Here is a 61,922-nt window from a genome sequence, read left to right as displayed (position 1 = left end):
AGTTGATGGCCAAAGGAGACACACAGGTATCCCCAAACAACTCAGGCTCTTGCTGAGGCTATAAGTTGCTCTCCATAAACTGATGGCAAAGCTTGATTGGTGAGAACACCCACACAAGTCACTGAAGATGAAGAAGTTGAGCTGGTGCCTATACAGAGCCTTCACCTGTATGCTCTACTATCTTTAATATACAGGAAGATGCTCTGCATGTTACCAAAAACAAAACAAACAAACAACAAAACACTAAACACCAACCCAGACACAAACTGATGGACCAGCCTGACTCCATTAGAGGCCATTTTAACTGGGCAGTGGTGGCACACACCTTTAATCCCAGCACTTGGGAGGCAAAGACAGGTGGATCTCTGAGTTCAAGGCCAGCCTGGTCTACAGAGCAAGTTTCAGGACAGCCAAGGATTCACAGAGAAACCTTGTCTCACAGACTGCCCCCCCCAAAAAAAAATTAGAAGTCACCTTGTTACAAGGTCAAAATAAGTTCATTCTTGATTGCTGTAAAACTTGGGTTTTACCATGTCTTGACCCATTTTCTGGAATCTAACTTGTTCCACTATAACTATATCCTGACCTCCACCCTGATGATAAGATCCTCTGGAAATCCCACAATGCTTGAAAACCCCCTTGTCTTGCAATTCTTGAGTTATATAACCCCACCTTCTCCTGCATTTGATGCTGTTCCTTCAAACCCTGCTTTATGGAGACAGTCCTGTCTGACAGAAAATAAAGCTTGCTTAATTCGACTAGAGAATTTGGGTAATGCTCTTTACTCTCACTTGGTGGGATTAACAAAACCGTTTGGTCTACAATGGTGTCCTGCCTGCAGGACATGCTGGGGCAATGGTGGCAGAAAGCTTGTGGGAGTGACCAGCCAATATCTGATTTGACTTAAGGTCCGCTTCATGAGATCGAACCCTGCTTGGGTGACCAAGAATCTGAGACTAGGTAGCCCAGGGACCTAAGGCTAAACCAAATACTACTGTTTTGCTAAAAGAGCATAGTAATAAAATGCCTGCTAAAGACATTCTGCTATACTCATAGATCAGTTCTCTGGTCAGCCATCATCAGAGAAGCTTCTTCCTGCAGCAGATGGGAACAAATACAGAGACCCATAGCCAGACATTATGCAGAGTGAGGGATCTTGGAATATTCAGTTCTAACTGAAATATCAGGGAACCCTGTGGACGAGGTGGCAGAAAGAGTATAAGAGCCAGAGGAGATGGAGGGCACTAAGAAAACACAGCCCAGTAAATTAACACGATGGAAACTCATCTGAACTCAGAGACTGAGGCAGCCTGCACAGGGCTTTCATAGGGCTGCATTAAATTCTTTGCATCTATGTTATGGCTACTAGTGCTTTTGCGGTTATTCCTGGCTCTCTGGCTCTTGTGAATTCTCTTGGGCTCTTTCTGCTTATCTAATTCTGATATGATAGGTTTTGTGTTATATACTGTATTATTATACCTTAGAAATCTGTTTGTCTTCTAATGAGAGACAGAAAGGGAGTGGATCCATATGGAAGCGGAGGTTGGAACTGGGAGTAGAGAGAGGGGAAACTGTAGTCAGGACATATTATGTGAGCAAAAAAAAAAAATCTATTTTCAGTAAAAGGAATAACAATTTTAAAATAAATGATTAAAACCCCTTCTTCAGCTGTTCATGAACATTTAGTTTCTTCCACTTCTTGGCTACTGAGGATAATTCTGTAAAGAAGGTGGACGTATAGATATTTTGGAGACTGACGTGTTTTATTTTAACAGGTGGTGGTGACCACTCTCAACTCAAGACTTTGCTGATACATGCAGCCAGAAAATTCTCTGTTGCACATGGCTATCCAATCTGGAGAATACTTAGCAAATACTTCCTGGTGACAACCGTAGCTCTATGGAAACACTCTGGAGTTATATACCTGACTGTTATATGAGGGAAGGCTCTGTGAGATTTGCAATGTGTTTGTTTTTACCTTTCAAAAATAGCAGAAGTCACAAAACTGTCTTTCAGAACGCAGAAGCTTTGGCCCGAGGATGAGTCTGCGTACTCCAGCATCAAGCTTGCCTTCGCAGTGCACACTGGGACTTGTAGTCCCAAACTTCTCTCGCTCCCCGCCCTACGGCGTTACCACTTCCTCACTAGGTTTGGTGGTGCGGCGTCCGGAAGTTGAGGCGTGTTAAAAGCACTACGTTCTTTTCCCCCGCCTCTTCGTTCCCCAGATTGACAGTACTAACAGCCAACAGAAAACCGGACTTGTGCGTCCTGTTACATGATTGGTTTGGAGTTTTGTAACCGGCCAGACAAACAAGAGGAATTGGCTGAGCCACGGTTTTGAAAATCATAGATTCGCCCGCGCTCACCGCCCCGTTGGTCCTCGGCTGCAGCGAGCCGTCTGGACCGGCTCTCTAGCGCGTCCCGCTCGGCGGGAAGCTCATCTGCGGAAGCCGCAGACTGGAATCAGAGTAGTCGGTGCAGACACGGCGCCGTCGGGTGAGTGAGCGTGGGCTGCCGGCGTGGCGGGGTTGCTGTGTTCGGCATCTGGTTCCGGCCGCTTCTCTGCCCAGGCCCGGCCGGGGTCGTCACCTTCCCTCGTTGCCTGCGGACGTGGGGATCACTTTCAGTGATACTGGGCTTGGAAATGACCTCCACGACCCTGCGCCTGAGCTCTGGGATCTAAGAATAGTCGGTCCCCTCCCCCACGCTGGGCCTAACACCTTGTGCAGAGCCTTGGCTGCTCTGTGGTCCTGGAGCTGAGTCTCCAAACGGTAACGGCTGTTTAGTTTCTCGCATACCAGCTTGAGCAGCATTTTAAAACTGTCTCAAGTCCGGAGGCCGATCCTGCCACTTATTTTGTCATTCCCGCAAGCTTAGTCTCTTGTCAGGGGCATAGTTCCAGCCAGGGTCGGATTGTGTTGTTCTGAGCTTGTAGCTATTGTCCTGGAGGCCTGTGGCTAGTGATTAAGAGCATTTTAAATCCAGGCACCGCCCACCGATTTCCTGGGTAACTTTGACCTAGACTTTTTGTTACCTTGTATGTACGTGGGTATTTCGGAGTAGGTGGCAAGAAGGAAGTGAAAGGGTCCTCGCCCTGGACTCAGAATGGAAGAGTGGTGGATCTTCGTGCTTGGAGGTGTGTGGGGAAAGGTGCTTAGCTCACTTTCTGCACCCTTAGAGGAGATGGCAGTGGAGGCGCTGATCTGGTGAATGGCATGGAGAGGAAGGGATCTGCCTTCTCCCTTGGTGGGATTTGGGTGCTCTGGTTCTTTCATGGGGGGAAGGTGAAGCTACCCAAGAGTCAGATTCTTGTTCCACCCCTCCTTTCCTCAGGGTCACCTCTTTTAATTTCCAGTGAGGGCTTGCTAGGAAGCACATTTCCCCGTGCAAGAAGTGTGGTTTTGGGCTTGGTGAAAGAAGCACTTAGATTGGCAAGTTTTGTCAAGTTTCCCTCTTGTGGCTTTCTGTAGCCCCTCTGTAAGACGTTGGTGTCTTTCTCTTTGCTGGCCTTGAACTGTGGTCTCCGACTTTGCCAGGGCTCGTTTCTGGTGCAGATGGATGGGGAGACTCAGAGGAAAGGCCATGACCATGATTAGCCGGCTGCTCAGTTAATGCTATTTTCCAGAGCCTCAGTGCTCCTATCCATTTGTTTTCACTCCAGTTAGTGCTGTTCTTGGTAGTCAGGTCTGGGGCTTTGGGTGTGTATTGGCCTGTCCTAACCTGTGCCTCGTGATTTAGTCACTGAGTGTCCCTGTGTGGTGGCGAGGCAACCTTTAGGATTAGTTGAGGGATGGATGAATTCATTCCACAAGTGCCAAACATCTAGAGGGCAACACATATTTCTTGTTGATGAGAAGGCTAAGGCCTTACCACAGGGAGAGGTGTTTAGTGGGTAGAGACCAGCAGTAAGCAGATCTAAACAATCACTCATTTGCTGTACACATAACTGGAATCGGTGTGTGAGATTTTGGCTTGATCCTCCCTAAGGATCTAAGAGCTAAGTGAGGAAGCCATACAGAACTGAGACAGAGTTCCTAGGGGGCAGAGGGGTGGTGTGCCTCACAAATCAGACTGAAGTTCCAGAAGGATCAGGGGGATCAGTAATCTAGCCCTTCCTTCTGTAACCTTTCTTTGAGAGGCTGAAGTGTACAAGCATGGCTCTTACTTTTGAAAGAGTGAGGATGGTGGCCTGCTGTCCTGTGGAATCTGAGCTATTATTGCTTGTGGCTATCACCCACTCTTTTGTTCTTCCATGTGTTTACCACTTGGGGTATTTATTGAGGCCCTGTTACAACAGTAACAGAATACTTCTACTTAGTGGAGAACTTTTGTTATGATTTTATAACCAGGTCCTAAGGCAGATATCCAAGCCCTTTTTTTTTTTTTTTTTTTTTTTAAAGCAAGGAAACTGCCACCACATTGTCTTGCCTGGTATTATAGACCGGTTTTCCTGAAAGCAACACATTGCTCATTCACTCACTTTACTCTCCCTCATCCGTTTATAGGGCATTTCAGCTCTAGGGAAGGGTTTTTGGAGTCTCTTTGGAGATCATATTTCTGGACCCCTCATTTTCTAATGCATTATGCATTCCAGAGGCATAACACATTTCCATCTGCTGACTTATTTTTTTAGTGCATCTTTTTTTCCAAGACAGGGTTTCTCTGTGTAGCCTTGGATGTCCTGGACTTACTTTGTAGACTGGCTGGCCTTGAACTCACAGAGATCTGCTTGCCTCTGCCTCCTAGAGTGCTGGGATTACACATCACATCTGGCTTTTTTTTTTTTTTTTTTAAGACAGGGTTTCATGTAGTCCAGGTTGGTGCTGGCCTCTAACTTGCTATGTATAGCTAAGCATGACCTTGAAACAATCCTGAATTTCTCAAATGTTGGGAGGATAGCATGCAGCATCATGTTTTTTTGTGTGTATGTATGCATACATCTTGTGTGACAAAACTTTACCTGGGGAGATGCAAAACGTCTACTCAACTCAGATAGGGAACCACAGCAGACGAAAGTACATATACCACCAAAGTCCAGTTTGGTGAGCCAGTTAGGTTTTTTTGGGGTTTACAGGAGTATGGGTGAGGGGTTCCTTACAGGAATAGAAATGACTGAATGACAGCTTAATCACCAAGGCCCACTACAGCACTGGTAACAGCTCACAGAAACTGGGACACTGCATAGCCTGAAGCCAGCTCAACAGGTTAGAGGGTACCCTTTCTAAGTGACCTAGTCCAGGAAGCTTGGCTGGTTTCTGCTTCTTGCAGCTCAGCTTGTCTGAAAAATCTTCATAGCTGGGCTACTTTAACAGTCTTCTTTGCAGCTTAGTTTCGCTTGGCTAAGAGGGACTCTCAACTTTTATTGCTGAGGGTATTTCTGGCAGGTAGGGGCCTAGTGAATTTGGTCAGTTTCAGGGACTTCCTGAAGCTGTTTTTGAGTTGTTGACTTTCCTGTTTAAGGTGCTTCCTTACAGATGGAATGAGTCAATCTGGGAAAAAAGTGTTATATAACAGTGCAATGTGGTATGGGTTGTGTAGAGGCCAGAGGGCAACTTGTAGGAGTCACTTCTCTCCTACTTTGTGGGTCTAGAGATAGAACTCACATCATCAGGTGTGGTAGCAAGTGCCTTAATCTGCTTAGTTGCCCTGCTAGCCCTCCACTGTCATTTTAAAGAGGCAATTGGACTTGGTGTCTTGATGATCTGGTGTCTGGTGTCAATGCAGGATGGCCATGTCTTAGTCCCCATCCATGAAAAGTGGGAGAAGAGCCTTCAAGAAAATAAACAGGTCTATATTTGGGTAAAGAGAGAGAGTATGTCAGGTTGGTGTTTCTCTGTGATCCAGGAAGGTAGTGCATGGTCATAGTAAGCCTCTGAAAGCTTGTATGTTCTAATATGAACATTTGTAAAGTTCATATCAGAACTGGTCAGGAAGTCTGGGCCTATAGGGACAGTCATACTCTGTGTATTGGTATGAGGGGCTATCAAGACAGTAGGGTTACTATAACATTTCTTTTTGAGAGATGAGGCCATTGGGTTGGCATTTGGAGTTCTGCATCTGCAAGTGGCTCTGTCCTGGGAGATGTATGGGTTTAGGCACAGGTATTTTGTGTGACTTTAGGTCCGGCAGACTTTCCCTCTAAAAGGTCCTGGTTCCTAGCTCAGAGTCCTTATGCTTTTTTGTCCCTACCTTTGCCAGGTAGTGCCACCATGGGGACGACAGCCCCAGGGCCTATTCACCTGCTGGATATATGTGACCAGAAACTCCTGGACTTTTTCTGCAATGTGGACAATAAGGACTTGATGTGGCTCACAGAGATTGTGGAGGAGGCTGAGCGCATGTTCATCAGGTAAAGGCAGGGGCCTGCTGGGGTTGTAGTGAGGGAGCTGGGGTGGGTGTCCTGATAGTTCAGACACATAGCCTGTCAGGGTTCCTTCCTAAGTGTCTCATGTGCTGGGGCCAACCTCGTGCAGTGGGCAGAGGAAGAGGTGATTGAGCCCTTTCTCCTGGCTCACCGTAGTTAGCTGTGTCTCTGAGTGAGTGGCTTGTGATGACTTATCTTGGCACTTGCTTCTTTGGCACATGTCCAGGAGGAAGCACGCTAGTGTCCAGCTGGTGACCTTACATAGCTTTGGGAAACTTTTCTGGGAACTTTTCTTTAGCTTGACTTGTCATTGCCAAGAATGGGGTGGAGTGTAGTCTCCTGAGAGATGGGGCAGGCCAGCGGTTCCCAAGTTCACCCTTCTTGTACGTAACAGAGAGTTCAACAACGAGCCAGAGCTGATGCCCAAAACTCCTTCTCAGAAGAACCGTCGGAGGAAGAGACGGGTGTCTAACATTCAGGATGAAAACAGAGATCCCACGAGGAAAAGGTAGGAAAGGCTTGGGAGGCTGCACTGGAGGTGCTTTCTGGAGAGTTTGTGTCCTGGGAGAGTTTGCTCCTGAAGGTGCTGATAGCAGCAGCAGCTGGAAGGCAACAGTGGTTGGCACCTCACACTGACGATGACAGTTAATCCAGTTCGGAGTACAGTTGTGACTGTCTGTGCATTGGTGGAAAAGGTGGAGACAGGGAGTTGGGGTCTGGAGTTTGGAGGAGGGGAGAAGCACCAGAGGTGTGGCCCAGGTGCTGGTTCCCAACTGCTCTGTTGTTGGGTTTGTTATAATTCCTTGTAGGAATGGTGCTGAGTGCCACACCCAGGTCAAGATGCTGGCTAGTCTAATCAGGCAGCCCTCGTACATATGTCATATATGGTTTTGAGCCTCAGTGGCTGAATGTCCTTGGAATGAATTTTTTTCTGTTTTCTCATTTTCCAAAGGGGAATTGCAAAATGCAATGTTTTTTTTTTTCTATGCCTGCCCTGCTCTGAATAATGACACGGAGACCTTTATATTTATTAAAAACTTTAGGTACTATGCTGGGCAGATACTCAGGTACTTCTTACTTCTCAGCCACATGGTCTGTTTTCTGCCATCTTAGCCTCACTCTGGCAACCTGCTTCTTCATCCGTGTTCTATTGGTGATCTCTCTCTCTCTCTGATCTTCACTTGGGATGTCCTTCCCCTCCTTGCCCTGGGCCCAGAAGTCTGGCCTTAATTCTCCTGCCCAGCTATTGGATGTTCAGCTCTTTATTTAACCTATCAGAAAGTGATGGAGAACAATGTTTATGACATACCAAGACAGGAGATGCTTCGTAATAATGACAAAACACAGGGCACAAAAATATCCTGCAACAGAGAATAAGTGGTGTCCACCTCCCAGGGCCTCAGTCTCAGGGCAGATTGAGAGCACAAGTGAAGTTTTCAGAAGGTGCTGAACACGGTGTAACCACGAGAAGTCTGTGTGAATTCAGTCTTCCCAGCTGTCCCATGAGTAATGGAACTCACTGTTACCCATGTACTGTGGGGAGACTGAGGCTCAGAGAGGAACAACTGGGCTCTCACATGGCTAGCGGTGAGAGTCTGCCCTGGAACCTCAAGGTTTTACCTCCAGACCCTTTGCCCATAATTCATTGAGGCTGGTGGCTACCAGGGAGATTGCTGTACTCTAATTTTCTTTGGGAGTGCCCCGGCCTTTGGGTTGTCTCAGCCTCTTTTCTACTGCCCCAACAGGTTATCCCGCAGAAAGTCTCGGAGCAGCCAGCTAGGCACCCGGCACCTCCGAAGCAAGGACAAGGTGCAGAAGCCGGTGTCTGTTGTTGAGGAGAATGGTTTCCCAGTCTTGCAGCGGGTAACTAGGGCGGCGGCAGCAGCAGCAGCAGCCGCAGCAGCCGCAGCCTCCGCATCCGTGCCATCAGCTGCTTCCTCTCCCACTGCTGAGTCTCCCACAGTGCTAGTCAAGAAGTCTGTGGTGGAGGTCAGCGCCAGTGAGAGATTGAGTGCAGACCTGCAGCTCATCCAGCTCACAGGTGGCCTTCCTCCATCTTCAGTCCCAGCTCCAGCTACACCTCCAGCTCCCCAAGGCATACTGACCTCAGAGGAAGAACCAACACCCAAGAAGTCAGAGGCTGGCAGGCTGGACTCTGTCTCAGTGAGCTCCCTCAAGGCTACTCCCCAGAGCCCCAAGAACCAAGGGGTTGGGGCAGGACGTTCTGTTTCTAAGCTCAAGATTGCTCGGGCCTCCCAGGGCCTGCAGGACTCTCCAGACTCCCCATGGCAGGAGCGAGTGCTTTCTCCTATCCAGCCGAATAACATCTTGCCCACCACAGCCAAGAGCCTTCTTGGGAATATTCGGTCAACGCGGCGAAGCCTGATGTCCCAGGATCCCCAAGTGCCACTAGCCACTTGTTTGGTGGCTGAACAAGAAAGCACCAGTCGCAGGTCAAGCAGAAGGCTTGCCAAGAAGGCTGACAAAAAGCCGGAGGCTTCTGCTCGTATCATCTGTGAGTATGGGGCGAGTGTGGGCGAGTGTGGGATGATGGTGGTTCCATCAGTGAAATGTTCCTCATGTGTATCTCTGGGATGGAGCCACTGGTTAGTCATGACTGGCTATTGAAAATGTGTCTGGTCTGATGGATAAGGTGACTTTCTTTTCCTCCTGGGCAAGACAAGTTCTCCACTACTGAGCAATATTCCCTAGTGCTTTGAGATAGTCTCATGCTATGTAGCTCAAGCCGTCTTTGGGCTCTGTCCTCCTGCCTCTGGCCCCTAGTTTTAGGATTACAATTGTGCGCTGTCAAGGAGCTATATTTTAAGTTTTTTGTTTTTTTTTTAATTTTTTTTTAATTTGTCTTTCTTTTTAATAGTATGTATGTGCACATGTACACACTTGCCATGGTGTTTGTATGGGTAAGTTGGGGGACAACTTGTAGGAGTCTGTTTTCTCCTTCTACTGTGCGGGTCCTGAAGATTGAACTCAGGTTAATAGGTGCCTTTACCTGAGTCATCTCACTGGCCCTGAGTTTTAAGTTTCGTGCACTTTCTTCAATTTAGATTTAAATGGCCACGTGTAGCTACTGGATGATAGAGATCTAGTTCAACACTGTTTTATTTGTTTGTTTGTTTTTTTTCTTTTTTCTAGACAGGGTTTCTGTGTGTTTGGCTGTCCTGGAACTCACTCTGTAGACCAGACAAACTCAGAGGTCCTCCTGCCTCTGCTTCCCAAGTGCTGGAATTTAAAGACATGCTCCACTACCGCTTGGCTCAAAATGGTTTTTTAAAAGTGGAAATAAACCTGGAAGGTTAGCTGCAGTGTTCCTGTGGTCCTTTTCCCAGAGTCAGTGTATCCCTCTGTCCGTCTTTGCTGTCTTGCAGTGATGGACTTAAACTTAGTATCCCTGTGTGCAACTCCTAATGGTAAAGCTGCTGTGGAGATGTACCATGGAGAGCTTGTGGGCTGGTACCTGCTGGCTGCTTTCATTAGGGTCAGAGCTAAGCCTAGGAGCCCACTGTCCTGGTTGGAATAGATCTTTGGAGCTACAGAGGAGAGTGGGCAGCCCCGAGGGTCAGAATTGGCTGCTTGAGGGGGTATGGACTCATAGTGAGATTTTTGGAGGATGGCTGTGCTCAACGCCTGGTGGAGAAAATGTAGCGCTAGCTATCCTGGCCAAGGAAAGGATTGCACAAAGACTTTGAGACACTAAGCAGTAAGTGATGGGCTACCTGGAGCGTCTTGCCACTAAAGCAAGTATAGTCCACATATGGCTCATAGAGTCCTTAGAGGCACCTCGCAAAGATGAAGAAGGAGGCTGCTAGATCAGGTTCCTGCAAGATTCAGGTCACAGGACAGGCCAAGTTTCATAGTAAATGAGAAGTAAAAATACCTGGCTCTTGTAAGACTTATGGAAGAAAATCTGTGTCCTTTTGGCTCTTCAGGGTCTATGCTTTTTAACAGAAGAGGAAACTGTAGACAAGCTGTATAGTTCGGAGACTGGGACTTGAGTTTACTTGCATTCCACCTTGGAAGGCAGGTGCTGAGAGGCTGTGAGGAGCCCAAGGATTGGTTTTGTTGGGTAGGTGAAGACACTACACCCGGGAAGGCTCTCTCTGGCCGTGCTCTGGGCTGTGCAGCCTGGAGAGACAGCCTGGGCCTTGTGCAGCATGAGGTCAGGCACACTGTTTGTCTTAGATTGTCAGGAGGCCTGGGATGGCATGAAGTTGGTCTTGGGGAGGAGTCCTCAGGGCTGGGTGAGCCTGGAGCTATAAGGGAGGGGTAGGAGGAAGTAGAGAGACTCATATACCTGTTCTTGCTTTGGTGTTAGATATCAGACATGTAATTCTTTTTTTTTATTCAGTTTTTTTCCCCTACAAAGACATTTTAAAATTTTTTGTAGTTAAAAATATAATTACACCGTTTTCTCTTAAAATTTTTTGTAGTTAAAATACAATTACACCATTTTCTACTTCCCCTTTCTGTCTCTAATCCCTTCCATGTACTTCCTCCACTTTGTTCGGTTTCAAATTCATGGCTTCTTTCTTTTTTTTTTTTTTTTTTTAAGGCAGGGTTTTTCTGTGTAGCTCTGGCTATCCTGGACTCGCTTTGTAGACCAGGCTGGCCTTGAACTCACAGCGATCTGTCTGCCTCTGCCTCCCAGAGCGCTGAGATTACAGGTGTGCGCCATGCTTGGCTTATGGCTTCTTTCTTTACACACACATGCATACTAATACATACACACATACACACATGCAAATATATAAACACAATCTGCTCAGTCTGTGTAATGTTGCTGAAATGTACAAGATGTAAAAGTCAACCATTTGGTATTGGATAGCCAGTTATGATAGGGCCCTCTTTTGTGGGGACAACTATTCTCCCACTTTCAGCATTCCTTATTTGTCTATAGTTTTTTTTGTCTAGCATCGTGGTCCAGTGAGCTTTCCTCCTTCCATATTGGCATGTCTTTTTATCATCCTTGTTCAGATCTTGTTTAGGCAGCTATGTTGTTAAGACTTCACGTGTCTTTGTAGCTTCCTTGATGTTTCTAGGAGATGCAGTCTCATGGAATTTCCTGTTCTCTGGCTCCTTCAGTGTTCCCTCTCCCAGTGTTCTGAGCCTTGGATGCAGGAGTTGAATTGTAGATATGTCAGTTGGGGCTGGATTCTACATGAGATCACTTGTTCTTTGCATTTTGATCTGTTATGGTTTTCTGTAATGGCTTCCATCTTTTGCAAAGAGAAGTTTATTTGATGGTGGTTGAGAGCTACACTTGTGTGTGAGTATAAGAAGAAATACTTAGATTTTAGTTATTGCTCAGTAAAGTGGCTATTGTAGGTTCTCCTCCAAGATCCTCCACGACCTCACTAGCCCTAGGTAGTTGGCTAGGTTTCTAGTGCCAGGCACGATTTCCCTCTTGTTGAGTGGGCCTTAAGTTCAGTTAGAGAACTGTTGGTTACCTTCAGGATTTGGGTGCTGCAGTGGTCATTGTTATATAGTTCATAGGTTTCATAGCTAAGTAGGATTGGTTGCTTACTTCTTGAAAACATGCCTGGCACTTTCTGGTACTGTGAAAGCTAGTCCTTAGAGAATAGGCTTTCAGGTTAGATCCAGCTTGGATCCTCCAAGTTCAGTGTTTGAAGTGCATGATGTCTTCAGCAGTAGAGGCTTAACCTTTAATCTCTGGAATGAACCAAGGGCAATAGCAATAGGAATCTTTTGCACAACAGTTACCAACAGCTCGAAAGGGGGCTTCCTATGCCTGGTATTGGGGTCTTTGTTAGATGTTCTATGGCTTTTGCAGGCAGTCTGTCAGCTCAGGGGAAAAATTTATTCAAACTATGCATATACGTGTATACAGATTTATATGTATTATATCTAACTTAGGTAAATAGATAACAATAGGATTTTAATGACTTCATATTACTTTCCCCACCTTCCCCTCCTCTATATTAATCTCACTCTTCCCTCCCTAAATTTTTTTTTTTTTTTTTTAATTCAGAGTTTCTTTGTATAGCCTTGACTGTCCTGGAATTCACTGTATCAGGCTGGCCTTGAACTCAGAGGTCCTCCTCCCGAGTGCTGGGATTAAAGGTGTGTGCCACCAAGCCCAGCTCCTTCTCTAAAGTAAAGCCTTCCACCTGTTTTTCCTATCTTCCTGTTCATGTTTACCCAGCTATTCTCTTTTGTACCTCCTCCTTCCTCCCTCCCTCCCAATCCCTTTTTACCTTCCTGGTTTTTGTAGTTACTCCTATACTCACATCTGGAGATTTAGAGATAGCCACAGATAAGAGACATTTGTTTTTCTAGGTCTGGGTTATCTCACTCAATATCTTTTCTAGTTCCATCTGTTTATCTGCAGATTTTATGATTTCAGTTTTTACAGTGGAATATTATTCTATAATATACACACACATACACACACACATATATATGTATGTATATATACATATATATACACATATCAGTCCACCAATTTTATAGACATTGTTGTAATTAGTGGCTTGTCACTTAGATAAATTGGTGATAGGATACAATCCAAAACTTCTAGCAGTGTGGTTCCAAAGGTACTACCATCCTTATGGGTGACTTTTCATCCATTGATTCAAGGCATATTAATACTTGGCTCCAGCTTGTCAGCATTCTAACCAGAAATTGGTATAAATGCTACTGTGTCTGGGTTGTAGCCAATTTTCTTAATGGATGTATTGACTTTCTTAATTTCCTAATATCTCTTCTGAATGTAGGGTGCCTTTATGGAATCCATTTCCTTGGCACCAACACTTAGCTGTTCCACATCCACTGTGTAAGCCAAAAGGCGGTGCTCACAGGCCTGCCCATTCATGGAGATTCACACTGACAGCAACCCCCAGGACAGTTCAGTCATCCTGAGAAGGGGCTGCACTGGTGGTTCTGATAAAGCCCTGTGTCCTGGGTCCTCAGTGACAGCCTCATAATATGTTCTGGTCTCAACTTTCCACAGGAAGATATCAATAGTGACATCATACTCCTACTCAATTTTTGTTTCTGGAAGACCCAGGCATACTTGAAAGAGCTGTTTCCTAACTCAGCAGCCTCCTTTTCAAGTTTTTCAGTGGTTTGTCAATTCCACAACATTTGTAGATGGCCAGTAGTGGTGGAATTACCCGAATCTGCAAGTGCAATGGTGACAATGTTGATGTCTTTTTTTCCGCCAATTTTCCTTCAAATTAGAAGTAGGTTTTTTTTTTTTTTTTTTTGAGACAGGGTTTTTCTGTGTAGCCCTGCTGTCCTGGAGTTCACTTTGTAGATCAGGCTGGCTTTGAATTCACAGAGATACACCTGCCTCTGCTTCCTGAGTGGTGGGATCAAAGGCATGTGCCACCAGAGCCTGGTAATGGTAGTTTTCAAAACAGCTAACCTGTAGCTCTTAAGCAGTATTTTTTACCCTCCCCAGCAGCCTTCCCTGCTCATGGATAGGCTTATGGGTTGTATGTGAGCTGGTCTGTCTTAATTCCAAGCCCAGCAACCATCTCCTTCTTGAGGCAAAGGAAGATGGCAAGGAGGGGCAGGGACCAGAATGTGGAGTCACTGAATCCAGTGACTTGGGTATTACCCCTTAACTTCATTTTCCTGTCTGAATGGTAACAACATTTGCCTTGAATATAGTTAGAGACTCATTTAGTGTTTGGGTATGGTACCTGTTCAGTAACTCATTTAGACAAGGCAATCCTGCCTGGCCTGTGTTTCTAAAATTCACAGGTGAGAAATGAATGGCAAAGCAGAGGCTTCCTGGTGTATTTCTGCTGCCAGGCTCTGAGGTGAGCTGGGGGCAGCTCAGGTGGTATGTCAGTTTGAGTTCTCTGTAAGGCAGCTTTTGACACACCTGCAGCAGGGGAGTGGGGAGGGCATGAGACTGGCAGTAAAGACTATTTCCAGAGCCTCTGGAATCCTTTTAGCATTTATCGATGGAGCACTGAGGACCTGAAGCCTCTTGTCCTGGTCTGGTGTGCACTCTCCAAGAAGGCTTTCTGTCATTGTGGTCAGGTAGGACAAGGGTCACTGCTGCAGGGTTTCTAGAAAGTCCAGGTAAATAGATCAGCTTCATCATTCAGGCTTTATGCTGCTTTTTTTTTTTTTTTTTTTTTTTAATTGGAGGTTGGCCTCTTCTCAGTCCTCAGCCAGGCCACTTTCTGGGCCTGTTCTGGCATGCAGGGATGCTTAACATTCCAGGAAGCCTTTGTGCTGCTGGAACACCTACGTGTTCACTTGGGTGTCTTTTTACCTCTCCCCTCCCCCAGTCAAGGAGCTTGGAGAGAGAGGGGTCCAAAGAAAGAGGAGGGGATCATATCTTCTGTCCATACACCCCTCAAGGTAGCACCTGTAACTGCCAGTCTAATTTTACTTCTGTTCCCTTCTAGCCCCCAGCCTGGATCCCATAACCCAGAAAGGAGAAATCCCTTTTCTTGTTACTGCTTAGTTCTCTCTGAGCGCTGCCCATTTGCTGTTCCAGTTTGTTACCTATTCCCTGTTTTCCTTAAGCCTTGGGTATCACCTACATTCCTTGTCTGCCTTAGCTATGGTCTTACTCCCCTGATCCAGGATCTGGCCTTTTTCTAGCACCCCCAAGGGCTTTTTTCAAAACCTTACGGTCTTGGTGAGAATTTTTTCTCAGATTATTGACACCATCTCTCTCTGGTCCAGTTTGGTGGAATTTACTATGAAGCTCAGGCTGACTTTGAACTGTGGCAGTCCCTATGTCCCAGCATCCTGAGTGCTGCGGTTTAAGGTGTGAAACAACGAGCCTGTAATTAATACTTCTTCAAGGACATTCATTATTGAAACTGGGCATTGCTTTACTGTGTCTGGTAGTGTTTGGTGGGGAAGCTTTGATGGGTGCTAAGCTTCAGCATTTTTTCCTTGGTTCTGTTGCTTTTGTGCTATTTCGGCTAATGTTAATATAATGGGAAGGAAAAGTCACAGTTTATAGTATAGTGGTTTATAGTATAGTTCAGACCTGTGGATTGCCCAAAAAGGTCTCAAGTTTCCAGAGGTTGGAGAATACACTTTGAAAACTACTGTCCTGGAATCTTCTTCCTCCTCCTCCCTTTTGATCTTTTCTTTTTCTTTCTGTCTCTTTTTCTCTTTTTTTCTTTCTCTCTTTTTTGTTTGTTTGTTTTCCATACAGGGTTTCTCTGTGCAGCTCTGGCTCTGGCCGTCTGGAGCTCACTCTTGACCATGCTGGTCTCAAACTCAGAGGTTCATCCTGCCTGTGCCTCCTGAGCACTGGTATTAAAGGCATGTGCTGCTGCCGCCTTCTATCTCCCCTTTGGTCATTTCATCATATCAGGTTTTCCATGTAGGCTTCAGCATCCCTGACTTGGCCGTTTCACATATCCTAGTTTACTCTATAAGACCATTTGGTGCTCATAGGTAGGAAAGCCAGACAGTGGCGTTGTTATTTTTCCTTACCATTGAGGCTCTAGTACCAGAGCCCAGTATTTCGTAGGCACTTGATGAATGTTTCTTGAGTGAATAAGCTACTTATGTTTGGGCCCAGTGTTATGTCAGATCTCTCTTTCCAAAATACTACTGGCCTAGTGAAGAGGTGGGGTTGTGCCTGCTAGGCAAGCTATGTAACGGTTGTGAGGATGAATGAGGTGAGGTCTAGGGCACAGTGAGGCCTGTGTGTCTATGAAGGAAACAGTGATCATGTCCCTACCAAAATTTCCTGGACCTCTGGCTTGAGTCCTGGTTGGTTTCCAATAGCATCTTTTTTTTTTTTCCTTCAGGTCACAGTTACCTGGAGAGGCTCCTGAATGTTGAAGTGCCTCAGAAAGTTGGGTAAGTTCTGTACCAATGCCTCCAAAAGGGAAGGTCAGGGCACATAGTGAGAGGAGGTGGAGGTGACCATCAGGTGGAAGGAAGCTTCTACTGAGGCTAAGCCTTCCCTCCTCGTCCCATCTTTCCATGGCACTGCTAATAGCTGTGCTCTCTGTGTAACCAGGCTTCAAACAACATGACTGTCATTTCTCCAGGCCGCATTCCATCAGGGTCACTTGTCAGCTTTGGAGTGTGTGAGCTTCATGGTTGTAAATAAGGCAACCATTTAAACTGAGGTGTGGTGGAATAGGTTAGTCTTGGGGCCCCCCAGGGTGCTTTCTGCACCCAGATTAGATGTAGCATTGCTTGGGGCCAGGATGCTGATTCCTCAGAGATCGTGCTGTGCTGCCTTACTCTGGAGCAGAGGTTGATTCCTGGGATGAGGAAATGGGGTCTGGGCATACCTTCGGCTTAGCTGGTCCCTGGGTAAGTAGTGAGCAGGTCTTAAAAGAGAAGGGACTTCACTGGGCTCCGTAGATTGGGACAGAGCTGTGTAAAGTATTTGTCTGTTCAGCGTCATTGGAACAATTCTTAAGATACTCAGCTCACAAAGAAAAATGCTTTATCTTAGCTCACAGCTCTAGAGCTTTGACCAGTCGGCTCTGCTGCTCTGGGAAGCAGTACTTCGAGGTAGAACAAAGCTATTTACCTTGTGGCTTGGATTTGAAAGGGAAAGGGAAGTAAGGGCCCATAATCGCCTTTGTGGCCACACCCTTAAGCTGAAACCCTCCAGCTAGGCCCCACCTGTCAAATTTTCCACGGCCTCCTAGTAGCACTAATTCTGGGAACAAAGCCTTTAATATGTAAGTCGCTGAGGACAGTGAAGATCCATACTAGAGCAGGTTCTCGTCCCAAAATGAGATCTCTAACAGGATATCTAACAAGGTTCAGTTACTGACATCACTTTCTACTCAGGAAGACACCAGTGATGGCTGCTGTCTTCCTATCCAGCGTAGGTTGTTGGTTTGTGGTCCAGATCTGGTCGCCTGATGTTGGACCTAACTTGAGGACTTGAAGAAAGCTTGGACTTAGAGTTCTCACAGTGCCCTGCTTTGCTTTCAGCCTGGAGCAGGAGCCCACAGAGGAGGCTGTGCCTGAGGAGGCAGCGGAGGAGCCAGAGGTAAGGCCCAGGCCAGAGATGGGTAGGACTTGAGGCTCCAGGTCTGAAGCTGTGTACTTTGGCTATTCTGAGCCTCAGGATCCACATGGGCTTCTTCAAGCCTCGGTTCTTCCTGTAGGTCTCCAAGAACGGTGGATGTACCTTGAAGCCTCACAGTGCCACCAAGACAGAGATCAGCACGCCCGCTTCGAAGCTCGTGCCTGCTGGCCAGGCAACTGCTGTTGAAGAGCAGCAAGGTGAATTGGACTGGTCTTGTCTCTTGGGATGTGGAGCCCCATTTTCTGGTCCGATAGGCCAAAAATATGTTAAACCTGAAGAGGCCATGTTCTTCTGGCTGGAGCTGCTGCTGAGTGTCACCTGAGTAACTCTACCTGGCTGGATTAAGAAGCAGAGGGAAGGGCTTGTCTTAGTTTGGGTTTCATTTCTGTGAAGAGAAACCGTGACCATGGCAACTCTTATAAAGAAAAGCATTTATTTGGGGCTGGTTTACAGTTTCAGGGGTTTAATTTATTATCATCATGGCAGGAAGCATGGTAGCATCCAGGCAGACATGGTTTTGGACAAGGAGCCGAGAGTCCTACATCTTGATCCCTAGGCAGTAAGAGGGGACTGTGTACCACACTGGGCACAGCTTGAGCATAGGAGACCTCCAAGCCCGCCCCTGCAGTGACACACCTGCTCCACAAGGCCACACCTCCTAATAGTGCCACTCCCTATGGCCAAGCATTCAAACACATGAATCTGTGGGGGCCATTCTTATTCAAACCACCCCAGGCCTGAAGGAGGTAGAGGAATGAAGGTGCCATGTCAAGGTCCTCAGGCCCATTCCAAGGGATTCATGAAGAACTACAGGCCTGTCTGGCCTCTTCCTCTTGGCTTGTTTCTGACTTCTCTAGTTCAAAAAGGGTAGGACTACTGTGAGCTTAGGGAGTTGGTCAGGAGCCCTGCGTGGCTTCCTAGGGAACTAGTAGGCTCTTGGAGTCTCGCTTATGTCTCTCTGTGGAGGGTGATTTCCCTGGTGAGAAGAAATGGCACTGTGAGGTTTTGAGAAAAGCATCCTCTTTATGAAGGGATCAGGATAGTTGCTGTGCCAGCTTGAAAGGCCCCTTTGGAGTAAAGGGTGCTTCCTCTTGGTGTGAAATAAAATGTACTGTGTCCTGTATGATGACCCCATGAAAGAAATGTACTTCTCCTTAAATCCATATAGACTTTCTATGCCTGCCCCAGCTCTGAATAATGACACAGAGACTTATATTTATTTATAATAACTTTAGGCCTTAGCTACTCTTGTTTCCAACTAGCTCTTAACTTAAATTGTTTCCTTTATATTAATCTGTGTTCTGCCATGTGGCTCATTACTTCTTTTCCTATATCTGACACTCTCCGTTTCTGCACATGACTTTTCATGGGAGAGCAAATGACATATAGATTAAGGCTTCAGTGATACTATCTTGCTATTGGTGTCACAGTTGCCAAGTATTAGGGCTGAAGGATCTTTCTTAGGGGCCAGTATCCTGGGTTCAAGGTCAGTTACTGCTAAGGTTGGTGTTTCTGCCATTGGCCACCCTGAGGTTGCCAGGAGGATGCTTACTCTTGAAATAGCTGTTGCTGCTGGACCCATTCCCTAAAACCAGCATGTATACCCCACTGCCATCATTTATACAACCTCAATGAAATTGTTCTCTTCACAGAATCCGAGCTTGACCAAATAGATGGACACAGAGAACCACCCCAGAGTGTCAGGTTTGCATCGGGGAAGGGGTGTGCAGGCAGCTCTCGTCCAAGGATCCCAGAGGGGACATGAACCAAGCTGGGGTCCTTGCATAGAGAGACAGTATAGGTGTTTGACCAAGCACTGTATGTCTTGGCTGATGTCATGGCTTGATTCTCTGACTTAACAGAGGAAGCAGCTTGAATCTATAGTTGCTGGCTTGGGAATAGGTGATCATGTCCTTTGCGTCCTTCTTGCTCTGTGACCTTTGACTGTCCACCTACCATTTTCTGTGTGGGCAGCAAAGGCCTGGTCTGTAGTTTCTTCTGTCCAGAGTTCTGTGAACTTGAGCCCAGAGTATTTTTTGCAAGGATGATCTTTTTTGGGATGTCGTAGAGCTATGAGGTGGGTTCTCAGGTTTTTTTTTTTTTTTTTATGACGTGGCCATCTGTTCTGGTCAGGAGGAAACGCAGTTACAAGCAGGCAATGAGTGAACCAGATGAGGAACAACTGGAAGATGAGGAGCTACAGCCCCCCCAGAACAAGACCCCTTCACCACCCTGCCCGGCCAACAAGGTGAGCAGGTTCTTGCCCTTGCTTGGTGTCTGCCCTGCCTGCTCCATCCTGACCCTGGACCTGGTCTGCAGGTGGTACGGCCTCTCCGGACTTTCTTGCACACTGTGCAGAAGAACCAGATGCTCATGACCCCGACTTTGGCTTCCCGCAGCAGTGTCATGAAGTCCTTTATTAAACGCAACACTCCACTCCGAGTGGACCCTAAGGTAAGGGAGCCTGTCCCCTGGCTGTGCTTTGCTGGAACTGGGTCAGTGTGGTTGAAAGCTCTCTTAGTCTGCTGAAAGAAGTGTGGGCGTGGGCATGTGGAAGCCTGGCACTGATCACTGCCCAGTTAAAGCCTCTGTGGCTGGTCTCAATACTGTGGTACTGCTCAGACTTTATGGACCCTGGACTGTGACTCAGAAGCTTAGCTGCTTGGTGAGCCCTAGGCTGGACAGTGGAGTACTGGCTTAGTACACCTAACACTGGCCACCATGGCCACAGACCAGTGGTGGGTGCAGCTTGGGAAGAGCTGGTGAAGAAACCTTTACTATTGGGAGGGAGGACTGGGTGAGGTGATACTGTGTGTTGGTGAAAGGCCCTGATTAGACCCACTGCCACAGACAGGTGCAGGGCCTGCCCTGTAGGACATCCCTTGGCATTAACTCTTGGTGTTTTTCTGTTTCTTCTTCACAGTGCAGCTTTGTTGTAAGTAAAGCCTTTTCCTGTCCCTTAACAGCTGTACCTAGTTCTTAACCAAATTCATGTCACTGTGTAGCTTATAGCTCCCGTAGGAGCACTAACATTGCAAGTGGGAGTGTTAGGAAGGCAGATGTGCATGTGGGGGCACTGGAGTCACCGGGGGAGCTGGTGGGATCCAACAGTTGCGGAGCTCTGTGTTCTCCCACTGTGGAGGTTGCCCTCTGCCCTTACCCTGCCACGGCGAGGACACAGGCGGCTGTGACCTGCAGTGTTTGTCCAGGCCGCAGCTAGAAGTGCTTCCCACAGCCATCTACTTTCTTATCCCCAGCACTGGGGCCTGAGTGTGTGTGAAGAGAACAGAGTTGTCTCTGGTCCATAGAGCTACTGAGATTTACTGGGTCATTAGGCCTGAGTAGTAGCCTTGATGGGCTGTGTGGTGGGGTTGGACTGGTAGCTCTGCAATGAAGCTGGGCCCAGCAATGCAGCTTACAATGTAGCTGTTGGCAGTGGCACCTGAAAACAAGACCAAAGGAGCGTTCTCTTCCCAGACATGTCAGAGCTGAGCTGGGCTGGGCTGGGTCACTTGCTGTGAGCCAGAGCTTTGGAGAAGTGGGGCCTGGGGCAGACTACAGTCTATTCTCTGGACCTGGTGGTTGCCGTCTAGACCAGTTATATCTTAGATTCTTGGCAGCTGTTTAAAGAATTGCAGGTGACCCCACATACAAATAATGTGGATTTTCCTTTGAAATTGTTTTATTTGTGTGCGTGTTGTCTGTGTGTGTGTCTTTGTGTTTGTGTACATGTTCCCGCAATCACATGTTGTGCAGCATATTTGGAAGAACGTTCAATTCTTTGAAGTTTGTTCATTATGTGGAGTCTGAGGATCAAGCTAAGGTTGTCAGTCTTGGTGGCAGGTGTTTATGCTTGCTGAGCCTAGGGGCAGGGTCTAGATGATTTTCTGTTCTGATAAACTTTGATTGACAGTTGGAAACTTTGACCTGTGCGGGTGTGGGTTATACATCCCATAATTTTAATAATATGTAACCCCAGTCATCAATGAGACTTTCTCCCCCCCCCCCAAAAGTTCATGGTGAGCCTTTTTAAAAAAGCACCATAACACACAGGTTCCTCTATTGTGCATTTCACTACAAACTCCAAACAGGGAATTGCTAGGGAGGTGGAGGGCACTGTTTTCTCAGGAGAGGGTTGTGTGTGGCTTTAGCCAGAGCAGCTGCTCAGTACTTTTTTGGGAAAGGGGTGCTGTGTTGTTCAAGTCATGTAAGGATGTTCTAGGTAGCCAAGCTCTGTACACCTGCCTGCCTCATACCTCAGTGCAGCCCCTTGTTCTTACAGTTCCCAAGAAGAGTTGTGAAGATACCTGGAGGGCTTTTGCCTTCCGCTCTTCACCTCTGGCAAATGGGAGGGGCTCAGTAGCTGGCTGGCTGGGTCCTGAGCTTGTTTGCCCTCTTTGGTTGGTGAGGTGACAAGCATGTCTCCCAATATACTAGGTAGCCAACTCTGTGGCTTTGTGGGCTTATTTTTGTGCCTGGCAGTGAAGAAGGCTGGGTTTGTTCCTTCTTCAGTTGTCCGTTCACTTCCTCCCCTTCTCCATATTGACTAGGATCCTGTAGGTATCATGGGCATTTTGCCAGGAGGCACCAAAAGTTGCCCTTTCCTGCTCTTGGGAACTCAGGTCCCTGCACAGGGCATCTGGTGGGTATAGCTGGGATACAAGAGCCTAGGAAAGTTGAAAGGTTCTGGACCTTGGACATACTTCCTTTTTCATACCTGCATTTTCTCAGCTACAAAATGGAGAAGGCAGTGAGTACTTCAGGAGTTTTGGTGACTTGGAGAGTGAGTGCACACACTAAGTGAAGTAGTTTTTGGATGCAGGGCAGGGAGAGTGCTCAGATGAGGCCCCCAGGCAGAAGGGGCTACTCTAGCTTGTAGTTTCCTCCCATTTTGCATGGGCCGTGAGTGTGGCTCTGGGGATATGGATGTCCAAAGCTCATCTGAAGTCTAGGCCAGAGGAGAAGTGAATTCTGTAGCATAGAAGCTTCTGAAAGCACTGAGTTACACACAGTGCAGTAGAGCAAATGCTGTGCCTGGTGTGAGAAATTTTAACACTCAAGCTTAAAGGTGAAAAGCTGTATCTCTACCTGTTAAAAGCTAGAGTTTGATTGGCTATAGAAAGAAGAAGTGGTGATGAACACTGGGTGCTACCTAGCCTTTGCTTCTGAAGTGCTTTTTTTTTTGCAAGGAGAGCACATACGCACTGTAGGGTAGGAGAGAAAGTTGGAGTGTTGGGCAGTGTGTGTGTGTGTGTGTGTGTGTGTGTGTGTGTGTGTGTTTGTTAAGACAGAGTTTCAAGTCTTGCCTCTATCTCCCAAATCCTGTGATTACAGGTGTGAGCCATTGTGTCTGTTTCCCATTTTTTTCTTCTGAGTCTGGGTAGTTGGAGAACCAGGGACTTACCTAAGGTCACCCATTCCTTCTATGTGGATTCCCCAAAGACCAGTGTTTTTCAGGCCCTTCTAGACCCAGCTTGGCTTTGATAGTGCCTGATGTCCCTCTTTTTTTCCATTTCTCTCTCTTAAATGCTTTTTGTTTAAATAAAAGATTACACAGCATGGTGAAATTCGGGAAGATAAGTCTTTAGAATTTTAGCATGACTTCTGCAGCCATTGCAGCCATTACCACAGTTGGGTTATAGAACATGACCTTATCCATTACCCACAGGAAGCACTTCGCTATCCCTTCATGCCTGTACGGTCCTCACCTCAGCAGCCACGGACTTGTTCTTAGTGTCCAGTACTGTTACGGAGAATGTCATGTGAATTATGTTGCTTTATATGCTACCTTTGGTGGTTAGCCACTGTCCTTCTAGCTACAGTCTTTGAACCTATCAAAATTGTTTCATTTGAAGTCAGTTTCTTGTAAATAGCACATAACTGGATTTTTAAAATTTCTGCAATGTCTTCTATTTCATATGTTCATACATACACCTACATATAATTTTTTGTTTTACATGTATGGGTGTTTTATTTGCATGTATGTCCGAGTACCTTGCACTACTTGCATGCTTGGTACCCCGGGAGTCCAGAATGGGCATCATATCCCCAGGAACTGGAGTTACAGATGGTTGTATGCCATTATATGGGTGCTGGAAAGCACTAGTTTAATCCTTGGCCAGGGAAAGTTTAGAGCCCCTCTACACCCTTGCTGTGGAGCCTTCTGGGTCTGTCTGGGAAGTGATGCCAGCACTGATCTGCTGTACAAATAGCTATCTCTTTTTTTTAATTAAAAAAAAATTTTATATTAGTTTATTTACTTTATATCACATGGGTGCCTCATCTCTCCCCTCCTCCCAGTTTCCCCCCTAGTTCCCCTCCTAACCCCTTCCTCTCTCCTTTCCAAAAGGGGATCCCTCCATCTCCCCATATTAACCTTCCTCAGCACATCAGGTCAGATCAGGACTGCACATATTTTCATCCCCCAAGGCCAGGCAAGACAGCCCTCCCAGGTGGAAGGGATCTAAAAGGAGGCAATAGAGTCCATGTTAGAAACAGTGCCCCCCTCACCAGGCACTCCATATGAAGACCAAGCTGCCCGTCAGCCACATGTTTGCAGGGAGCCTAGGTCCAGATCATGCACGCTCCTTACTTGATGTCTCAGTCTCTGAAAGCCCCCATTTGACTGGGTTAGTTGTCTCTATTCTTATGAGGTTCCTGTCCCCTCCAGATCCTTCCATCTTTTCCCCAGGTCCTCCAGAGTTCCGCCCTATGGTTGGCTGCAAGTCCCAGCATCTGTCTAGATCTGCTGCTGGCTGGAGACAGGATGACTGCTTGACTGTCCAGGATGACAGTCAAGTTAGGCTCTTGTCTGCAAGCATAGCAATGTATCATTAATAGTGTCAGGAGATGGCTCTCTACCGTGGAGTGGTTCTCAGGTTGGGCCAGTTATTATTTGGACTTTCCCTCTATCTTTGTTCCCTTGTTATCCCTATACTTTTTGGTTCATAGGTTTTTTCCAGTGGGTCATCGATCACCTCCTTCACTAGTCCTGCCTGAATAAGAGGTGGTCACTTCGGTCTTCATGTGTGTGTCCCCCCCCCCCACCGGCTTAGGAGTCTCACCTAGAGTCACACCCATATCCTCCCAGGTGCCTACCCTTTAGCAGACCTCCAGCTTGACCAAGAGATGTCCCTCTCCAGTTTCCCTTCTCACCTCCCACCCCCATTCTACCCATATCTGATCTTCTCCCCATTCCAACTTCTTTCTCTCCCCATTCCAACTCCTGCCCAGTTCCCTCTCTTCATCCACTTCTGCTGTCTTTTAAGTGGATATTAGACCTTTAGTACAACTAGTTATCTCTTAATGCTGTTTTAAAAATTATTAACACAGGCATATCACAAGAAATTTGGAAAGCAAAGGGCAAGACATACCATCCTTGATCTAGCTCACTAGCCTGCATAACTGTGTTGACATTTGGTGGTGCTTTATTGATGTGCATAAAAGAGTGGTGCATATACACAGTCCTAGTATATGTTGGAAGTCATAGTAGTGATTAATGGCGTCTCCTTCATCTTCCCAACAGAACATTAGCTGACACTTTCTAAGCTGCTTGCCTTTTTCTTTGTAGTCTGAGTGTTTAGTTTCTTCTCAAGCTGCTTATATAATTATAATCAACACACATCTAATTTGAAGCTGCTTTTGTGTTGTCTATAATTCGGGTTCCTGTCCGCCTGAAGGAGAAACTGAATGCCCGTGCTTGCCTAGCGTGGGCACAGGGTACGCTGGGATATCTCTGCCTGCGAGGCATCTGCTCCTGCATCTGGTTGAGAATTGATGCACTCTGCCAGGCAACCTTTGGGGTTGGCATGTGTCCACATTCACATACCAGTGCCCCCTGCCCACTTCAGGAGAAGGAGCGCCAGCGCCTAGAGAGCCTGCGGCGGAAGGAGGAGGCCGAGCAGCTGCGCAGACAGAAGGTGGAGGAAGACAAGCGGCGGCGACTGGAGGAGGTGAAGCTGTAAGTGTCCCAGCTCCCAGCCCAGCCTGCCCCACCTGGGGCAGACTCTCTTTGACTGCACTGTGCCACAGGAAGCGTGAAGAGCGCCTCCGCAAGGTGCTGCAGGCCCGTGAGCGGGTGGAGCAGATGAAGGAGGAAAAGAAGAAGCAGATTGAGCAGAAGTTTGCTCACATTGATGAGAAGACAGAAAAGGTGAGTCTGCCCTGATGGGTGGAGCCCTGGGGAGGCCCAGGCACTTTAAGGCTTGGCAGCCTGAAGGTTGGGACTAGACTTCTCCACAAGTCATCGACTTAGTGGCCTGTATAGCCCTGCTTTCTGTCGCATGGGCTCTGGAGTCTCCTCTGAGGCAAGTTGGATGCTGCAAGTCTGGCCTGAGTTGTCCCAGCAGCCCTTTATGAGTGGGCAGTCCTGAGGCGGTATGACTTCTTGTGGGCAGGAAGAAGGGTTTGTAGGGGAGTGGGTGTGTCTGCCAGTCACAGAGCTCTGGGCCCCACTCTGCATGCTCTGTGAGGGGCTGTTCCAGAGGGCACATGTGAGTGGATTCTGCAGGCTAAAGAGGAACGGCTGGCAGAGAAGGCCAAGAAGAAAACAGCTGCCAAGAAGATGGAGGAGGTAGAGGCACGTAGGAAGCAGGAGGAGGAGGCGCGCAGACTCAGGCGGCTCCAACAGGTGCGATTAGGTGGGGACAGGGAAGAAGTTGGGTAGGACAACCGCTGCCTCCATGCCATGAGGACTGGCTGGCCAGTAGATCCTACTGGATCTTGTTGCTGACTTGAGGGTTGGGCTGTGGTGACTTTTTCTAGAAGCCAACGTGTGAGGATTAAATGTGCATCTGGAGTCAGACTTTACCTCATACCTGCTTTCTTAGCTGTGTGACCTTGGTCAGGTTACTCAAGTAGCGGAGTGATCTTGCTGATAGGGTTGTAGTTGAGAGCAAGATTCACTAATGAATGTGAAGAATGCCATGACTGGTATGTGCTGAGTGTCCTGCAGGTGCCTTGTACTCCCTTCCACTCTTGAGCCTTAATGCTTAGAAGAGTTGGACCCTGTCTCTCCCTGGGAACTGGCAGTCTTACTACTGTAGGGAACAAATGTCTGTCATTGGGGAGTTGTAGTACTAATCAGTATGGTTTATTTATGCTGTGATAGACTCTCCTTAAGTGTTAATGTGTGTTAACTCAGCAGCTCCATATGCCGCTGTCATCCCTGTTTTATATATATATTGGAAACTGACCATTTGGTCAGCTGGCTTGTCCTTTGCACGTCCTGCTCTGCAGTCCTCACTCTTGCTTATTAGAACTGCTGCAGCAGTTGCCACATGCCTTTTCTGTCTGGCCATGACTTGCAAAACTTTATTTGTCAAGAAGTCTGGTGGCTCAGTCCTAGCGGATGTCATTCATGGTGGTGGCCAGTGCCTTAGGAGCCCGTGCTGTGGGCAGCAGTCCTTGGCCAGCTTCTCCATGTGGGCCCAAGCCTAGCTTGAGTGTCCTGAACTTCCTTGCCTTACAACTCAGGAGGAAGAGGAGCGACGACATCAAGAGATGCTACAGCGGAAGAAGGAAGAGGAGCAGGCACGGCGCAAGGCAGCTGAGGCCAAGCGGCTGGCAGAGCAGCAGGAGCAGGAGCGGCAGCTGGCTGAGCAAGAGCGTCGGAGGGAGCAGGAACGGAGGGAACAGGAGCGAAAGAGGGAGCAGGAGTATCTTCAGGCCAAGAGGTGAGGCCATCCACTGACCATTTACTACTGTCCTGTGTCGGGAGCTAGAGGCGGCATGACCGTTGCTTCTTGGCGGCTCTCACCTTTTACTTGAAGGCTGGCAGGCTTTCTCTTGGCTTTTAAACCAGACACCTACAGCTGATGGACCACCAAATAGGTATATGTTAGCGGTGGGAGATTCAAGGGTAAAAGCTGGGGGGCCACTCCATGTTTTGTACTACTCCAGCCAAATGTGCTAACTCCTGTGGTGGCTTTTTCTTAGTGGATAAAGCAGGGTGGAAGAATCTTAGGACAGACTTGTACTTCTCCATGGGGCCGCCACAGGTATCCTGGGCAGGAGGGACATTTGTAGTGCGGTATAGGACATCAAGCATTTTTAGCGCTGGCTCCTGTGCTGCCCTTGGTGGTGATGATAGCCCAGTGAGGTTTTCCCCTCATTAACATTTATTGGGACTCTGCCCACATGTGTGTGCAGACCCACTGGACCAACTGTAGTTTCCTTTCCTGCCCAACTCCTGAGGAACTCTGTCTTTGTGATAGGTACAGGCTTGATGGAGAAGTGAGGACTTCAGCTGGAAGGCTGGCTCTCAGGCCAGTATAGGGTGTGTTGTAGATTGACACAGAAGTGTCCCTGGTCAGGGGGAGAGCCAGAGATAAGAGCCTGGGAGGGAATGGGGGGTGGCAGCTATTTTGACTTCCCAGCTGGGTGGTGAGGGCTGTATTTTACCCCTGAGGAGTGATGGGTTTTGTAGTTGGTAGCTCTGAGGGATGTTCTGAGCTACTGGCTCTTCAGGTTTCTTATTTAATCCTTACTTGAATCTCTTCTGGCTTAGAAACTATCAACTCTGTGGAAGAAACTGGTTTGAGAGGGAAGCTAAATGACTTGTTCAAGGTCAAGCTCCTGAGTATGGAGGTGACCACAAAACCCAACAGCCTCTCCTGCTGAGAGGAGCTGAGTGCTCTGTGTTGTCACCTGTGGTGGTTGTGGCAAGGCTGGAGGAAAGGTGTTAACTCTTTCCTCCAGAGAAAGGGGAGGCTCAGGCACCTCACTGGCATGGAACTGTGTGACTGTGTGTGATTCCAAAGTCAGGCTCAGATTCTTGCTTTTGGAGAGTCCAACTGTTGAATCTAAGCTGGTGTCCAGTTGTACTGTACCATTCTTTAAAGGCATGTCCACCGTGCCTAGCTTCCCTTTCTGGGATAAGAACAGCACTAGGGCCCCACTACTGGTCTGACAGATTCTTGGTGGTTCTTAGGGAGATGCAGGAGAGAGAGAAAGCCCTTAGATTGCAGAAGGAACGACTTCAGAGGGAACTGGAGGAGAAGAAGAAGAAGGTAAGGGTGCTGGGAGAATGGGCTCCCTGTGGGGTCTGTGCTGAGCTGTGAGCTGAGAGCATCGGGAAACCAGGGCTAGACTCTTCCGAAGGCCTGCCTTGCCACATGGGGTAGAAGTGTGGCAAGAGGTCAGGGGAGACACATGTCTTATTGCTGGCTGGATCCCAGGAAGAACAGCAGCGCCTGGCTGAGCAGCGACTGCAGGAGGAGCAGGCAAAGAAAGCCAAGGAGGCGGCAGCAGCCAGACAGGTTCTGAATATGACTGTGGATGTGCAGGTGAGGCCTGTGACCCCGTTGGGAGGGCACGATCCCTTTCTCCATTTGCTTGCACGCTCAGGCTGTGTGTTAGAGCCTGAGGAGAGAGTAGGTCACTTGTTATTCCTTTTTTTTTTTAATTTGGTAACAGAGTCTAGCTGTATAACCCAGGCTGACCTCATATTTATAATCCTTTTAACCTTACCTTCCCAGTTGCAGGGGTTAAAGGACCATCTGTGGTGTGGAGGGCTAGTTGAAGATCATGGTGTGTCTTGAAACATCTCTGAGGGAGGGACATGCTGAAGTGGAACAAAGCTTGCATGCTACAAAGTGGTGTTTACATTCCCTGACTTGTTAAAAAGCTTTTCTTTTTTCTTTTTTTCCTCCTTTAGAGGTTATATAGATGACCAGTGTGGCAGTGTTCTCCAGGATTGCAGGGGAGGGGAGTTAATGAGCATGTTGATTTTTCTTTTTTTTCTTCCTAGTCTCCTGCTTGTACCTCATATCAAATGACTCCACAAGGACCCAAATCCTGCCCCAAAATCAGCACAGAGGACTATGGGATGGACCTAAACAGTGATGACTCTACAGATGATGAAGCCCATCCCCGGAAACCCATCCCTTCCTGGGCCAAAGGTGAGCAGGGCCCAGAGTTCTTGAAGAGGCTTAGGCTGCCTTCCTTCTTCCTTTGCTGGGTATGGAAGTGGTGGCTTAGCTGCTGCAGGTATACAAGCTTAGGTGCCAGTGGCTTACAGCATTGACCCGAGAGGCCTGTGTTGGGCTTTGAGCATACACCTAGAGGTAGGAGGGTTACTCTGGCCTGAAGGCCTGAGAAATATAGGATGAAGGGTGTTGAGTTCCTTTGCATTGAGTGTAGCAGTGACTGGCTCAAGCACAGTATGTTGCTAAGTATTTTGACGTAGACTCGAGTCCCCCCATTCAGAGTCTGGCTTAAAGGGTTCATGAGGCTTGGACCCAAGTAAGCATCCATGGGAGAGCATAGAACTGAGAGAGTAGCAGGGTTTGGTTGGAATGCTAAGACCTGGGAAAGGCCACAAGAAGGGGTATTTATACTGGAGCAAGATTTGTCTCCAGTCTGGGGGTTTCAGATTTATACAGGGGTGTGGGTGGGTGTGGTGTTGTGTCTGGCCTGGGTGTGGGGTCCTGCTAGGCTGCTTTTTAGGATTTGCTGAACTGAAGGTTATACAGGGTGCTGACTTCAAATCTCTTGAGTGGGTCAGCACTCAACAGAAAGACAACTTACTTTCAGGACTGAGCTAGTTTGAACCCCATAGTAACTAGAATCTTACTTTCCTCAGACACTGATTACTGACTCATGTAAACTAACTTAAGAGCAGTAAACAGGGGCCAGTGTGGTCAGCAAAGTTGGCTGATGGTGGCCTTAGGTAGGTTACTTAGTTTTTGTATCTGAAGAGGAAGTGAGTGATATTAAGACCCAACTGAGATGATTATTGCTAGTGAAGTAATTTATGAATAGAGCTGGCTTTGGAGCAAGCCAGGCTGTGTTCCCTCCTGACCCTTTAGGGTCTTCTTCGGCCTAATTGGCAGGGTTGTGCCTCCCTCAGCTCTGCTCCTTCAGCCTGCACAATCTCCCTAGGGTCTGCGAGGTTGATGGGAATAGCTAGGTAAGCAGGCCTAAGATCTGGAGACAGGTTTGTCTTCACACTTAGCTCTGCCAGCCATCTTCCGTGTGCCTTGGGTCAACTCTACAAAATGGGGAGAATAAAGTATTGCCTAAGTTAACTCCTGGGGTGCTTTCTTTGGGTTGAACTGCTAGAAGATGGAGATAAGATGATGATTGTTGTTGGGTGGGGGTGGTCAGAAGGAGGCCTCCAGAGGAGCAGGGCATTCTGGTGTGGAGAGGGTGGCTGGACCCTGGGTAGGTGCAGGGATCGGGGAAGCTCCCAGAGTACCAGGCAGTGATCCAGGCCTCTGGTTTCCTCAGGCACCCAGCTCAGCCAGACCGTCATCCACCAGTATTACCACCCCCCGAACCTTCTAGAGCTCTTCGGAACTATTCTGCCACTGGACTTGCAGGAAATATTTGAGAAGAGCAAGCCCCGCTACCACAAGCGCACTAGCTCTGCTGTCTGGAGCTCACCTCCCCTGAAAGCCACCAGGGTCCCCAGCAGCTTGGCCTATAGCCTGAAGAAGCCATGAGGCAGGCCCTCAGCCCTCTTGGAAGTACAGGGCCTGTGTGTGTCTGTCTTGTCTGTCTCTCTGTCTATTTGTGTGTTGGGCTGGTGCCCTTCTGTCTGACATGCCATTGTTCAGGTGGATATCAATATCCCCTACTTGTCAGGTGTTCTCAGTCCCGATTGGAGGATGGGCTAGGGAAGAACCAGGTTCAGCACTGATGGGTCTGTAGGCAGTACTCTGTAAATAGATTATTTCAAATCAGTTGAATTTTCGTTTCTAGTGTTTATGAGATAGTTTAATAAAGTGTGTACCCTGAAGCTTGCTGTGGATATTGTGAAGACTACGGCCTTCAATGGAATGTTGATCTGTAGTAGCATCTTGGATCTTTACCTGCAGTGTGCCTCAAAGTCACTTGTTTGGGCCAGATGTGGTTCCACCTAGAGTTTCTGATGCTAGACAGTCCATAGGGAACACCTCAGCACGTCCTGATAGGGTAATTGAACATGCTTCCTGTTTTTAAATGGAACCTATTTGCTGGGAAAGTCTTCGGCAAAGCTTTGCGTCCTAGTCCCTCAGCCTGACAGGTCCTCCGGTTCGGCCATGCTTGCTGCATGGGGAGTGGAAGGACTTGAGAAAGTCCTTGTGCTGGGATCTAGTCAGGACAGGAATGCTCCTCTAGATGACATTGGGACCTGTGATTGCAAACTGGAGATTCCACCACAAAACCACTAGCTACAAAGTGAATGCTTAGCTCAGCGAAGGGTGGCCTTGGTCCTGACAGCTCTTGATGATGCTCTTTCCTCTGGAATTGAGGTCAGACACCTGTGGTAGACAGGCCAAACTAAAACACAGTTGTTTTGGGCACACTTACAGTAAAGCCAGTTTGTTTTCCCATTACCTCCAGCAGGGCCACTCCGGGAACACTTATGTAGCCTGAGAAGCTGAGAAGCTTTCTCTGGAAACTTGTTCACTAGACCTTGGCCAATTGCTTGAGGTCAAAATACAGACTAAATACAAATTGCAGAAGTGCTTTACACAGTGAGGAAGCAGTGAACACAGTAGTCTGAAGTCTAGAAGACTCTTCTCATGCAGAGTTCATATAGGGTTCACTCAAAGATGGTGCAAGAGTGTGCTTTATGTGTGTATTCTCACGAATAACTGAGTAAACCGGAAGGAAGGTCTGTCTTAATCCACCAAATGAAACTCATTTGCCAGCACATGTATTCAGTTCTTAGAAAAGCAAAGGAAGGCAGTTCATTTACGCTGAGTCTCCCCCAACATTTCATATTTGTCTGTGTTTCCTACTGTAGCTACCCTAATGACTGTATGGAGATATTTCATCATGGTTTTAATTTGCATTTTACTAATAGCTGTTGGTGAATATAATTTCAGATTCTTACTCATTGGCAACGAGTATATCTTGTTGCCAATAAAAAAATATACAAGTCTGTTCAAGTCCTTTGTGCATTTTGAAGTCGGGTTTTTAATTTTTTTACTGTGGCATTAATACTTTGTATTTTAGAAGCGTAGTCTTTGTTATATTTTCCTCTGGTCTAGCCTGCAGCTTGTTTTTTTTCATTTTTGACACTTTCATAGAGCACAATTTCTAATTTGGTGAGGTCTGTTTGTTACTTAACAGGTTATATACCTTTTTGATGTCATTTCTAGAAAATCCAAAGATTTCCTTCTGTGTTTCCTAAAATAGTCCACAACTGACCTGGTGCATGAGATTTATGATCATCTCCAGCTAACTGCCATTTTGTATTTGAGGACATACAGATGATGTCTAATTGTAGCACCAAGCTTTCTTTTTCATCTCTATCGGGGGAGCTTATTGACATGGACCCTTCTGCTCAGATTCCTCAAGGACCAGAACTTATAGTTAAGTCTTAATCTGGTGCTTTAACTCTTCCAGCTTTGTGTTTTCTTTTGAATTTATTTTGACTTGTATTACTTTTACCTTTTCATGTAAATTTTAGAATCAGCTTATATGTATAAAACTCTGCAGTTTTCCTGACTAGAATTTTATTGAGAACATAGATCAATTGGAGGGGAGCTTGGCACACTTGAAATCTTCTTTCACTCTGCAAGTAGCATGTCTCTTATTTACATCCTTGGTTTCTGTCATGAGCATTTTGTGGTCTGAGCATATATCCTGTACACTTTCTGTTAAATATTTATTTTTGTGGAGTTATTATATAAATGGTATTGTTTTTCTGGTTTTGGCTTATACTTGTTCATTGTTGGTATATAGAAATACAGTTGGTTTTTCCATGCTGGTCTTGTACTTCGTGATGTAACTAAGGCAATACTCGGGAATTTATGGCACTATTTCCTCATGTTAGGGGGTTAAAAAAGGGTCCACAGGGCCTCAGTTGCCACTTTAAGAAGCTAGAAAATGGGCTGGAGAGATGACTCAGCAGTTCAGAGTGCTGCTGCTCCTTCAGAGGCTTTGATTTCCAGAATGCACATGGTGGCTCCCAGCCTTAGCTCCACTTGCAGGGACTTGCTTGCCCCTTCTGTCCTCCATGTGAACCATACACATTGTGGACAGCACAGATATGCGTGCAGGCAGGTCACCCATACACATAAGTACACGGAAGAACTAGAAAAGGTACATTTAAAGTGATAAGACAGAGGGCATAGGCATGGGAGAAATCAGTGATACCAGGAAAAAAAATTAAAGCAAAAGCTTGTGATTTGAGATGTTCAAGAAAACCTTTACGTTTCTATCAAAGGGGAAGACACAGGTTACCTTGTCAGAAAGATGGGTGTCAGTACAGTTATTAACAGGTATTAAAATAGTAAAAAAAACAAAAAAACAAAACAGGTGTGGTGGTGTGTGCGCATAATCTCAGCACTCATGTAGAGGCAGAAGGGAGTTTGAGGCCAGCCAGGGCTACATAGTGAGATTTTTGTCTCAAAGTAAAACAACACCTAAAGCAAAACAATGAGACTGAACAACTTGGACATGCAATTGACCAAATGACACATTCCCTGAAAATACAAATTGTCTCAGTTCACCTAAGAAATCGAACACCTAAGTAACCTATGAAAGAAACTGACTTTTTAGCTAATTTCTCACAAGGAATATAAGGTCTGAGTAACCTGAGTAGCATTACATATTTTTTATAAGAAAATAAAACCATTTCCCTAGTGCCTTGCACCCATGAGGGCAGCAATGTCCAGATTCCAAGCTAAAAAACTGTTTCAGTAACTTTCATTGAGTGTAAGTGTGTATTTCCTTGTGTTTTTCTCTTTAGGTATTTTTGTTTGTTTGTTGTTCTTTCTTTCTTTGGGGTCTGGAGCATGACAGCATTTCACTATGTAGCTCAGGCTGTCCCTTGACCTCAAGATCCTTTTGCCTTCAGCCTCCTAAGTGCTGATAGAATGGATGTGTACATTCATGCCTGGCAACACAAGATTTGAAAAGTTTTAACACTTATGATACAGGTTCCCTTATGGGCAGGTAACAGACCAAATGAAAATTTGTCTCAGGGATGCAAGGTAGAGTTAACATTCAAAAATCAGTGTAATTCACCACGGAAATGGCATAGGAGGAAAGTCATGACCAGCAGATATAGGAATTAAAAACTGAAAAATTACATGCTAATACTTAAAGACTAAATAATTTGGGTTTAAGGGTAATTGTTTATGCCCCATTTTCTAATTGTACCATAATTTCAGTGTGTGAGATATAAAAGAAATACCCATTTTTTTAAGTATAAAATCATGGGACATCAGTAAGTGAGGTCAGGATTCCTTTCACCCAAGTGTCTGCCACCATGTTAGAAAGATGTCTCGGTCACTTAGGCACAAGAGTACTTGTCTTAGCAAGGAAGACAGAACCAAGGCTGGATAGGCAAGTCTCCAAGAGAAGACTTCAACACTTGAGTAAAAGCTCTAGTCTGCCAAGCCTGATGGACCTGAGTTCAGTCCCTGGGACCTACGTCATGTGGTAGAAGGGGAGAATCACCTGCCAGAAATTATCCTTTGCTGTCTACAGTGGAATGAGTATGTACAAATGTGTACAAAATAAAATGTCATTCATAAAGTTTAGAACTTTGAATTGTGGTCTAGGTATGTTATAGAAGATGCTATGTGTTTAATTTTGCCAAAAAGATTGCAGTGTGAGGTCATTATCTTTCTGTCTAATTTGTGGGGACAAATAGGTCGAACAGAATGATTTTTATTTATTTATTTTTAAAAGTATTTGTTTATTCTCATGTGTATGTGTGTGTCTGAGTGAGTTTGTGTGTACAGCATGCCAGCAACAGCCCAGGGGACTCAGAAGAGGGCATTGAATGCCCTGGCACTGGAGTTGTGAATGGTTGTGGGCCACTGTGTAGGTGCTGGGAATCAAACCCAGGCTTTTAACTACTGAGCCATCTCTTCAGCCCCTTTAAATTTAATTCTATTTAAATCTTTTAAAAATTAAAAAGTTATTTTCGCACAGCATATTCTGATTGTGTGGTTTCCTCTACCTTATCGTGTTCCATAGTCTCCTCACCTCCTTATCCTTTCAACCCCACGTCTTCTTTCTCTCTCAAGAAAATAGGCAAATAAAGAAGACAATGATAAAACAGAACAAACAAAACCAGCAAAAATCTAAGAGCATGAGAAACTCACAGACACACACAAATTGAAAATTAGAAACCATAATATACGAGCAACAGACCAGTAAGGTTTAAAAAAATTCCCAAACAAAGCAATATAAGATTAAAAAAAAAAAACAAAACCAAAAATACCTTTGAGTTTCTTCTGTGTTGGCTGGATGTGTGAGACTTGGAGAAACTTATTTCCTTTGTGAGTGGCTGTTCATTGGTGATAGCTTCTTGGTTGGGGATGGGAGCTCATGTCTATGAATTGCTTTCTTCCTCTTCCCTACCTTCTGTCTCTGCTTTCCTGCCTCATCCTCCAAACATGGGAGATAAGTACAGGGGGACTTTGGCCATGTGTATCTACGGTCAGTTCTTCTGTTAAGAGCTTCACCTCGATGCAGAATGGAAGTCTATATTCTTCATTCGGGCTCTGTTGGTTCCAGTGTGGTCCTCTTCTCAGATCATTCTGTTAACTTCCCAGTATGCAATGCTTTTCTCTGATTAGCCCTGTACAAGTGGCTGAAGGAGGAAATACACGGCTTCCCACATATTTCCTCCTTCCTCTTCAATCTTTCCCCCATTTTGAGACGGTTTCCCTCTGTAGTTAGGGCTAACCTTGAAGTCTCAGAACATCTCCTGTCTCCTGGATTTCTGGGATTGTAGGTGTACATAACGCCACACCTGGATCTAGATACTTTCATTTTTCTCTTCATCATGCCCCTCAAAGAAGCCTCTGCATGCTCATTGCCTAGGTAGCCACTTTCTATATTCTTCACAGTTCCATAAGCATGGCGGTGCTTAGGTGGTCTTTGTTAAAGTGACGTGTCTGCACGCCACAGGATGCAATGGGGTGCTCGGTGTTTGAGTCTTTTCATTGTGGAATTACCAAAGGCTATACTAGGGACTGGCATGTCGGAAACATTTGAAGAATGTTTTTTAAGCTGAACCTAGCTATAAGGATTGGACTTCAGGGTGATAACATTCCATGAAGAATCTGGGAATCTGTCTGAATATTTGCAATAGATCACTAATAGAATGTGGTTGGGAATTATATTGGTAAATGGATGGAACTAGAAAACATTCTATTTAGTGAGGTAACTGAGACCCAGGAAAACAAACTTCACATGTTCTTTCTTATTTGTAGCTGCAGATGTGAGCATGTAACCTGGAGTAGCTGCAGAAACAAGGGAAGTAAAAAAGGAAGCATGTGGGGTAAGAGGAGGGGCTCTAGAGAAGGGAATAGTTAAGATCTGGGTGATGCGATGGCTGTTCTTGGGTCTCGACTTGACTACATACATCTGGAGTTAACTAAAGCCCAAGCTGCCCAGTATGCCTGTGTAATTGTTCTTGATGGGATCAGTTGAGGTGGGAAGATGCCTTAAGTCTGGGCTGCATGTTCTAGTGGCAGCCTAAATAAAGGATATGGAAGAAGGAAGTGCTTGCTCTTTCCCTACTTGCCCTCATTCTTGCTGGCAAGTTTACTTCTTCACTGGTATTAGAGCTTCTTTTGGACATCCAGCCTCAGACTGAACAACTATAGAATCTTGGACTTTTTTCCTTCAGAGACAGTCTTTTTCTTTTTCTTTTTTTTTTTTTTTTTGATTAGTCGGACTTCAGGCTGTGTAAGTTACTCTAATAAGTGTGTGTGTGTGTGTGTGTGTGTGTGTGTTTGGTGTATATTCAATTCTGTTTCTCCAGACAACCCTAATACAGGTGCTTTGAAGGGGAACTAGAAAAAACAGGGCAGGGAACTTTAATTAGTTGGGGGCTCATATAGAATAAGAGGGAGGAAGGAGGGATAAAGAACACCAAGGATGATTGAAAAGCCACAGGGAAACATTTTATGTTTCTGTGAAATACATATATAAATGTATGTGTATTCATATATACAGTTTAAGCGGAGTTATGTGTGGGATGATAAGGCTGTGTTTGTGTTAGACCAGTCTGCCTCCATCTTAAGATTAGAAGCCATCTTATTACAAGGTCAAAATAAGTTTCCTGTAAAACTTGGGTTTGACTACGTTTTGACTCATTTTCTGGAGTTTGCCGTATTCCACATTCTATGCTCTGACCTCCACTCTGATAAGATGCTTTGTCAAGTGGTCTTGAAATGTTTAGCCAAGTTTGCCTCTCCTTTTCCCACTTTTATTCCACCTGGGACCATATGACTGATGTAACCTGGATTCTGCGTCTGACTTCCTCTCTCAGTTACGGTCACACATACCATCCTTTTGGGAGATGACCTTACTTCATGCACACGAAGTAGCTAATGTTGACTCAGGTGGTCTGCCTTGTACAGTGGGGTTGTGAAAAGCAACCGGAGCAGTGAGACATACACAAGCAGAGGACATGTACTCATGCTGTCAAAACTCCTGGTCACTAATCACTCTGCTGGAGGACACTCTCCCATGTACAGCTGGAGAACTCCATGTTCAGCCTTCACAGCAGTGAATAAAAGGATGGTGGCTCCAGGGGTTGGTGCCCCCAGTGACATCAGGCTCAGAGTCATTAGACTCTAGGCTTATCCTCAGTCAGTGTGATCTGCTACTAGTCCGGCAAGAGACCTCCCTCTCAATGCACTTTCCTACCTCATTTGAGCCTCCTGGGCCTGCCCCACTGCTGGCCCCAGAGCCCAACCAGTTGGCCTGGCCCAGCCATGATCTTTAACAAGCACAGGAAACTGTGGTTCTCCAAGTTCTGCTAGCTTTATAGTGAACATAACATTAACATCAAACCAGGGAGACTTTCCATTTGGTTTCTATAGCCTGAAGTGTCACATAACGTCCTGGACCTGCCATCTAATGCTATCTTCTAAGGAAGTTTTTGTTAACCACCCCTGAGTCCCAGTTCTTGCAGCTGAGGTGAAATGCCATGTCTGAGAAGCCCATAGCCTTTCCCATTTTAATCAGTATAGTTGTGTTTATGTATTTTTACTTTTATTTTTTAAAAAAAGTCTTTAGTTTTTAGTACTTCATACATGTACAAAACAAAAGGTAATCATATCTATCCCCATTTCTCACAATCAACTTTCTCCTTACTCCCAAACCTCCTCCCAGCTTCATGTCTTTAAAAATAAAAATTTGGAGGGTTGGAGAGATGACTCAACAGTTAAGAGCACTGATCACCCTTCCAGAGGACTTGGGTTCAGGTTCAATTCCCAGCATCCCCATAGCAGCTCATAACAGGAGTTGCAGTTCCAGAGGATCTGAGGCCCTCTTCTTCCCTCTGGTCACTAGGTATACATGTGGTACTCAGAGGTACATGCAGGCAGAAGACCCACATGCCTATAAAATGATATGTTTTTGAATCTTAGTTTTTAGTGGAGTTATGCGTGGGATGAGTTTAGTTCATCCTGCCCATGTGTTTATGAGTGCAAGGATACTACTGTTGAATAGATAACCTATCAGTGGTCACACCCTCAATAAATGATTCTTGATCCCTCAGCAACTGTCTACTGCCGGTAGCTCCTTAGTAAGGGGTGGGGCCTGGAGATTATCTACATGCTGTGTGCCAGGAATGCTGCCCAAGTCTATGACTAAAAGAAAGCAATTTGGAAGAATATAAAATTCATATTAACAGGTTTACTGTAGGGCTGTGACCTTTTGTCTAGGAGTATAGTACCAGGTTTACTATTTGCTTGTGGGGAACAGGCCTCAAACCCAATCAGACAGTAATTAGTTATACTGTAACAGTCATGCTACTGTTGTACCAGTAGCCACATCTTGGCTGTCAGATTGGTATCTCAACAAGCAGGGTCAAGTACCAGGCAAGGTTCAAGTGCATAGGATTAGGAGAAAGGTCATATGGCTTTGTGTGATCGAAAATCTCAGTTTAGTTGGGGACAAACTGAAGAAAATGAATTAAAATTACTTGCAAAAATTAAACACAAAGAGCTTATGTCACATTTCTTTAGTTATGAATTTGGTCTATGTATTACCTGTGACTATTCTCATCATTCTGTAGAAGTTTAAGTTTTCAAGAATAAAACTTGATTTACAAGAAGATAGAAAGTCCAAGGCTTTCTACTTTGTACTTGTGTGAGGTTGCATCCTTCAGCTCAAAGCTAAGTGAAGGACTTCAGGGTAAAATGGGACCTAGTCTGCCCAGGACTTATAGTGTTCTGCTGGCTACCTCCATTTTTTGTCACTTGTTGGGATGCCAATGTCCCATTAGAGGTTTTTGTCTTAGTAACTGTTTCACCTGAGGTATAGATGCAGAGAATGTGGAAGTTGTTAACTCTGATCTTCTATCTTTATATTGAATAATGCGCATTCTTTCTGAAATCAATTAGCAAAACACAGCTGTCCAAAGACTTGGTAATGAAAATTTAAATGATCAATCAGGAGAAAGAAAAGAGTTGTATTCATCTCTTTTAATCTTTCCAAAGGCCTCAATATTCCAGATGTGTTTCAGAAATTAAACAAGCTTGTCATCTTTGGTGTTTCCAGTTTATGTAATAAGTAGTTACTGATTCCCAGCTAAAGCGTGTATAGAAAGCAAAACAAAAACATAAAACAAAACAATTGCTTATTTGCCTTAGCAAACTACGACTCCTGATTGTGACGTCCTATGGGGAAATAGTTGAGGAGATAAATATTTGCATAATGAATATGTGTGTGCGCATATATGTGTATGTGTATATCTCAGACTCCTAGAACACCATAGATAAAAGTGCAACAGTTCTAGACATTTACAAAGTTAGTCATATTTGATATGGAAGTGAAGTTTTAAACCCAGTTATCAGTTCTCCAAAACTCCATGATAAAAGTAACATGAAAATGAGAGGCCTACTATGCAATTTAATGAAGTTGCAGATATGTGTATTATTAATTTCTGAATTCTCACAAAGGGACACATTTGTTTATTATTATATATCCAGTTCTGTGGTCCGAGGAAGACTGTAGAGAGTCCTACAATGTCTTATTGATGTCATCAATAGCATTACTTTAAATGGATAGAAAATTAATGCTGTACACCTACCCACAGTCTAGCTGTGCAGTCATATACAAAGGTGGATTTGTTTTATCAAAGACTGTTCTTCAAAGATGATACATTTAAACATTTTAAGGTATACATAAAGTAAAGAATGTGGTCATGGGTATGAAGAGATTGTTTCATTCTCTTTTAATATGAAATTTAAACACATAAAATTTGCTGTCACACACCATGGCTTAGGACATTCAAAGTGTGTCATTCAAAGCAGCTGTCCTATATGTAAAGTGCACCTCACCTTTTATGTCAAGGGCTTGTCCTCTGCTGTGAGCACCTGTCTGTGCCCGTGAGCTGATACTTATTTCACAAAAACAATCATAAAGGGCTGGAGAGATGGCTCAGAAGTTAAGAGCACTAGCTGCTCTTCCAAAGGTCCTGAGTTCAATTCCCAGCAACCACATGGTGGCTCACAACCATCTAGAATGATGGCATGCTGGTATACATGTAGGCAGAACATTGTATACATAATAAATGAATAAATAAATAAATCTTAAAAAAATACCAATCATCGAAAGCTCAAAAACAAGCGGAGACCCTGGGAACATCCTTGTGAAGAACCTGTGCTGTCCCTGGAGGAAGGGCAGGTTTCTAGTGAGGCTCTGTTCCTTGCCTCTTGTCCACATACATTGGACGGAAGTGTGGGAATTCACACACAGATAGCCTCAGCTTTCACTGAGGGAGAATGGCTGCATACCATGATAAACAAAATCATGGCATGTCATATGTCATCAGGGACAGGGTTGGTTGGTGCAAGTGTCCTCAGCCCCCTTGTGCTAATGGCATCCTTTGGTTGAATCCAAATTCCTTATTATTTACTCCATTTGAAAGTTCAATCTCAAGAAAGCATGAGAGCGTCCCTGTTTCTCCTGGTTGCCCTGTCCTTGTGCTGCTATGAAGGTGAGTATTATTTGTGACTGTCCAGTACCTTTACCTGGCAACTTCAAGTGCCCTTCTCTGAGTACTGTGTTTCTTATGATAGGGGAGGTTTGAGGAATGGGCTGTTTCTGAAATCTGTATCAAGCTTCTTCATATTTCCCTTGAACACTCAGGGCTTGTCCAGTTCATTACCCCACACTTAAGACCTTTGCAGAAAAAATTTAGGAACTTTTCTGTTTGCAGCCTCATTTCTGCACTGTGACTGAATGTATTTAATAAGCGACTTCATATTTTGGGAATCTGAGCCCTGACATTTGCCCCATGTCTAAACTGGTGTGTGGGTGTGTGTGTGTTCTGGTGCTTTAGTTGCCACAATGGATAGTTTTGAGAAGGAGTCAGAGAAAGGGCTTTATTTAACATACTAATTGCATACTAAAACTATATCTGGATCAGGTTGTGTTCTCCCCAAAGACTATTAGGTGTCTGTTGAGCCCATAGTTCCTAGACTCACAAGATGCTGCTGTTAGAATTATGGTTGGAGGGCTCTTCCTACAGTAGTTACCATACTCTAAGTCACTGAATAACACACCTTCAGTTAGACGCTGAGAATAACTATCCATGTGTGAATCCTACCAATAACAGCAATAGAACTGGTACCACCATGGCTGCTAACATGTCTGGATTTTGCAGAATTAATTCTATACATTTTTATTAGAGTAAATATATATTTGATGCCTTTAGGAAAGAACCATGTCTCACAGATGCTTACTCCCCTTTTTCTTTGTTCTGCTTGTCGCCCCATGTCATTCAAAGTTCTAATCCAAAGCTCTTCAAATTCTCACAATATGCTATTACTCCTCCCAACCCCAGGGGGAGCTCACTTTTCAGAGCTTGGTTGGAAGCCTGGCACAAACCATCCAGGAAATCTGGAACACTATGAAAAGACTAAACCTAAGAATAGTAAGAATAGGAGAAGAATCCCAGCTCAAAGGCCCAGAGTGGGGCTTGGTGGTGCATGCCTTTAATCCCAGCACTCAGGGAGACAGAGGCTGGATCACTGAGTTTGAGGCCAGCCAGGTCTAGGACAGCCAAGGCTACACAGAGAAACTCAGAGAAACTCTGTCTTTAAAAAAACCAAACCAAACAAAACAAAAAGTCCAGAAAAACATTTTTTTTTTTTTTGTGTTGGTTTTGTTTGTTTTTGAGACAGGTCTTCTCTGTGTAATCTGGCTGTCCTAGAACTCTGTAGACCAGGCTGGCCTCGAACTCACAGAGATCCACTTGCCTTTGCCTCCCAAGTATTGGGACTAAAGATGTGTGCCACCTTGCCCAGCCAGAAAATATTTTTTAAACAAAATCATAAAAGTAAAATTTTACAATCTAAAGAAGGACATGCCTATAAAGATACAAGATGCGTACAGAACACCAAATAGAGTGCACTAGAAAAGAAAGTCACCTCGCTATATAATAATCAAAGTATAAACATACAAAAACTAAAAGACTAAAAGACTGCTGCAAGGGGAAAAGGTCTAGTAACATAGAAGGGCAGACCTATTAGAACTGCACTCCATTTCTCAATGGAGACTCTAAAAGTAAGAGGAACCTGGACAGAGAGCCTGCAGACTAAGAGACCACAGATGCCAGACCACAGACAAGTATATCAAAAACAAACAAACAAACAAACAAACCTTTCAATCACCATAGATGGAAAAATAGACAAGGTATTCCATGCTAAAGTCAAATTTAAGAAAAATCTACCCATAAATCCAGCCTTACAGAAAGCACCAGAAGGAAAACTAAGGAAACACTCTTACACCAGCAAAACTAAAAGAAAGCAAAGACACACACTACCACCACCATCACCACAACCAACAACAGAATAACAGGACCTAAATCATTATCTCTCAATATTAATGGATTCAATTTTTCAATGTAAAAACATGGACTAACAGAATGGATATAAAAACAGGATCTATCTGCTGCATACAAGAAACATAGCTCAGCATCAAAGAGACATTGCCTCAGAGTAAAGGAATGAAAAAGGATTTTCCAAACAAACAGACTCAAGAAGCAGCCTGATGTAGCCATTCTAATATCTATCAAAATAGATTTTCAACCAAAATTAATCAAGAGAGATGGGGAAGGACAGTTCATACTCATCAAAGGAAAAATACACCAAGATGATATCTTAATTCTTAACATCTATGCCCCAAGTGAAAAGGCACCACATTTGTAAAAGAAACATTACTAAAGCTCAAGCTACACATTGAACTTCACACATTAAAAATGGTAGACTTCAGTACCACACTCTTCACCAAAAGACAGGCCATCCAGACAAAACAAACTAAGTAGAGAAATACTAGAGCTAACAGATGTTATGAACCAAACATGAACTAACAGATATGAACTAACATTTATAGAACATCTCAAACACACACACAGTACCTTCTCAGCACCTCACAGAACTGACCACATATTTGGTCACAAAGCAAGTCTCGATGGATCTAAGAAAAGTGAAAGGCTCCCCACTATATTATCAACTACCATGAATTAACGCTGGATTTCAACAACGACAGAAAGCCTACAAACTCACGGAAAGTGAACAACTCTACTCAATGACTATTGGGTCAAGGCAGAAAAGAAGAAAGATGTTAAAGACAATAGCAATGAATGCACAACATACCCAAATTTATGGGACACAATGAGAGTGGAAAGTTCATAGCACTAAGTGCCTTCAAAAAGAAATTAGAAAGATCTTATACAAGCAACTTAACAGCATACCTAAAAGCTCTAGAATAAAAAGAAGCAAACACACCCAAGAAAAAGCCAGGGCTGAAATCAATAAAATAGAAACAAAGAGAACAATACAAAGAATCAATGACACAGAGTTGATTCTTTGAGAAAATCAAGTTATGTAAAATAACCAAAAGACACACAGGGAGAATATCCAAAGTAACAAAATTAGAAATGAAAAGGAGAACATAACAACAGACACTAAAGAAATCCAAAGAATCATTAGCTCATACTTTAAAAACCTGTGCTCTACAGAATTAGAAATTCTAAAAAGAATGAACAATTTCTTGATAGATACCACTTACAAAAGTTAAGTCAGGATTGGATAAACAATTTAAATAGACATAACCCCGAAGAAAATAGAAGCAGTCATTAAAAGTTTCCCAACAACAACAACAAAAAACTCAGGGCCAGATGGTTTTATGCAGAATTTTACCTGACTTTCAAAGAAGAGCTAATGCCAGTAGTCCTGAAATTATTTTACAAAACAGAAACAGAGCATTGCCAAATTTATTGACTGAGCCCACAGTCACCCTAATACTCAAACCACACTCAAACCACATTCAACAAAGATAATTCAACAATTTTCCTCATGAACATAGATGCAAAAATACTCAATAAAATACTTGCAAACTGAGTCCAAGAACACATCAGAAATATCCACCATGATCAATAGGCTTCATCCCAGAGATACATGGATGGTTCAACAGGAAAATCTGTTACTGCAATCCAGCATATAAACAAACTGAAAGAGACACACATACATACACACACGATCATCTCATTAGATGCTGAAAAAAACTTTTGACAAAAATCCAACACCCCTGCATGATAAAAGTCTTCGGGTGATCAGGGATATGAGGGGCATACATAAACACAATAAAGGCAATTTAGAGCAAGCCTACAGCCAAGATCAAATTAAGTGGGGAGAAACTCAAAGCAATTCCACTGAAGTCAGGAAAAAGACAAGGCTGTCCACTCTCCATATTTATTCAATATAGTACTTGAAGTTCAAGCTAGAGCAATAAGACAACTAAAGGTGATCAAGGGAATACAAATTGAAAGGGAAGAAGGCAAAGAATTGCCAAAGTGGTTGGATACAAGATTAGCTTAAAAAACAAAACAAAACAAAACAAAACAAAACAAAACAGTAGCTCTTCTATATACACACACATAACAAATGGGCTGAAAAAGAAATCAGGGAAACAACAGTCAGAGATAGCCACAATAGCCACAAATAATATAAAATAGTTTAGGATAATTCTAACCAAGCAAGTGAAAGGCCTTTATGACAATAACTTCAAGTCTTCGAAGAAAGAAATTGAAGAAGATATCAGAAAATGTAAAGCTCTTCCATTTTAGCACAGTAAAAAATGGCCACCCTACCAAAAGCAATCTACAGATTCAACAAAATCTCCATCAAAATTCCAACACAATATTTTACAGATCTTGAAAGAACAATACTCAACTTCATACAAAAACAAAACAAAACAACAAACAACAACAACAAAACCCAGGACAGCTAAAAATCCTAAACAGTCAAAGAATTTCTGGAGGTATCACTACCATTTCTCATTTCAAGCTTTACTACAGAGCTATAGTAATAAAAACCACATGGTATTGGCATAAAAACAGACATTTTGATCAGTGGAATTGAATTGAAGACCCAGACATAAATCCCCACACCTATGGACACCTGATTTTTGATTAAAAAAAAGCCAGAAATATACAATGGAAAAAAGAAAGCGGCTTCAACAAATGGTTGCTCTAACTGGATGTCTACATGTAGAAGTATGCTAATGGATCCATATTTATGACCCGCACAAAAGTCAAGTCTAAGTGGGTCAAAGACCTCAACATAAAATGAGATACACTGTACCTACCAGAACAGAAAGTAGGAAATAACCTTGACACAGGAGACACCTTCCTGAACAAGAACACCAGTATTGCAGGGACTATGATGGACAATTAATGAATGGGCCCTCATGAAACTGAAAAGCTTCTGTAAGGCAAAGGACACCATCAATAGGACGAAATGACAGGTTACAGTATGGGAAAAGATTTTCACCAGCTCCACATCTGACAGAGGCCTAGTATCCAAAATATTTAAAGATCTCAAAAAATTAAATATCAACAAACCAAATAATTCAGTTAACTACCCGGGTACAGATCTAAACAGAACTCTCAGTAGAGGAATCTCAAATGGCTGAAAAACACTTAACGAAATGTTCAACATCCCCTAGCCGTCAGGGAATTATAAGTCAAAATGACTCTGAGATTCCATTTCACACCTGTCACAATGGCTAAGATCAAATATACATCACTTGTGTATTTGCTGGCGAGGAGGTGGAGCAAGGGGACAGTCCTCCATTGCTGGTGGGAGTGCAAACTTGAACAGTCACTATGGAAATCAGTATAGCAGTTCCTCAGAAAATTGATCTACCTCAGGACCTAGCCATAGTACTGGGCATAGAGCTGAAGGATGATCCATCCTACCATAAGGACACTTTCTTACCTATGTTTATAGCAGCTTTGTTAATAATACCTAGAAACTGGAAACAACCTAGCTGTCCCTCAACCACAGAATGGGCATAGAAAATGTACATTTACAAAATGGAGTATCACTGTAAAAAAATATTAGCTGTCAAAAAAATAACATCATGAAACTTGCAGGCAAGTGAGTGGAATTAGAAAAATATTATCCTGAGGGAACCCAGAGCCAGGACAGGCATAATATTTACTCACTTATAAGTGGATATTAGCTGTAAAGTAAAGAATAATCATGCTACAATCTGCCACGGACCAGCCCAGCCGGGCTCCCTGCGTCCGTGGGAGAATCGGGGTTTGGATATCAGGAAGGCACAGTTTCAGGCGAGTTGACAGACAGAGACCACACCGAGATCGCTTTGATTCTGCTATAATTTTACTGAAGACAGGCTAATAATTTTATAGTGATTTCATAAGGAAGTACCTTAAAGTTGGCATGCTTTCCAGAACATTCAAACTTTTACCAAGGATACAAAGTTTATGTTTTAACTCAAAAGTGTAGCCAAGTGTAAAGCAGTGCCCACAAGAAATCTTGGCCTAGAAACTTTCTGATCAACGCAAACAAAAAACAAAAACCTCAAACTGTGGTTTCATTATCACTGACTAGTGAAAGGGAAAGTCAGGAGCTGTAATAGTCCTCCAAGCCAAGTCAAATACCCGCCAAAGTCTTTTTCTGCATTAAAGTCTAAATATACCTTGGTCAACCATCCTCCCATATGTCTTGCTAAAGATTTATAATCTTCCTTAGAAACAAGACGCTAAAGGGAGGCATGCTCAAGCCTGCTCTACTTGCTTATGTTATTTTTTCCTAAGAAGAAGCTCATTATTTTTCACTATTCTTGTAATGCTTTCTAATACCAAATCTGATTCATTATTTTTCTTTTACTCTATTCTTGCTAAAGCTTTTAATAATCTATCAAAAATGTATTTCCTTGAATAGTTAGTTGTGTGCTGTACCAGGAATCATAGAGAAAAATCAAGAGGCTCATTTTGATCCTTCATCTGAAAAAGTAGGATTTTCAGAATACATCTTTTTGGCGTAGATGGCCAGGGGGAACATCCAGGGACTTCCAGGGAGTGGATTCCCGTAGGAAACGTGTCTCCTCGTCTTAGCAGCATAATTTTATGCTTATCTAGCACATTTTTATGCTCATATAGACTCTGGAGTTAGTGCAGCAACAACACACCGATGCAGAGAGGCTAAGGAACAAGGAGGACTCAAGGGGGACACACAAATCTTTCTGTGAAGGTAAACTACTATAGACTTCACAAGTGGACTTGGGGTGGGTGGAAATGAAAACAAGAGGGATTGAGTTATGGGGAATGAAAGGAGAGTGAACTGGGAGAGGAGACTGGCATTGGCAGGCATTTTGAGAGGGGGGTAGAAACAGTGCAACGGAAACCCCCAGGAATCTGAGTGTGACCCTAATGAAGACTCCCAGTAACTGGGGAATATAGAGCCTGAACTAGCCATCTTCTGTAGCCAGGCAAGACATGCAGTGGATGGACTGGGACACTAACCCAACCACAAAACCCATGACCTACAATTTGTCCTGCCTGCAAGTTGTCCTGAGGGTAAAGGTGGCACATAAATTGTGGAAGTGGTCAACCAATGACTGGTCTATCCCAAGACCAATGCCATGAGAGGGAGCCCATGCCTGAGACTGCCTGGAAGGCCAGGGACCAGAGGCTGGATAGCTCAGAGACATATGATAGAACCAAATACAACCAGAAAAAAAAAGATCCCTAATGATATTTTGCTATACTTAAAGACTGGAATCTAGCATAATCATCACCAGAGAGGCTTCATACAGCAACCAATGGGAGCAGATGCAGAGACCCACAGGCAAACATTTGGCAGAGCTCAGGGAATCTGTGGAAGAGGGGAAGAAAGATTGTAGGAGCCTGAGGAGTCAAGGACACTACAAGAAAACCAACAGAATCAACTATCCAGAGCTCACAGGGGCACACAGAGACTGAACTGACAATCAAGGAGCTTGTATGGGTCTGACCTAGACCCTCTGCATATATGTTCTAGTGCATGGCTTGGTGTTCTTGTGGGAATTCCTGCAGGAGCAGGAGCTGTCTGACTTTTTTTTTGCCTGCTTCTGGGACCTTTTTTCTTCTATTAGGTTACCTCATCTAGCCTTAATATCAAGGAATGTGCCTAGTCTTATTGCAACTTGATATGTCATGTTCAGTTAATATTTCTGGGAGGTCTGTCCTTTTCTGAAGGGAAATGGAGGAGGAATGGATCTGGGGTAGAAGGGAAGTTGTGGGCCAGGGACTGGGAAGAGAAGAGGGAAGAGAAACCACAGTTGGGATGTAGAATATGAGAGAAGAATAAACTTGAGGGGGGGGGGAGATGGAGAGGAGGAAGGAGAGGGGAGTTGGAGATGACAGGGAGATGGAGGCGGAGACAGAGGGAGATGGAGAGGGGAGGACTGAGGCCCCAGCAAGGGCTCTTTCATGGCTGTGGTAGCTCTTCCTGGGAGCTTTCTTGGTGGTAGGTCCACATTCCCAGGCACAGTCCCTACAATTGTGAACAGCTGATAGATGGGAGCTCAGGAGCTGGCGTTTGCCTGTGTCATAGAACACTACTTGCAGTGTGGGATTATTTTCGGCCAGTTCTGGCTTTGCCTTGGCAGAAAATCTAATAGTGTACCCCCTCAGTCCCTACAAGGTCTGTTCTGTATTCCAGCCCTGGTCTTCTCTCTGGTTGGAGAGAAATATTGAGTGTACTGGCTGAAAGACCAGGGAACAAACCCCAATATTTTAATTTCCCACTGTTCTCCTTCACCCTTTCATAGAGACCCATGCCAGACTTGTTTATGACTGGGTGTATTTCCCTGATCTTAGAAATGACATTCCACAATAACATAATTCCAGAGCAATCCATTCTATAGCTCCCAAACACAACCTTGACAATCTCTCTCCCTCTTCCCTTTTCTTCCTTCCTTTCTTTTCTTTCCTCCTCCTCCTCTTCTTCTTTTGGTCCTGCTGTAATTCCAAAATGTTTTTGCTGAAAAAAAAATTGGCAGACCCACTTGCTGGTTGTGTTTACTCTATAATCTCTAGCAGCTTCATTGTTATCACCTATTCTTCCTTCTTTTTGTTTGTATTTCAGCTAATATCAGTGCTCAGACGTCACACATGTGAAGCCTTAACTGTCTACTCCTGGTAGTAACAGAATGTTCTGAAGATACCTGTTTCTGAAAAATGTGAACATTTCTTCTCTTAACAAGTAACTGGTTTTGCCTGACTCCAGTTGTCTGTTATTTTTCTACTGTCTTGGGGCTTGCCTTGAGGTTGTTTTTTATTGGTGATAATAAATCTCAGAGGACAACATCCTAAATCCAGCCTGAGTTTCAGGCACCACAAAACCCCCATATTTGTTAGGAGTCATCAAGAGTTTCCTTGGATGTTTCCAATATATTTGGCCAGGAGTGAAAAAGATGAGCAAGTTTAGCAATCAATGGCTTCTCCTGTGGCCAACTCTCCAAACAGAGTCACATTTTGTCTCACCTAGCCAAAGCTGTCAATCTCTGTCTAATTTTTTCCTTCACAATATGGTTGATTATTGACCATATTGGCATAAAAAATAGGAATCAGGATGACAGGAATGATAGGATGGTAGGATAATAGGAGAGGAGCACAAGTAATAACCTAACCAAAACCTCTAAGTGATCATCTCTCCACAGTGATATTAATTTCAACAACATATTACCACATCAACTAACTTCAGAGAACCAAGGCGATCTGGTGTAAGTAGTGTGCCTAGTTTTATCACAACAAGAAAGGGCATAGCGAATAAAGCAGGAAGAAAGTAGGTGCTCAGAATGCCTTCTTCCAAACTATAGACTGTATGGAGTGAAGAGACCAAGGCAGGGAAAGTAGAGGGCAGTGAGGGTTAAGTTTGTGCTCACAACAGTCCCATTCCTACCCCACGCAGAGCACAACAGCTCAGACCCAGGTCTTAGACCAGGATCCATGTACTGATCTTCTGGAACTTTTTAGCAAGATGCCCAATGTATTGTCTCTACCACACATCTCCTAACCTTCACAGGTAATGAGAAAGAACAGGGCGGGAAAACATCGCAGGAAGACAATTTAGAGCCTGTTGAGGGGGAAAAAAAGCCCAATACTCTGAGACCTAGTTAGTCAGAGTAAAATAGAATCCTTTACCAAATGCAGTAAGCAATACCAAGTGCAGGTCTGTGTTTCACAGTCATGATTGGTTTGGTCTGCATCATTTTTCAGACATTGCTAGGATGTGAAGTAGATCCCTGAGACTTTGTAGGCACATTTTGTTAGGATGAACAGCTCTTTGATTGCTGACGTGGCAATAGAGTTTCCATCCCAATTCTTTCTGCTTCCTTAATCAGGACAAATAGTAGAAAGACTGCCCCAACCAGTGAGTGAAGCAGGAAATCAGTACAGGATATTGACTTGAGTCTGAGCTGCCTGATGAAAACTCACAGTTGAAGATTGCACAGTGGCTTTTTTCAGAATTTTTTGTCCCAACAGGGGTCAATTAGAATTCTGTATGGAGGCTGATTGGAATGAATTTCTAGCTAGCACCACCTGTGGCTAGTTGTAGTGGCACAGAACATGAGCCCACTATAGCAGTGTCTAGCCCAAAGAAATGTCACTCTTGTGTTTTGTCGCTGTAGGTCTCAGGGAGATGTTGAAGCTTTGTTACATCACCTCTGTACACAGTCAACCTTTGCCTGTGACATGAGATTAAAAAAAAAAAGTGATGGACTAGTTGTATTCTCAAAGGAAAGCCTCCATAAGTAAGCTGCATTTCAAAGCATGGTGCTCATATGGTAAAGTAGGACGGGGTGCTGCTCCAAAGAAAGGACTGTTTCTTTTACCCTGTTCACTGTGGAGTGTAAACACGCCTGATGTGTTGTCACACTACATGACTTAGGCTATGAAAAGTTTGCTCTTTTATGTGATCACCTAGAAGCCACACGTCCCTCTTCCTCTTTTGCACCAGGGATGTGTCCTTCTGTTGTCAGCATTCACCGGTGCCTGGAATTGTCCAGAGTTCTCAAATGCAATCATGAAGAGGTCAAAGGGAAATGGAAACACCTGGAATCTCTTTTTGGAGCAACTGTTTGCTAACCAGGAGGTGGGGTACATTTCCAGGGTGTCCATGTTTCTTGTCTCTAGCCAGTATACTTTGGAAGGACGTGTGAAGAATGACGCTGATTGGTGGCTCCTTCCAAAAGGAAGGAGAACTAGAAATCATCCTTAGTGACTTGTCATATATCATTGGGCCAGAAGGGCTCAGTAGGTTTAAATAGTTATGGGCTCTATGTGCTTTTGCGTCCTAAGGTGGGATACAAATTGGTCATCTTTTACCATAGCTGAAAGCTCAAACAAGGTCATGATTCTGACCTTGTCTCTCATGCGGGATTTTGGGTCCATGCACTGCTGTGAAGGTAAGTTTCATTCCAGACGGATCCAGCAGTAGACCCTTATAACATCAAGGCCCTTCTCTGATGCTAGTTCCTTTTTATGTTAACACTGGACTGAGAAACTGGTTAATATTCTCAAAATGCTCCTGAGTTCCTTCATGTCCCCCTTTGAAATCCCAGGGCTCATTTAATTCACTGTGTCACAATCAGAATCATTTACAAGAAATGCACTGCAGACAGAATTGTATTTGGGAGTATCTGATTTCAGCCTCTTTTCTGGACTGTGTCCTGTGTTTATAAGTAACTTTATATAATACAATGTGTGCTCTGACACCGAACATCTCTTTGAGCTGGGGCATGGCTCAAAGACAGCATTTTATTGCCAAGAGCTGTGCAGGATTGGCAAAAAGCAAGCAAGTTAGCTTCCTGGAGGCAGTCCACTCACTTCTGCATGGCTGACAAATGGGTGTATCCCTGGTTTAGGCAAAGCTCCAGGGATTTTTGCCTCAAAATTGTTTATTGCTATATTACCTTCCTCTGCTTGTGTCACATGTCTGGCATAATGCACTGGACAGATTTCCTGTAGAATCTTATGAACTTTATAATTCCTGATAATGATTTCTGAGTTGATTCAGGTAATTTCTAGCCCTCCTGCAGAATAACAAACAAACAAATAAACAAACAAAAACAAACTACTAGGAGCTCTGTGAAACACATGAATTATACCAGGGAGAAAAACAGGTTGAAACAAATTAATGATCAAGGAAATACATTCATTCTAGGTTTAGTCTATAGATGAGGTCGAAAGAAAAGCCATATGAATATAAAACCAAAGAATAAATGGTTATAGCTATACAAGACAGGACAGACACCTGTTTCTTGGTAAACACTTTGACATAAAAAAAAAAAAACAACTCTTGCTTTGAACACATAATGTACATTTGAATAAAAAGGTAAAACTTCTGCTTTGAACTCATAATGACCATCTAGATAAAACCACTGAGTTAAACTTATGAGCAAAAATATCAGGCTAGATATAGTTCTAGTGAAAGAATAGTTTACTGTAACTCCCTTTTGGTTTAACTATTGTATCTATTTTTGAATGAGGTAGTTTTTATTTTATTTTATTTTATTTTATTTTATTTTATTTTATTTTATTTTATTTTATTTTATTTTATTTTATTTTATTAAGAACCTTTGTCTTAGAGGGTATAAAAACCCAGGACAGAAGTAAATTTGTGTCGAAGCTCCTTGTTTCTTCCACTTGTATGAATGTGTGTGTACGGTCTTTAAATTTTCTTTTTTTATTATTTCACTTTATTTGCTTTACATCCCAAAGGTGTCCTCTCCATTCCCTCCTCCCAGTTACCTCCTCCCCCTTCTTCTCCTTTCCTTTCTCTCTTTCCCTAGAAAAGGGGAGCCCCCTAACCCTCCCCAGCACATCAAGTCACATCAGGACTGAGTATATCATCCCCTGAGGCCAGGCAAGGCAGTACTGCCAGGGGGAAGTGATCCAAAGGCAGGCAATAGAGTCCATGTTAGAAACAGCTCCCCCCGCCCCCATCAGGTGCCTCATATGAAGACCAAGCCTCCCATTTGCCATATAAGTGCAGGGGGCTTAGGTCTAGACCATGCATGCTCCTTAGTTGATGTCTCAGTCACTGTAAACCCCCATGGGACTGGGTTATTTTTCTCTGTTGGTCTTCTTCTTCTTCTTCTTCTTCTTCTTCTTCTTCTTCTTCTTCTTCTTCTTCTTCTTCTTCTTCTTCTTCTTCTTCTTCTTCTTTTTCTTCTTCTTCTTCTTTTTCTTCTTCTTCTTCTTCTTCTTCTTTTCTCTTCTTCTTCTTCTTCTTCTTCTTCTTCTTCTTCTTCTTCTTCTTCTTCTCCTTCTTCCTCTTCCTCCTCCTTCTCCTCCTCCTCCTCTTCTTCTTCCTCTTCATCTTCCTCCTCCTCCTCTTCTTCTTCTTCCTCTTCCTCCTCCTCCATCTTCTCCTCCTCCTCTTCTCCTTCTTCTTCTTCCTCTTCCTCTTCCTCCTCCTCCTCCTCCTCCTCCTCCTCCTCCTCCTCTTCTTCTTCTTCTTCTTCTTCTTCTTCTTCTTCTTCTTCTTCTTCTTCTTCTTCTTCTTCTTCTTCTTCTTCTTCTTCTTCATTACAATTTATTAACTTTGTATCCTCATCTCTTCCTAGTCCCACCCCCCCTCCCTCTTTCCCCCCTATGTCTCTACCCTGGTCCACTGATAAGGGAGGTCCTCCTCCCCTACTATCCAACCTGAGCCTATTAGGTCTTATCAGGACTGTCTGGATTCTCTTTCTATGTGGCCTAGTAAGGCCACTTCACTAGGGGGAGGTGACCAAAGAGCGGGCAACCAATTTTATGCCAGTGACTGCCCCTGCTCTCCTTAGTAGGGAACCCCATGGAGACTGAGCTGCCCATGAGCTACATTTGAGCAGGGTATGGTCAAGATCCTCTCCATGCATGGTCCTTGGTTGATTCATTAGTCTCTGCAGGACCCCCTGGGCCCAGATATTTTGGTTCTGTTGGTCTCCTTGTGGAGCTCCTGTCCCCACCAGGTCTTTCTATCTCCCACTTCTTCTATAAAATTCCCTGCACTCTGGCCAAAGTTTTGCTCTGCATCTCAGCATCTGCCTTAATACCCTGATGGGTAGAGTCTTTCAGAGGCCCTCGCTGGTAGGCTCCTGTTCTGGTCTCTGTCTTCTCCATCTTCCAATGTTCATCCCATTTGCTTTTCTGAATAAGCATTGAGCATCTAACCCAGGGTCCTCCTTCTTTATTAGCTTCTTTAGGTGTACAAATTTTAGTATGTTTATCTATTTATTTTAGTATATTATATATCTTATATCCACTTATAAGTGAGTATATACCATATGTGTCTTTCTGTGTCTGGAATACCTCACTCAGGATAACCTTTTCTAGTTCCTACCATTTACCTGCAAGTTTCATGATTTCCTTGTTTGTAATTGCTGAGTAGTATTCTATTGTGTAAATGTACCACAATTTCTGTATCCATTCCTCCATTGAGGGACATCTGGGTTGTTTCCAGATTCTGGCTATTATGAATAAATCTGCTATGAACATGGTTGAGAAAATGTCCTTGTTGTATACTTGAGCATCTTTTGGATATATGCCTAGGAGTGATATAGCTGGATCTTGAGGTAGCACTATTCCTAATTGTCTGAGAAAGTGCCAGATTGATTTCCAAAACGGTTGTACAAGTTTACATTCCCACCAGCAATGGAGGAGGGTTCCCCTTTCTCTACATCCTCTCCAGCATTTTTTAAATTTTATTTTTCTTTATTAATTACACTTTACTCACTTTGTATCCCCCCCTCCTCTCGTCCCAATCCCTCCCTTCCTCCACCCTCTGCCTGCATGCCCCTCCCCAAGTCCACTGATAGGGGAGGACTTCTTCTCCTTCCTTCTGATCCTAGTCAATTAAGTCTCATCAGGAGTGGCTGCATTGGCTTCTTCTGTGGCCTGGTAGTGCTGCTTCCCCCTCAGGGGGAGGTAATTAAAGAGCAGGCCAATCAGTTCATGTCAGAGACAGTCCCTGTTCCTATTACAATGGAACCCACTTGGATACTGAACTGCCATGGGCTACATCTGTGCAGGGGTCTTAGGTTATCTCCATGCATTGTCCTTGGTTGGAATAGCAGTCTCAAGAAAGACCCCTGTGCTCATATTTTTTTGGTTCTGTTGCTCTCCTTATGGAGTTCCTATCCTCTCCAGATCTTACTATTTCCCACTTCTTTCCTAAGATTCCCTGCACTCTTCCCAAAGGTTGCCCATAAGTCTCAGCATCTGCATTGATAGTCTGCAGGGCAGAGCCTTTCAGAGGTCCTCTGTGTCAGGCTCCTGACTTGTTCCCTCTTTTCTCCTTCTTCTGATGTGACAGCCTCTTTGCCTTTCTGGATAGGAATTAAGCATTTTAACAAGAATCCTCCCTCTTGATTAGTTTCATTAGGTGTACAGATTTTAGTAGGTTTACCCTATATTATATGTCTATATGAGTGAGTGTATACCGTGTGCATCTTTCTGCTTCTGGGATAGCTCACTCAGGATGATCTTTTCCAGATCCCACCATTTACCTGCAAATTTCATGATTTCCTTATTTTTTATTGCTTAGTAATATTCCATTGTGTAGATATACCACAATTTGTGCATCCATTCCTCCACTGAGGGGCATCTGGGCTGTTTCCAGCTTCTGACTATTACAAATAAGGCTGCTACAAACATGGTTGAGCAAACGTCCTTATTGCGTACCTGAGAATCTTTTGGATACATGCCTAGGAGTGGTATAGCTGGATCTTGAGGAAGCACAATTCCTAGTTGTCTGAGAAAGCGCCAGATTGATTTCCAGAGCATTTCTTTAAGTGTTTTTCTGCCATTCCATATTTCTCTATTGAGAATTCTCTATTTAGTTCTGTATCCCATTTTTAAAATTGGATTACTTGATTTGTTGCTTTTAAACTTTTTGAGTTCTTTATACTGGATATTAGCTCTTCGTCAGATATAGGTTAGTGAAGATCCTTTCCCAGTCTGTAGGCTGTTTTGTTCTGATAACACTGTCCTTTGCTTTACAGAAGCTTTTCAGTTTCATGAGGATGTTCAGGTTTGTGATGTCCTCCTGGTGGATTTTTCCTTTGATGAGAATGAAGTGACCCTCCCCATCTCTTTTAATTAATTTCAGTTGAAAATATATTTTATTAGATATTAGGATAGCTACTCCAGCTTGCTTTTTGGGTTTGTTTGCTTGGAAAACTTTTTTCCAGCCCTTTACTCTGAGGTAGTGTCTATCTTTGTTGCAGAGTGTGTTTCTTGATTGCAGCAGAATGTTGGATCCTGTTTCCACAACCATTCTGTTAGTCTGTGTCTTTTTATTGGAGAGTTGAGTTCATTGATGTTGATAGATATTAGTGACCAATGATTGTTAGTTCCTTTTATTGTGGAGTGGGTGATGATTGTGTGTTTGTGTTCTTGTTTTCTTTTGCTTTTTTGTTGTGAAGGTGTCCTTATCTTCTTTTTTCTTGGGTGTAGTTGATGTCCTTGGGTTGTAGTTTTCCTTCTAATATCTTCTGTAGGGCTGGGTTGCTGTGTAAATATTGCTTAAATTTAGTTATGTCATGGAATATTTTGTTCTCTCCATCTGTGTTCGTTGAAAGTTTTTCTGGATATAGTACTCTAGGTTGGCATCTGTGGTTTCTTAGTGTCTGCATGATATCCACCCAGGTCTTTCTGGCTTTCATAGTCTCTGTTGAGAAGTCTATTGTGATTCTGATAGGTCTGCCTTTATACGCTACTTGGCTTTTCTCCTTGTCCCTTTTTAATATTTTTCTTTGTTGTGTAGATTTAGTGTTTTGATTTTTATGTGGTGGGAGGAATTTCTTTTCTGGTCTAGACTTTTTGGTGTTCTGTAGGCCTCTTGTATGTTTAAGGGCATCTCTTTCTTAAGGTTGGGGAAATTTTCTCAAAAATATTTTCTGGGCCTTGGAGCCTGGAATCTTATTTTTCGTCTATTCATATTATTCTTAGGTTTCGCCTTTTCATAGTGTCCTTGATATCTTGGATGCTTTGTGATATCTTTGGATGCTGGAAATTTTCTGATCTTATGTTTTCTTTGAGAGAGATACTGATTTCTGCAATTTTATTTTCATTGCCTGAGATTCTCTCTTCCATCTCTTATATTCTGTTGTTGATGCTTACCTCCTGATCTCTTCTCTAAGTTCTTCAACTCCAGGGTTTTCTCTATTTGTGTTTTCTTTACTGATTCTAATTCTGCTTTTATGTCTTGCACCATTTCCTTCATCTGTTTGAATGAGGATTCCCGTTTGTCCATTCATGATGGCCTTTATTTTTTTGTTCATTTCCTCTTTATGTGCCTTGAATAACTGCATTACTATAGATTTAAGATAATTTTCTTGTGTTTCAGCTGCAATAAAATATTCATTGATTTTTGAAGATTCTGGTGAAGCCATGAAGTCCTGGTTTTTGTTTCCTGTATTATTAAATCTGCCTCTAGCCATCTGGTTGTCTGTAGCCTGGACTGATTATTCCTGGAGCCTGTACTACAGACTGGGTCCACCTGTCTTTGGAGTCTGGAGTGGTCTCTGGTGGATTCACTGTCTCTGTGGACTCACTGTGAGCCAGGTATCCAGGTAGCTGAGGTACAGGTGGAAAGATCTCCAAGCCTAGAGCTGCTCTAGTGCCCCACAGGCTTCCTTAAGATGGTGGACAATGGGATTTAGGTCTTGTGCCTGGCTCAGCTCTGCTGGGTTCAATGGCGGTGCTGGACTCATTGTTTCTTACCCACGTGGGCCAGGCTGCTGGGGTGTAAGCAAAAGATCTCTAGCCTAGAGTCGATCCAGTGCCCCACAGGCCTCCTTGGAAAGGAGGACAATGGAACTTGGGTCCTGTGTCCAGCTCAGTTCTGCTGTGTTCACTGTCTGTGCTGTGCTGGCTGATTCTGACCTAGATGAGTCAGGCAGCTGGGGAGCAGGCAGAATGGAGCCCCACCTTCCCCACAGTATCAGGAAGTATCCCCTCCACAGAATGGTGAGAGTGATCTCAACTAGCTGCTGCGACCAGGAAGGTGCCCACAGGATGGTGAGAGTGGGCTCCACCATGGGTTTTGGAGCCTCAACCTCAGTACAGGAAGGTATTCACTTCATAGGCAGTGAGAGTAAGCGATCAATGACTTAGCTGCCAGCCACCAGTCCCAGGAAAGTATCCAAGATGATGGCCCTGGGCAGGTAGTCTAAGGCTGCAGGGCTGGAGCCATGAGATACTAGTACCAGGAAGGTATCCACAGATGGTAGGCTTGGGTGGGTGGCCTAGGGCTGTGGCAGTGCTGGATAGGAGCCTGGGAATTTTTCCTGATATTAGCCACATGGCCTGAAGATGGACCTTTGTGTGTTCCTGTGGATTCTCCTCTCACCTGAAAAACACAGACATCAATCAGGGTTTTGGGGTCCATAGTACAGCCTGCTGGTCACCCTGCTGTCACTGCTGAGGTGCTCTTCAGACATGTTGCTTGGTCAGAGCCGCCATCTTGGACTTCTCTTTGTTGGTCTTCTTGTGAGGTGCCTGTATTCTCCAGTTCCTTCCATCTTTTCCCCAACACTTCCACAGGACCCCCAGAGCTTCATCCCATGCTTGGCTGCAAGTCCTAGCATATGTCTAGATCTGCTACTGGTTGGAGCCTCCCAGACTACAGTCAAGGTAGGTTCCTGTCTGCAATCACAGCAGAGCACCATTAATAGTATCAGGGGATGGTTCTCTATTGTGGGGTGGGTATCAGGTTGGGCCAATTATTGGTTGGGCTTTCCCTCAATCTTTGTTCCCTCTTTATTACTGCACTTCTTGTAGGCAGGGCAACTTTTGGATCAAAGGTTTTGTCAGTGTGTTGTTGTTCCCCTCCTTCTACTAGTCCTGCCTGACCAGGAGGTGGTCACTTCAGTCTTCATGTCGCCCCTGTTAGGAGTCTCAGCTAAAGTCATACCCATGTCCTCTCAGGAGCCTACCTTGTCATAGGCCTCCAGTTTGACAAAAAGATGTCCCCCCTCAGTTTCTTGTTCTCAGCCCTCTCACCTCCCACCCCTGTTCTTCCCACATCTGATCCTCACCCTTGTTTCCCTCCCAATTCCATCTCCTGCCCATTTCCCTCTCTTCATCCACTTCTGATGTCTATTCTATTTCCCCTTCTGAGTGACATTCTGGCACCCTCTCTTGGGCCCCCCTTGTTACTCAGCTTCTTTGGGTCTGTGGATTGTTTTATGGCTGTTTTGTAGTATAGGTCCAATATCCACTTACAAGTGAGTACATACCATGTGCGTCTTTCTGGGTCTGGGTTACCTCACTTAGAAACCAGAATGAATTCTATAAATATTTCAAAAATGCATCTGAACATATCTGATACCCTCAGAAGAAAAACAGTCATGTCTCACAGACTCTGACTGCTACTTTTTCTCCTTCATCACCTCCTGTCTCCTCACTTGCCACCCATTCCACATTTTCTGTTATTATGATATTATCTGCTCAGGGCTTATGACAGAACTTAGTTGGGGGCTCTCCTCGGTGTCTTGCTTGCCAAATCTTTGGGGAACTGTGGCCTGGCCACAAGTGTATAATTCTTGTCCTTGGAGTCTGAAGTAGAAAGCAAGGATTTCAAGGCTAACGAAGACAACACAGCTCTACCCATTTTATAAAAAAGCTTTTTATTGATTGTGAGTTTCACATCATGCACCATAGTTCCACCCATTGCCTAGTCTCCTTGTATCATCCCTTCCCTTTACAAACTACTTCTCCCCCAAATAAAAGACACAAAAACAAACAAAAAATTAAATAAGAAAACAAAGCATAGAAAATGTTTTGTCATGGAAGCTATAGTGGGTCACAGTGTATCTCACAGTGCATCCATCCCTCTGTCCACACATCTTCATTTGCAAATGTGCAGATGTTTATTGTAATGAGACGTTGGTCGGGTTTGAGATCTCTTATTTCTGTGACACCATCAATATTGAATCCTCTTCAGGACTCCTCCCAGTTATCCTATTGCTGCCCTTTGTCTTGCAGCTTTGGATCAGCAGGACTGACCCTTTTACATGCCTGACAGATGATGTAGATATTGGGATGGACCAACTCAAATCCTTGGATCTGGACCTGGGTGGTAGCTGAGCTGGTTAGCCTGCTGGCTCTCCCTTATCTGCATCACCAACTGTGACCTTTTCGGCACTGTTCTAGCTAGGCTACCCAGTGCTGCCATGGGCAGGAGGCAGGGTCAGCTATTCTGCTCTCATGTCCTTGGAGCTCACCTGTACCCATACATCCAGAGCCATCTCCACTGTGCTACATAGTCAACCACTCTCCCAAGTGCTGCAGCCAGCGAAGGGCTGGGCCCGCTTGTCCATTCTCACAGTCTTGGGGCTGGCTCACTTGGGCACTCTCCACCAGGCTTAGCTCTACTGTGCAGTGAGTATGTCTGGTCCTAAATTTATCTTTGTAAGCAGACTTTTAGTTGTGACTTCTATCTCCTTGCTTGTTATGATCCTGTTTTAAGTTGTTCATATCTCCCGACTCTAATTTTGGTAAATTGTATGCATTTAGAAAATTGATCATTTCTTCTATATCTCTGAATTTATTGGAATATAGAAGATGACAATGCAGCCATTCCTGATGTGATCTGATAGACTAAGATCAGAAGGAAGGAGAGGAGGACCTCCCCTATCAGTGGACTTGGGGAGGGGCATGCGTGAAGAAAGAGAAGGGAGGGTGGGACCGGGAGGGGGGAGGGAGGGGCTTATGGGAGGGATACAAAGTGAATAAACTGTAATTATTAAAAAAAAGTTTTCAAAGTTGTAAAGTATTCCCTGAAGATAGGGAAGAGGCTCCTGTGGATTGTGTATGGAGATGGTGATTGTCATCACTCCTACATTTCCTGGCCTGAACTCATTCATGTGGACACATATTAATGTTCTCTCTATGTGTCCATGTAGAAGAGAAAAATGAATAGATAAACCACAATTCCTTTAAGCTTTTAATGTCATTGGTGTCATGATCTCACACTATTTGGGTCTTCCTTCATTTATATCATCTTCAGCAAAAAAATTAGAAAAGAATCCTTTTATTACAATACAACTACAAGGAGATTGGCATGGGATTGCCTTATCTGATAAGAAATGGTTTCATTCAGATTCTCCTTGCATTTTATGAGATACAATGTTTTTCCAAACTGTACATGTGTCAGAAGTGGAGCCCAAGAATGAGAGTTTGTCTAGGTAAACATTCCAATCTTTGTTCAACTTCAGGTGCCCTCAGTTCCTAGTGGAGAGTCTCTTGACATCACACAGGAAACAGAA

General features: G+C 44.3%; 1 protein-coding gene across 4 annotated transcripts; it reads left to right on the top strand.

Annotated features, from left to right (window-relative positions):
- Positions 1-1,915: 1,915 nt before the first annotated feature.
- Positions 1,916-33,101, top strand: Incenp (inner centromere protein). Of its 4 annotated transcripts, none has more exons than XM_021626800.2 (19): positions 1,916-2,496; positions 6,199-6,349; positions 6,759-6,872; positions 8,110-8,879; positions 16,141-16,192; positions 17,294-17,351; positions 17,470-17,587; positions 19,043-19,094; positions 19,524-19,638; positions 19,710-19,844; positions 20,314-20,325; positions 25,241-25,350; positions 25,422-25,542; positions 25,900-26,019; positions 26,865-27,064; positions 28,321-28,399; positions 28,568-28,675; positions 29,140-29,290; positions 30,621-33,101. In XM_021626800.2, exons 2-19 carry the CDS (start codon positions 6,210-6,212, stop codon positions 30,833-30,835), a joined length of 2,670 nt encoding a protein of 889 aa, XP_021482475.1. In that variant the 5' UTR covers positions 1,916-2,496; positions 6,199-6,209; the 3' UTR covers positions 30,836-33,101. The 4 variants fall into 4 exon arrangements, with proteins under 4 accessions (XP_021482475.1, XP_060242230.1, XP_021482473.1 ...); XM_021626798.2 differs by lacking the exon at positions 1,916-2,496 and adding an exon at positions 3,037-3,136; XM_021626799.2 differs by lacking the exons at positions 1,916-2,496; positions 20,314-20,325 and adding an exon at positions 3,038-3,136.
- Positions 33,102-61,922: the final 28,821 nt, after the last annotated feature.

This window comes from Meriones unguiculatus, chromosome 1 (genome assembly GCF_030254825.1).
Source record: "Meriones unguiculatus strain TT.TT164.6M chromosome 1, Bangor_MerUng_6.1, whole genome shotgun sequence".
In the NCBI taxonomy this organism is placed as follows: domain Eukaryota; kingdom Metazoa; phylum Chordata; class Mammalia; order Rodentia; family Muridae; genus Meriones; species Meriones unguiculatus.
This window is presented reverse-complemented; position numbering and strand designations above follow the sequence as displayed.

Bases quoted from the DNA above. Each gene is read 5' to 3' on its own strand.
- Incenp (XM_021626798.2), top strand. From the start codon at position 3,106: ATGGAAGAGTGGTGGATCTTCGTGCTTGGAG. The intron at 17,352-17,469 runs GTAAGGCCCAGG...TTCTTCCTGTAG, and splicing joins AGGCAGCGGAGGAGCCAGAG to GTCTCCAAGAACGGTGGATG. The intron at 26,020-26,864 runs GTGCGATTAGGT...CTTACAACTCAG, and splicing joins GACTCAGGCGGCTCCAACAG to GAGGAAGAGGAGCGACGACA.